We start from the raw sequence: 72,089 nt of genomic DNA, 5'->3' as shown, positions 1-72,089 counted from the left end.
ACCCTAACCATAACCCTAACCATAACCCTAACCCTAACCACAACCCTAACCCTAACCCCCAGACTTCCCCTAGAAACCCCATTCCCACATTGGGGACGGGGCCGGAACCCAAGAGGCTACCAATCATCAGCACCTATTCACACATAAACCAACGTATACATTCAAGACTGAAAAGTGCATTTTCTAACACACAACAGGCCTTCCCCCCACTACAACCATTCCGACCAATCTCAGCATACAGGAGGAATCCTAATCTGAAGGATCTCCTAGTCAATGCAACATTTTCAAACAGGCCCTCTCCCCCAGTACCCACTGAAAGCACCTACTACAGACAACTGACAAACATACACAACCCATACGCACACACCGGTAGCCAAATCACACAACTGATGAACATAAATAGCACCAACATAGTCTATGCAATCACCTGTGCATTATGCAAAAAAATCTATGTGGGGGAAACTGGATCGACAATTCTAACACGCCTCAAACAACATCTATATACAATCACCAAGAATAAACTGTCAACACATTTAGTTACACACTTCCAAACACACCATATTATACACCTCAATATCACTGGGCTAGAAACAGTCTCTACCTGGACCATAGCCCAGAGAAAGGCCGCTGAATCCAAGTGGATAGCCAACCTTAGATCTCTGGCTCCACTTGGATTAAATGGCAAACCATGAGTAGGGAAACCATTCATACATCTCACATATCCACAAACACAACCCTCCAATAAACACCAGACTGGTAGCAATAACAGAGATCACAATAGGCCAGTGCAACACAGGGTAAAAAACCACCAAAAACAGAATTTATCATAAACCCAACCTAGCCAGTGCCATTGTGCTCTCTCCTATCTGTTATCCCACCTGGAATTATGAAAATACTTGTATTTCTCATCATGCCCAATTTACCCACTGCACTGTAGGCAGTTTGTGAAGAGGTCTATAAAATTAACATTACTTCTGTGGGCTGAGGGTGTTTAGGAACATAACCACACTGATTGTAAGAACTGACCAGTTAAGATAATTGGGGTTTGATTGGTTTTTGTTCTTTTTGTTTGTCTCTCTGGTTTTAGACAGTAGACACACTTAACTTATCAAGCGATCTCCATTGAGTTAGACTATATGAGAGATGGGAATCCCTCTCATGGTTGACACCACTTAGTAGAAAGACCATGAGATACCACTCACATATATCTGCATAACCCCACCCATCATAGACCAGTATTCTCTTAAAGGTACACAAGTATACCCAGTGGTGAAAATGGTTTAACAACCAGTTAGAGAAAAACCAGACAAAATACCACACATATAGGATATACCAAGATATGGACCGTTTAGCTATAGAGATATGTGATGTCAGGATTAAACCGAGGTGGTGGTAGTAGTAGCTCATATCACAGTAGGAGGGTAGTAGCCTTCCATGATTTTATTACAGGGCCACTAAGATCCACTATTGTATATATATTTTTTTATTTTTATTTTTTATTATTTACTACAATTTTCTTAAAGTACACACTGATGTATGTCTCCCCGTTTTTCCTCCCCCTCTGTTCTATCTTTTTCATTTCTATATTTTCCCATTGTTCCAAGGTAGGCTACCTTGCGTTAAATCAGCAACCAATCAGTTGGTGACACATCTACTTTCACAGCTGACTTAGGTTAGTGTGGTGTATTAACCAATAGCTGCTACATAGGACTACTAATTGGAAGAACAACCCCTTTTCCCCACCCCCTTTCTTTTCCCCCCTTCTTCTAGGGTTTATATTCTGCTCCCAAACATAGCCACCCTTAGCCTCTGAAGAAGCATTTATATGCGAAACGTCAGGCACTTTTTTCTTTCTACTTTCTTTATTTGATACAGCGAATTTATTAAAAACTGTTCTTAGATATACCTTTTAACAATAAAGCATAGTTTTAATCCAGTTATTGGGAGGACATAACAAATAACAAACAAACCCAAAACCAACAAAGAAAACATCCTAAGAAGATCCTCAGGAAATCAAGAAGACGCACCACGGACACGAACTACCTGGGTCGCTCCCAGTGAACACACAACAAACGAGGAGGAATTAATAAAAACATTTTTAGGATGGTACCACCTTTTTAAAGTGATATAACCAGTTGGTGGTTATCCCCACCTGAGGAACACTCCTTTCTCCAAAGACCCGATCCAACTAAAGGGGGTAAGCACACCTGAAGTAGGTTTCTTGTATGTCAGTGAACATTAACTGGATTAAATATGCACAGTAATAGGTTCACTGTTTTAGATACCCTTCCAGAAGAGGGGGAGACTAACACTCACACCATAGAACATAACACAGCACTAACCATAACACCTTCCATCCAACACATAACCAAGACTTATTTTAAACTGATACAAGCTACGCACCACAAACACATTATCCCACATGCACTGGAAACACAGACCTTTCCAGTGGGAATGATGAAACACGTAAGGAAATTGACAGATTTTATTAAACCATCCTCACCAAACATGTCTACAAAGCAGAAAGTGGCAGTAAACACGAACAATTGGATGTTGGAAAACATGCATATCTTGCTTGAACATTATGAGACCATACTGAACACTATGCTCCCTACAGGCTTTCCCTTCAACGATAGCGCCTTTCAGACAGCAGTTCGTTGGGCGGAACACAGGTATAAACACAGATTGCGAGATAGCACAGCCCCTACAGTGATAGCGCTCTTAAAGGGCCCAGTAGCTATAGGGGCTCCTCTTCCCACCTCAGCCATTTTACACCACTTCCCCACCCCAACGGGAGGTTTTCCTCCACGAGCTACTAAGTACCCTAGACCACCGACCCAGATGATAGGACATTCCAAACAAACCCGAATCGAAGAAATCCCATCACTGATGGCTGTCAGGTTGACCAAACCTGCAGCAGCCCAAACTACACAACAGAGTCCCAGATCTGGCCAAATTGGAAGAACCTCAAACATTGCCCCTAGACTGAGTAATGAGAAATGCGCTTCAGACACTGTGGCCCCCATTTGTCAGCCTGCCAAACAAAACCCTTCCACACACCACGCAGGAGAAAGGGATGGGGGAACACCGAACCTCATATTCCTCAGCCCAGTCAAGTAATTACAACAACTCAGCACCTAGAAACAATTGCCCAGCCCAGTATATCACCCCGATCTGACACTTACCCATTTATGATTAATTTTGAGCTAATAGAAGAGGACTTCCCACCCCTACAACCCATCGTAGTTGAAAACTCACATACGACAACAAAACCAAAGACAGTTACAATTGAGGCCCAAGTGATCCACACACCTTGGAGCCAAGTGGCAACTCCAACCATCTCTCCACCCACAGTGGCAATAGGGACAGCACAACCACCCAATAAACCTAGATCCAGTAATGTGGCAGTGTACTCTGACTTGAATATCTCAGGCCCACTCAGCCCAGACACTAACATCTCCACTTCTGTTTTCACAGAGACCCAAGCAAACATACCCATAAACCCCACTGAGGTGAGGAATAAGGAGAAAGGGGCTAAGGGTGATAAAAATATGATGATCGGACAGACCAAAGGGAAGTTCAATCCCAGTAATGTCCCGGCTGAACCCTCCCCAACACCCAACCCCATACACCAGACCCCCCTCTCTACCCACCCCACCTAGTATGTCTCCAAACAATGGGCTCCCCAAAGAGCCCAGGGTGAGATTGGAACTCAACTTCCCCTCTGAAACATCTCCAATACTTTTCTCTCCACAGATTGGAAACATGGTACCCACCCCACCTATCTTGGGTATTGGGAAAAAGATTGGCCAAGAACCCAGTGTAAGACTCTCTCCCCTGCCTATACCGAGACACTCCACCCCAACATCTCCACCATCTCCCCGATTATTGTACCGACCAACCAGACATAATTTGAGCACCAGAAAGACATATGATTGGCATATAACTTCACATAAACCGGTCATCGTTATAGGAGATTCTAACCTTAGTAGAATTCCACCACACCCTTATAAAGATATTCAGATAGATAGTTACCCAGGAGCACAATTTCATCACATTACTGGGGTCTTGGCAAAGTCAATCCCAAACCCCAATACTAAGGTGGTTGTGCTGTCACTAGGGATAAATAACAAAGACCAGGAAAGGAAATCAACACCCATAAGCCAACTACAGATACTCCACAATAAAGCCACAGTCATGTACCCAAATGCCACCATTTACTGGCCAATCATCAACTTCTCACCCAACCTCACACGTCAACAGAAGGACATGCTGAAACATATCAACACATACATCACTACACATTACAATGCCCTACTGGAAATAGACCATTCAGAATTCATCACTGAAAATCATGACTACATACATTGGACACCAGCTACAGCAGCTAAAATACTGAAACATTGGGCAACTCAGCTAAAGTGGTAGAGGAGGGTAAGCGCATAGGACAGTCCCTCCACCAATACACTAATATTATGAATCTCTCCACGGTATTTGTTCTGTCCCCTTCTGAGACCTCGGCTGCTGGAGAGGGGACTAACCTTTGTCCCGACACCGATGCGGTCGGATTATGGGGACCTGCAAAGGGACATCCATAGATTCCATAGAAACCTCAAGTTATTAGACCATTTTGACTATACTACTGATTTTATTACCCAACCATTCACTGAAAGATCTAAATGGGAACCCTCACTAAAGAAACTATCACAACCAATTAGAAAACTTATTAAAACTAATACACAGATTATTAGAGATTTACATAGCTCTACCATTACAACTTCACATAACATTACACAAGACGAAAGACTAGCTATAACCCAGCTAAGACAAAACAAACATATAACAATTAAACCAGCAGACAAAGGCTCCAAGATAGTGATAATGGATAATCAGCAATATCTCTTGGAAGCCAATCGCCAACTTTCCAATACACAACACTACACTTCCATTCCCACTTCCACACAGATGGAGACACAGACACTAGTGAGACAGATTATAGCGGACCTTTATAAAAATAAATTCATCTCACATAGACAGAAAGTATACTTAGATGGACCTGATATACCAAGACAGAGACTCTTTTACCTTTTACCAAAAATTCACAAAACACCAGAGACGTGGACTGTCCCTTTTCGGGTCCCTATGGGAAGACCCATCGTCTCTGATTGTGGTAGTGAGTCATCTCCAGCAGCTGAATTCATAGATCATTTTTCAACCCCATCTCACAAAAACATGCCAGCTATATTAAGGACACATATCATTTCATAGACACACTTCGCATAATCCCGGTTCCAGCACAGGCATACCTGTTCACCATGGACATAGACTCTCTTTACACGAACATAGACATCCCCTCAGGGATGGCAGCAGTGGAAGCAGCAACCGAAGATATCCAGATAGACAGAGACCAGACAAACACATCTTACAGTTACTTGAACTGGGGCTGAAAAACAATGATTTTACATTTAATAACCAATACTATCTTCAGATTCATGGGACAGCAATGGGCAAAAAGTTCGCTCCAGCATACGCAAACATATACATGGCGGACTGGGAGACTACAGCTTTGGAAAAATGCCCACTGCTTCCCTTGGTCTACAAACGCTACCTGGATGATATCTTCGGGGTGTGGCAACATAATCTACAGGACTTCACCACATTCATAGACATCTTGAACAATCATCATCCCACCATTACAGTTAAATATATCATACACCCACATAGAATACATTTTTTAGACACCACTGTTTTCTTTCCAGACACTGAAGCAACCATAGTTTACCCACACACTAAAGTTTATTTCAAAGAAACAGACACGCATGCATTACTCCACCGATCCAGTTTCCACCCCAAACATACCTTTAGGGGGATCGACAAATCACAACTCATCCGATTCTACAGATTATGCACTCAACAGACTGATTTCAATACAGCTACACACATACTATTTGAGGCATTGAGGAGGAGGGGGTACTCCAAGCGGTCACTGAGATACATCAAAGCGGACACAATAGCAAGCGTCATCCAAAATCAATTGCCTCTTCCTCCTAACCTTAACCCAGGGGGGCACTGTTCCTGACACTAACCCTAACCCCAACCCTAACCACAACCCTAACCACAACCCTAACCATAACCCTAACCATAACCCTAACCCTAACCACAACCAACCCTAACCATAACCCTAACCCTAACCACAACCCTAACCACAACCCTAACCCTAACCACAACCTAACCACAACCCTAACCCTAACCCTAACCCTAACCCTAACCATAACCCTAACCATAACCCTAACCCTAACCACAACCCTAACCCTAACCCCCAGACTTCCCCTAGAAACCCCATTCCCACATTGGGGACGGGGCCGGAACCCAAGAGGCTACCAATCATCAGCACCTATTCACACATAAACCAACGTATACATTCAAGACTGAAAAGTGCATTTTCTAACACACAACAGGCCTTCCCCCACTACAACCATTCCGACCAATCTCAGCATACAGGAGGAATCCTAATCTGAAGGATCTCCTAGTCAATGCAACATTTTCAAACAGGCCCCTCTCCCCAGTACCCACTGAAAGCACCTACTACAGACAACTGACAAACATACACAACCCATACGCACACACCGGTAGCCAAATCACACAACTGATGAACATAAATAGCACCAACATAGTCTATGCAATCACCGTGCATTATGCAAAAAAATCTATGTGGGGGAAACTGGATCGACAATTCTAACACGTCTCAAACAACATCTATATACAATCACCAAGAATAAACTGTCAACACATTTAGTTACACACTTCCAAACACACCATATTATACACCTCAATATCACTGGGCTAGAAACAGTCTCTACCTGGACCATAGCCCAGAGAAAGGCCGCTGAATCCAAGTGGATAGCCAACCTTAGATCTCTGGCTCCACTTGGATTAAATGGCAAACCATGAGTAGGGAAACCATTCATACATCTCACATATCCACAAACACAACCCTCCCAATAAACACCAGACTGGTAGCAATAACAGAGATCACAATAGGCCAGTGCAACACAGGGTAAAAACCACCAAAAAACAGAATTTATCATAACCCTAACCCTAACCCTAACCCTAACCCTAACCACAACCCTAACCCTAACCCTAACCACAACCCTAACCCTAACCCTAACCCTAACCCTAACCATAACCCTAACCATAACCCTAACCCTAACCACAACCCAACCCAACCCCCACTACCCAACCCATTACATTGGGGACGGGAACCCAAGAGGTACCAAATGACCTATTCACACATAAACCAACGATACATTCAAGACTGAAAAGTGCATTTTCTAACACACAACAGGCCTTCCCCCCACTACAACCATTCCGACCAATCTCAGCATACAGGAGGAATCCTAATCTGAAGGATCTCCTAGTCAATGCAACATTTTCAAACAGGCCCTCCCCAGTACCCACTGAAAGCACCTACTACAGACAACTGAAAACATACACAACCCATACGACACACCGGTAGCCAAATCACACAACTGATGAACATAAATAGCACCAACATAGTCTATGCAATCACCTGTGCATTATGAAAAAAATCTATGTGGGGGGAAACTGGATCGACAATTCTAACACGTAAAAACATCTATATACAATCACCAAGAATAAACTGTCAACACATTTAGTTACACACTTCCAAACACACCATATTATACACCTCAATATACTGGGCTAGAAACAGTCTCTACCTGGACCATAGCCCAGAGAAAGGCCGTGAATCCAAGTGGATAGCCAACCAGATTCTGGCTCCACTTGGATTAAATGGCAAACTATGAGTAGGGAAACCATCATACATTACATATCACAAACACAACCTCCCAATAAACACCAGACTGGTAGCAATAACAGAGATCACAATAGGCCAGTGCAACACAGGGTAAAAAACCACCAAAAAACAGAATTTATCATAAACCTAACCCAACCAACCCAACCCTAACCACAACCCAACCCAACCCTAACCACAACCCAACCCAACCCCAACCCTAACTAACAAACTAACCATAACCCTAACCCTAACCACAACCCAACCCTAACCCCCAGACTCCCCCTAGAAACCCCATTCCCACATTGGGGACGGGGCCGGAAACCCAAGAGGCTACCAATCATAGCACCTATTACACATAAACCAACGTATAATTCAAGACTGAAAAGTGCATTTTCTAACACACAACAGGTCCCCACTACAACATTCGACCAATCAGCATACAGGAGGAATCAATGAAGGATCTCTAGTCAATGCAACATTTTCAAACAGGCCCCTCTCCCCCAGTACCCACGAAAGCACCTACTACAGACAACTGACAAACATACACAACCCATACGCACACACCGGTAGCCAAATCACACAACTGATGAACATAAATAGCACCAACATAGTCTATGCAATCACCTGTGCATTATGCAAAAAAATCTATGTGGGGGAAACTGGATCGACAATTCTAACACGCCTCAAACAACATCTATATACAATCACCAAGAATAAAACTGTCAACACATTTAGTTAACACTTCCAAACACACCATATTATAACCTCAATATCACTGGGCTAGAAAAGTCTTATGACCATAGCCAGAGAAAGGGTGAATCCAAGTGGATAGCCAACCTCAGATCTCTGGCCCCACTTGGATTAAATGGCAAAATGAGTAGGGAAACCATTATACATCCACATATCCACAAACACAACCCTCCCAATAAACACCAGACTGGTAGAATAACAGAGATCACAATAGGCCAGTGCAACACAGGGTAAAAAACCAAAAAAAAGAATATCAAAACCTAACCAAAACTAACCTAAACAAAAAAACCAACAACCTAACTAACCCTAATAACCACAACCCTAACTTAACCCCCAGACTTCCCCTAGAAACCCCATTCCCACATTGGGGACGGGGCCGAAACCCAAGAGGCTACCAATCATCAGCACCTATTCACACATAAACCAACGAGACATCAAGACCGAAAAGTGCATTTTCTAACACACAACAGGCTCCCCCACTAAACATCCGACCAATCTCAGCATACAGGAGGAATCCTAATCTGAAGGATTCCTAGTCAATGCAACATTTTCAAACAGGCCCTCTCCCCAGTACCCACGAAAGCACCTACTACAGACAACGACAAACATACACAACCCATACGCACACACCGGTAGCCAAATCACACAACTGATGAACATAAATAGCACCAACATAGTCTATGCAATCACCTGTGCATTATGCAAAAAAATCTATGTGGGGGAAACTGGATCGACAATTCTAACACGTCTCAAACAACATCTATATACAATCACCAAGAATAAACTGTAACACATTTAGTTACACACTTAAACACACCATATATACACCTCAATATCACTGGGCTAGAAACAGTCCTACCTGGACCATAGCCCAGAGAAAGGCAGCTGAATCCAAGTGGATAGCCAACCCTTAGATCTCTGGCTCCACTTGGATTAAATGGCAAACTATGAGTAGGGAAACCATTCATACATCTCACATATCCACAAACACAACCCTCCCAATAAACACCAGACTGGTAGCAATAACAGAGATCACAATAGGCAGGGCAACACAGGGGGAAAAACCACCAAAAAAGAATTTATCATAAACCCAACCTAGCCAGTGCCATTGTGCTCTCTCCTATCTGTTATCCCACCTGGAATTATGAAAATACTTGTATTTCTCATCATGCCTAATTTACCCACTGCACTGTAGGCAGTTTGTGAAGAGGTCTATAAAATTAACATTACTTCTGTGGGCTGAGGGGGTTTAGGAACATAACCACACTGATTGTAAGAACTGACCAGTTAAGATAATTGGGGTTTGATTGGTTTTTGTTTTTTTGTTTGTTCTCTGGTTTTAGACAGTAGACACACTTAACTTATCAAGCGATCTCCATTGAGTTAGACTATATGAGAGATGGGAATCCCTCTCATGGTTGACACACTTAGTAGAAAGACCAGAGATACACTCACATATATCTGCATAACCCACATCATAGACCAGTATTCTTAAAGGTACACAAGTATACCCAGTGGTGAAAATGGTTTAACAACCAGTTAGAGAAAAACCAGACAAAATACCACACATATAGGATATACCAAGATATGGACCGTTTAGCTATAGAGATATGTGATGTCAGGATTAAACCGAGGTGGTGGTAGTAGTAGCTCATATCACAGTAGGAGGGTAGTAGCCTCCATGATTTTATTACAGGGCCACTAAGATCCACTATGTATAATATTTTTTATTTTTATTTTTTATTATTTACTACAATTTTCTTAAAGTACACACGATGTATGTCTCCCCCTTTTCCCCCCCCCTCTGTTCTATTTTTTCATTTCTATATTTTCCCATTGTTCCAAGGTAGGCTACCTTGCGTTAAATCAGCAACCAATCAGTTGGTGACACATCTACTTTCACAGCTGACTTAGGTTAGTGTGGTGTATTAACCAATAGCTGTACATAGGATACAATTGGAAGAACAACCCCTTTTCCCCACCCCCCTTTCTTTTCCCCCCTTCTTAGGGTTTATATTCTGCTCCCAAACATAGCCACTCCTTAGCCTCTGAAGAAGCATTTATATGCGAAACGTCAGGCACTTTTTTCTTTCACTTTCTTTATTTGATACAGCGAATTTATTAAAAACTGTTTTAGATATACCTTTTAACAATAAAGCATAGTTTTAATCCAGTTATTGGGAGGACATAACAAATAACAAACAAACCCCAAACCAACAAAGAAAACATCCTAAGAAGATCCTCAGGAAATCAAGAAGACGACCACGGACACGAACTACTGGGTCGCTCCCCAGTGAACATACAACAAACGAGGAGGAATTAATAAAAACATTTTTAGGATGGTACCACCTTTTTAAAGTGATATAACCAGTTGGTGGTTATCCCCACCTGAGGAAACCCTTTCTCCAAAGACCCGATCCAACTAAAGGGGGGTAAGCACACCTGAAGTAGGTTTCTTGTATGTCAGTGAACATTAACTGGATTAAATATGCACAGTAATAGGTTCACTGTTTTAGATACCCTTCCAGAAGAGGGGGAGACTAACACTCACACCATAGAACATAACACAGCACTAACCATAACACCTTCCATCCAACACATAACCAAGACTTATTTTAAACTGATACAAGCTACGCACCACAAACACATTATTCTACATGCACTGGAAACACAGAAGTGGGAATGATGAAACACGTAAGGAAATTGACAGATTTTATTAAACCATCCTCACCAAACATGTCTACAAAGCAGAAAGTGGCAGTAAACACGAACAATTGGATGTTGGAAAACATGCATATCTTGCTTGAACATTATGAGACCATACTGAACACTATGCTCCCTACAGGCTTTCCCTTCAACGATAGCGCCTTTCAGACAGCAGTTGTTGGGCGGAACACAGGTATAAACACAGATTGCGAGATAGCACAGCCCCCACAGTGATAGCGCCTTAAAGGGCCCAGTAGCTATAGGGGCTCCTCTTCCCACCCAGCCATTTTACACCACTTCCCCACCCCAACGGGAGGTTTTCCTCCACGAGCTACTAAGTACCTAGACCACCAAGATGATAGGAATTCCAAACAAAACCCGAATCGAAGAAATCCCATCACTGATGGCCGTCAGGTTGACCAAACCTGCAGCAGCCCAAACTACACAACAGAGTCCCAGATCTGGCCAAATTGGAAGAACCTCAAACATTGCCCCTAGACTGAGTAATGAGAAATGCGCTTCAGACACTGTGGCCCCCATTTGTCAGCCTGCCAAACAAAACCCTTCCACACACCACGAGGAGAAAGGGATGGGGAACACCGAACCCATATCTCAGCCCAGTCAAGTAATTACAACAACTCAGCACCTAGAAACAATTGCCCAGCCCAGTATATCACCCCGATCTGACACTTACCCATTTATGATTAATTTTGAGCTAATAGAAGAGGATTTTCCCACCCCCACAAATGAGTTGAAAACTCACATACGACAACAAAACCAAAGACAGTTACAACTGAGGCCCAAGTGATCCACACACCTTGGAGAAGTGGAACTCAACCATCTCTCCACCCACCGTGGAATAGGGACAGCACAACCACCCAATAAACCTAGATCCAGTAATGTGGCAGTGTACTCTGACTTGAATATCTCAGGCCCACTCAGCCCAGACACTAACATCTCACTTCTGTTTTCACAGAGACCAAGCAAACATACCCATAAACCCCACGAGGTGAGGAATAAGGAGAAAGGGGCTAAGGGTGATAAAAATATGATGATGGATAGACAAAGGGAAGTCAATCCCAGTAATGTCGGCTGAACCCCCCCAACACCCAATTCCCATACACCAGACCCCCCCACCCACCCCACCTAGTATGTCTCCAAACAATGGGCTCCCCAAAGAGCCCAGGGTGAGATTGGAACTCAACTTCCCCTCTGAAACATCTCCAATACTTTTCTCTCCACAGATTGGAAACATGGTACCCACCCCACCTATCTTGGGTATTGGGAAAAAGATTGGCCAAGAACCCAGTGTAAGACTCCCCCCTGCCTATACCGAGACACTCCACCCCAACATCTCCACCATCTCCCCGATTATTGTACCGACCAACCAGACATAATTTGAGCACCAGAAAGACATATGATTGGCATAAACTTCACATAAAATGTTATAGGAGATTTAACCTTAGTAGAATTCCACCACACCCTATAAAGATATTAGATAGATAGTTACCCAGGAGCACAATTTCATCACATTACTGGGGTCTTGGCAAAGTAATCCCAAACCCCAATAAAGGTGGTTGTGCTGTACTAGGGAAAATAACAAAGACCAGGAAAGGAAATAACACCCATAAGCCAATAAGATATCCACAATAAAGCCACAGTCATGTACCCAAATGCACCATTTACTGGCCAATCATAACTTCTCACCCAACCTCACATCGTCAACAGAAGGACATGCTGAAACATATCAACACATACATCACTACACATTACAATGCCCCTACTGGAAATAGACCATTCAGAATTCATCACTGAAAATCATGACTACATACATTGGACACCAGCTACAGCAGTAAAATACTGAAACATTGGGCAACCCAGCTAAAGTGGTAGAGGAGGGCAAGGTATAGGACAGTCCCTCCACCAAACACTAATATTATGAATCTCTCCACGGTATTTGTTTGTCCCCTTCTGAGACCTCGGCTGCTGGAGAGGGGACTAACCCTTGTCCCGACACCGATGCGGTGGATTATGGGGACCTGCAAAGGAATATAGATTCATAGAAACCCCAAGTTATTAGACCATTTTGACTATACTATGATTTTATTACCCAACCATTCACTGAAAGATCTAAATGGGAACCCTCACCAAAGAAACTATCACAACCAATTAGAAAATTATTAAAACTAATACACAGATTATTAGAGATTTACATAGCTCTACCATTACAACTTCACATAACATTACACAAGACGAAAGACTAGCTATAACCCAGCTAAGACAAAAAAACATATAACAATTAAACCAGCAGAAAAGGTCAAGATAGTGATAATGGATAATCAGCAATATCTCTTGAAGCCAATCGCCAACTTTCCAATACACAACATACACTTCCATTCCACTCACACAGATGGAGACACAGACACTAGTGAGACAGATTATAGCGGACCTTTATAAAAATAAATTCATCTCACATAGACAGAAAGTATATTAGATGGACCTGATATACCAAGACAGAGACTTTTAACTTTACAAAAATTACAAAACACCAGAGACGGGACTTTCGGTCCCTATGGGAAGACCCATCGCCTCTGATTGTGGTAGTGAGTCATCTCCAGCAGCTGAATTCATAGATCATTTTTCAACCCCATCTCACAAAAACATGCCAGCTATATTAAGGACACATATCATTTCATAGACACACTTCGCGATAATCCCGGGCTCCAGCACAGGCATACCTGTTAATGGACATAGACTCTCTTTACACGAACATAGACATCCCCTCAGGGATGGCAGCAGTGGAAGCAGCAATCCGAAGATATCCAGATAGACAGAGACCAGACAAACACATCTTACAGTTACTTGAACTGGGGCTGAAAAACAATGATTTTAATTTAATAACCAATACTATCTTCAGATTATGGGACAGCAATGGGCAAAAAGTTCGCTCCAGCATACGCAAACATATACATGGCGACTGGGAGACTACAGCTTTGGAAAAATGCCCACTGCTTCCCTTGGTCTACAAACGCCACCCGGATGATATCTTGGAACAAATCAACAGGACTCACCAATTATAGACATTGAACAATATATCCCACCATTAAGTTAAATATATATACACCCACATAGAATACAGTTTTTAGACACCACTGTTTTCTTTCCAGACACTGAAGCAACCATAGTTTACCTACACACTAAAGTTTATTTCAAAGAAACAGACAGCATGCATTACTCCACCGATCCAGTTTCCACCCCAAACATACCTTTAGGGGACGCAAATACAACTCATGAGTTCTACAGATTATGCACTCAACAGACTGATTTCAATACAGCTACACACATACATGAGGCATTGAGGAGGAGGGGGTACTCAAGGTCACCGAGATACATAAAGAACAAAAGCGTCATCCAAAATCAATTGCCTCTTCCCCCAACCCTAACCCAGGGGGCACTGTCCTGACACTAACCCTAACCCCAACCCTAACACAACAACACAACAACATAACCCAACAAAAAAACAAAAAAACCAACCAACCCAACCACTAACCCTAACCAAACAACCAACCCAACCAACCAACCAAAAACCCTAACCATAACCCCAACCTAACAAACCAACCTAACCCCAGATCTTCCCTAGAAACCCATTCCCACATTGGGGACGGGGAACCCAAGAGGCTACAATCATCAGCACCTATTCACACATAAACCAACGTATACATTCAAGACTGAAAAGTGCATTTTCTAACACACAACAGGCTTCCCCCACTAAACATTCCGATAATCTCAGCATACAGGAGGAATCTAATCTTGAAGGATCCCTAGTCAATGCAACATTTTCAAACAGGCCCCTCTCCCCAGTACCCACGAAAGCACCTACTACAGACAACTGACAAACATACACAACAAAACAGGAGCAAATCACACAACGATGAACATAAATAGCACCAACATAGTCTATGCAATCACCTGTGAATTATGAAAAAAAATTATGTGGGGGAAACTGGATCGACAACCCTAACACGCCTAAACAAAAATACAATCACCAAGAATAAACTGTAACAATTAGTTAACACTTCAAAACACATATTATAATCAATATACTGGGAGAAAAGTTATGGACCATAGCCCAGAGAAAGGATGAATCAAGTGGATAGCCAACCTTAGATCTGGGCTCACTTGGATTAAAATGGAAAATGAGTAGGGAAACCATTCATACATCTCACATATCCACAAACACAACCCTCCCAATAAACACCAGACTGGTAGCAATAACAGAGATCACAATAGGCCAGTGCAACACAGGGTAAAAAAACACCAAAAAACAGAATTTATATAAACAACCCTAACAACCAACCAAAAACCAACCAACCAAAAACCCCAACCCTAACTAACCCTAACTAACCATAACCCTAACCATAACTAACCTAACCACAACCCCAACCTTAACCCCCAGATTTCCCCTAGAAACCCCATTCCCACATTGGGGACGGGGCGGAACCCAAGAGGCTACCAATCATCAGCACCATTCACACATAAACCAACGATAATTCAAGACTGAAAAGTGCATTTTCTAACACACAACAGGCCTTCCCCCCACTACAACATTCCGACCAATCTCAGCATACAGGAGGAATCCTAATCTGAAGGATTCCTAGTCAATGCAACATTTTCAAACAGGCCCCTCTCCCCAGTACCCACTGAAAGCACTACTACAGACAACTGACAAACATACACAACCCAACGACACACCGTAGCCAAATCACACAACTGATGAACATAAATAGCACCAACATAGTTATGCAATCACCTGTGCATTATGCAAAAAAATCATGTGGGGGGAAACTGATCGACAATTCTAACACGCCCCAAACAAACATCAAAAATCACAAGAATAAACGTAACACATTTAGTACACACTTCCAAACACACCAATATACACCCCAATATATGGGTAGAAATAGTCCTTACGGACCATAGCCCAGAGAAAGGCTGAATCCAAGTGGATAGGCAACCTTAGATCCCCGGCTCCACCTGGATTAAATGGCAAACATGAGTAGGGAAACCATTCATACATCTACATATCACAAACACAACCTCCCAATAAACACCAGATGGTAGCAAAACAGAGAACAATAGGCAGTGAATACAGTAAAAACCACCAAAAACAGAATTTATCAAAACCAACCCAACCAACCCAACCACAACACAACCCTAACCAACCTAAACAACCCCAACCAACTAACAACCAACCATAACCCCAAAAACAACCTAACACAACCCAACTTAACCCCAGACTTCCCCTAGAAACCCCATTCCCACATTGGGGACGGGGCGGAAACCCAAGAGGCTAGCAATCATCAGAATTCACACATAAACCAACGTATACATTCAAGACTGAAAAGTGATTTTTAACACACAAAGCATAAACATTCGACCAATCTCAGCATACAGGAGGAATCTAATCTGAAGGATCTCCTAGTCAATGCAACATTTTCAAACAGGCCCTCCCCCAGTACCCACTGAAAGCAACCACTAAGACAACTGAAAACATACACAACCATACGCAACACGTAGCCAAATCACACAACGATGAACATAAATAGCACCAACATAGTCTATGCAATCACCTGTGCATTATGCAAAAAAATCTATGTGGGGGAAACTGGATCGACAATTCTAACACGCCCCAAAAACATCATATAAATCACCAAGAATAAACTGTAACACATAGTTAACACTTCCAAACACACCATATTATACACCTCAATATCACTGGGCTAGAAACAGCCTATGAATAGCCCAGAGAAAGGCGAGAATCCAAGTGGATAGCCAACCTTAGATCTCTGGCTCCACTTGGATTAAATGGCAAACATGAGTAGGGAAACCATTCATAATCACATATCACAAACACAACCCTCCCAATAAACACCAGACTGGTAGCAATAACAGAGATCACAATAGGCAGGCAACACAGGGTAAAAAACCACCAAAAAACAGAATTTATATAAATAACCTAGCAGTGCCATTGTGCCTCTCCTATCTGTATCCCACCTGGAATTATGAAAATACTTGTATTTCTCATCATGCCCAACTTACCCACTGCACTGTAGGCAGTTGAGAAGAGGTCTATAAAATTAACATTACTTTGTGGGCTGAGGGTGTTAGGAACATAACCACACTGATTGTAAGAACTGACCAGTTAAGATAATTGGGGTTGATTGGTTTTGTTTTTTTGTTTGTCTCTCTGGTTTTAGACAGTAGACACACTAACTTATCAGCGATCTCCATTGAGTTAGACTATATGAGAGATGGGAATCCCTCTCATGGTTGACACCACTTAGTAGAAAGACCAGGAGATACACTCACATATATTGCAAACCCCACCCACATAGACCAGTATTCTCTTAAAGGTACACAAGTATACTAGTGGTGAAAATGGTTTAACAACCAGTTAGAGAAAAACCAGAAAAATACACACATATAGGATATACCAAGATATGGACCGTTTAGCTATAGAGATATGTGATGTCAGGATTAAAACCGAGGTGGTGGTAGTAGTAGCTCATATCACAGTAGGAGGGTAGTAGCCTTCCATGATTTTATTACAGGCCACTAAGATCCACTATTGTATATATATTTTTTATTTTTATTTTTTATTATTTACTACAATTTTCTTAAAGTACACACTGATGTATGTCTCCCCCGTTTTTCCTCCCCCCTCGTCTATTTTTCATTTCTATATTTTCCCATTGTTCCAAGGTAGGCTACTTGCGTAAATCAGCAACCAATCAGTTGGTGACACATCTACTTTCACAGCTGACTTAGGTTAGTGTGGTGTATTAACCAATAGCTGCTACATAGGACTACTAATTGGAAGAACAACCCCTTTTCCCCACCCCTCTTTTCCCCCCTTCTTCTAGGGTTTATATTCTGCTCCCAAACATAGCCACTCCTTAGCCTCTGAAGAAGCATTTATATGCGAAACGTCAGGCACTTTTTTCTTTCTACTTTCTTTATTTGATACAGCGAATTTATTAAAAACTGTTCTTAGATATACCTTTTAACAATAAAGCATAGTTTTAATCCAGTTATTGGGAGGACATAACAAATAATAAAAAACCAAACCAACAAAGAAAACATCCTAAGAAGATCCTCAGGAAATCAAGAAGACGACCACGGACACGAACTACCTGGGTCGTCCCAGTGAACACACAACAAACGAGGAGGAATTAATAAAAACATTTTTAGGATGGTACACATTTTAAAGTGATATAACCAGTTGGTGGTTATCCCCACCTGAGGAACACTCCTTTCTCCAAAGACTCCGATCCAACTAAAGGGGGTAAGCACACCTGAAGTAGGTTTCTTGTATGTAGTGAACATTAACTGGATTAAATATGCACAGTAATAGGTTCACTGTTTTAGATACCCTTCCAGAAGAGGGGGAGACTAACACTCACACCATAGAACATAACACAGCACTAACCATAACACCTTCCATCCAACACATAACCAAGACTTATTTTAAACTGATACAAGCTACGCACCACAAACACATTATCCCACATGCACTGGAAACACAGACCTTTCCAGTGGGAATGATGAAACACGTAAGGAAATTGACAGATTTTATTAAACCATCCTCACCAAACATGTCTACAAAGCAGAAAGTGGCAGTAAACACGAAAATTGGATGTTGGAAAACATGCATATTTGCTTGAACATTATGAGACCATACTGAACACTATGCTCCCTACAGGCTTCCCTTCAACATACGCCAGACAGCAGGGTGGGCGGAACACAGGTATAAACACAGATTGCGAGATAGCACAGCCCCTACAGTGATAGCGCTCTTAAACCCAGTAGTATAGGGGTCCTCTTCCCACCTCAGCCATTTTACACCACTTCCCCACCCCAACGGGAGGTTTTCTCCACGAGCTACTAAGTACCCTAGACCACGACCCAGATGATAGGACATTCCAAACAAACCCGAATCGAAGAAATCCCATCACTGATGGTGTCAGGTTGACCAAACCTAGCAGCCCAAACTACACAACAGAGTCCCAGATCTGGCCAAATTGGAAGAACCTCAAACATTGCCCCTAGACTGAGTAATGAGAAATGCGTCAGACACTGTGGCCCCCATTTGTCAGCTGCCAAACAAAACCCTTCCACACACCACGCAGGAGAAAGGGATGGGGGAACACCGAACCCATATCCTCAGCCCAGTCAAGTAATTACAACAACTCAGCACCCAGAAACAATTGCCCAGCCCAGTATATCACCCCGATCTGACACTTACCCATTTATGATTAATTTTGAGCTAATAGAAGAGGATTTCCCACCCCTACAATCTATCGAAGTTGAAAACTCACATACGACAACAAAACCAAAGAAAGTTACAATTGAGGCCCAAGGATCCACACACCTTGGAGCCAAGTGGAACCAACATCCTCACCCACGGGCAATAGGGACAGCACAACCACCCAATAAAAGATCCAGTAAGTGGCAGTGTACTGACTTGAATATCTCAGGCCCACTCAGCCCAGACACTAAATCTCCACTTCTGTTTTCACAGAGACCCAAGCAAACATACCCATAAACCCCACTGAGGTGAGGAATAAGGAGAAAGGGGTAAGGGTGATAAAAATATGATGATCGGATAGACCAAAGGGAAGTTCAATCCCAGTAATGTCCCGGCCGAACCCCCCAACACCCAACTCCCCACACACCAGACCCCCCCTCTCTACCCACCCCACCTAGTATGTCTCCAAACAATGGGCTCCCCAAAGAGCCCAGGGTGAGATTGGAACTCAACTTCCCCTCTGAAACATCTCCAATACTTTTCTCTCCACAGATTGGAAACATGGTACCCACCCCACCTATCTTGGGTATTGGGAAAAAGATTGGCCAAGAACCCAGTGTAAGACTCTCTCCCCTGCCTATACCGAGACACTCCACCCCAACATCTCCACCATCCCCCCGATATTGTACCGACCAACCAGACATAATTTGAGCACCAGAAAGACATATGATTGGCATATAACTTCACATAAAGATCGTTATAGGAGATTTAACCTTAGTAGAATTCCACCACAAAAAGATATTAGATAGATAGTTACCCAGGAGACAATTTCATCACATTACTGGGGTCTTGGCAAAGTCAATCCCAAACCCCAATACTAAGGTGGTTGTGGCACTAGGGATAAATAACAAAGACCAGGAAAGGAAATCAACACCATAAGCCAACTACAGATACTCCACAATAAAGCCACAGTCATGTACCCAAATGCCACCATTTATGGCCAATCATCAACTTCTCACCCAACCTCACACGTCAACAGAAGGACATGCTGAAACATATCAACACATACATCACTACACATTAAATGCCCTACTGGAAATAGACCATTCAGAATTCATCACTGAAAATCAGGACTACATACATTGGACACCAGTACAGCAGCTAAAATACTGAAACATTGGGAAACTCAGCAAAGTGGTAGAGGAGGGAAGTATAGGACAGACCCTCCACCAACACACTAATATTATGAATCTCTCCACGGCATTGTTCTGTCCCCTTCTGAGACTCGGCTGTGGAGAGGGGACTAACCTTTGTCCCGACACATCGGATTATGGGGACCTGCAAAGGGACATCCAAATTCCATAGAAACCCCAAGTTATTAGACCATTTTGACTATAACTGATTTTATTACCCAACATTCAGAAAGATCTAAATGGGAACCCCACAAAGAAACTATCACAACCAATTAGAAAACTTATTAAAACTAATACACAGATTATTAGAGATTTACATAGCTCTACATTACAATTCACAAACATTACACAAGACGAAAGACTAGCTATAACCAGCTAAGACAAAACAAACATATAACAATTAAACCAGCAGACAAAGGCTCCAAGATAGTGATAATGGATAATCAGCAATATCTCTTGGAAGCCAATCGCCAACTTTCCAATAAAACACACACCTCCATTCCCACTTCCACACAGATGGAACACAGACACTAGTGAGACAGATATAGGGACCTTATAAAAATAAATTATCTCACATAGACAGAAAGTATACTTAGATGGACCTGATATACCAAGACAGAGACCTTTACCTTTTACCAAAAATTCACAAAACACCAGAGACGTGGACTGTCTTTTCGGGTCCCTATGGGAAGACCCATCGTCTCTGATTGTGGTAGTGAGTCATCTCCAGCAGCTGAATTCATAGATCATTTTCTCAACCCCACTCACAAAAACATGCCAGCATATTAAGGACACATATATTTCATAGACACACTTCGCATAATCCCGGTTCCAGCACAGGCATACCTGTTCAATGGACATAGACTCTTACATGAACATAGACATCCCCTCAGGGATGGCAGCAGGGAAGCAGCACCCGAAGATATCCAGATAGACAGAGACCAGACAAACACATCTTACAGTTACTTGAACTGGGGCTGAAAAACAATGATTTTACATTTAATAACCAATACACTTCAGATTCATGGGACAGCAATGGGCAAAAAGTTCGCTCCAGCATACGCAAACATATACATGGCGGACTGGGAGACTACAGCTTTGGAAAAATGCCCACTGCTTCCCTTGGTCTACAAACGACTGGATGATATTTCGGGGTGTGGCAACATAATCTACAGGACTTCACCACATTATAGACATCTTGAAACAATCATCATCCCACCATTACAGTTAAATATATCATACACCCACATAGAATACATTTTTTAGACACCACTGTTTTCTTTCCAGACACTGAAGCAACCATAGTTTACTACACACTAAATTTATTTAAAGAAACAGACACGCATGCATTACTCCACCGATCCAGTTTCCACCCCAAACATACCTTTAGGGGGATGACAAATCACAACTCATGATTCTACAGATTATGCATCAACAGACTGATTTCAATACAGCTACACACATATATTTGAGGATGAGGAGGAGGGGTACTCCAAGCGTACTGAGATACATCAAAGCGGACACAATAGCAAGCCATCCAAAATCAATTGCCTCTCCTCCAACCTTAACCCAGGGGGCACCGTTCCTGACACTAACCAACCCCAACCCAACAAAAAAAAAAAAAAAAATAACCAAAAAAACCCAACCAATAAAAAAACAACCCAACCACAACCTAACACAACCCTAACAACCAACCACAACCTAAAAAACTAAATAACTAACATAAAACCAACCACAACCCAATTAACCGATTTCCCCTAGAAACCCCCATTCCCAATGGGGAGGGGGGGAAACCCAAGAGGCTACCAATCATCAGCACCTATTCACACATAAACCAACGTATACATTCAAGACTGAAAAGTGCATTTTCTAACACACAACAGGCTCCCCCACTAAACATTCCAAATAATAGAAATCTAATCGAAGATTTAGTCAATGCAACATTTTAAACAGGCCCCTCTCCCCAGTACCCACTGAAAGCACCTACTACAGACAACTGAAAACATACACAACCCATAGCACACACGTAGCCAAATCACACAACTGATGAATATAAATAGCACCAAATAGTCTATGAATCACCTGTGCATTATGCAAAAAAATCTATGTGGGGGAAACTGACGACAATTCTAACACGCCTCAAACAACATATATACAATCACCAAAAAAACTGTAACACATTTAGTTAACACTTCCAAAAACCAATATAACCAATATCACGGGCTAGAAACAGTCTACCTGGACCATAGCCAGAGAAAGGGCGAATCAAGTGGATAGGCAACCAGATCTCTGCTCCACTTGGATTAAAATGGAAACATGAGTAGGGAAACCATTCATAATTACATATCACAAACACAACTCCCAATAAACACCAGACTGTAGAATAACAGAGATAAATAGGCAGTGCAACACAGGGTAAAAAAACCACCAAAAAACAAATTTATCATAAACCCAACCAACCAACCTAACCACAACAAACCCAACCCAACCAACACAACCAACCAAAACCCAACCAACCAAACCCTAACACAACAACAAACAACCCAACTTAACCCCCAGATCCCCTAGAAACCCCATCCCACATGGGACGGGGCGGAAACCCAAGAGGTAAATATAGCACCATTCACACATAAACCAACGATAATTCAAGACTGAAAAGTGCATTTTCTAACACACAACAGGCCCCCCCACTAAACCATTCCGACCAATCTCAGCATACAGGGGAATAATCTGAAGGATCTCCTAGTCAATGCAACATTTTCAAACAGGCCCTCTCCCCAGTACCCACTGAAAGCACCTACTACAGACAACTGACAAACATACACAACCCATACGACACACCGGTAGCCAAACCACACAACTGATGAACATAAATAGCACCAACATAGTTATGCAATCACCTGTGCATTATGCAAAAAAATCTATGTGGGGGAAACTGGATCGACAATTCTAACACGCCTCAAACAACATCTAATACAATCACCAAGAATAAACTGTCAACACATTTAGTTACACACTTCCAAACACACCATATTATACACCTCAATATCACTGGGCTAGAAATAGTCTCTACCTGGACATAGCCCAGAGAAAGGCCGCTGAATCCAAGTGGATAGCCAACCTAGATCTCTGGCTCCACCTGGATTAAAGGAACAGAGAGGGAAACACAAATAAATCCACAAACACAACCCTCCCAATAAACACCAGACTGGTAGAAATAACAGAGATCAAATAGGCAGTGCAACACAGGGAAAAAAACACCAAAAAACAGAATTTATCATAAACCTAACCTAGCCAGTGCCATTGTGCTCTCTCCTATCTGTTATCCCACCTGGAAATTATGAAAATACTTGTATTTCTCATCATGCCCAATTTACCCACTGCACTGTAGGCAGTTTGTGAAGAGGTCTATAAAATTAACATTACTTTGTGGGCTGAGGGTGTTTAGGAACATAACCACACTGATTGTAAGAACTGACCAGTTAAGATAATTGGGGTTTGATTGGGTTGTTGTTTCGGGTTTTAGACAGTAGACACACTTAACATCAAGGATCTCATTGAGTTAGACTATATGAGAGATGGGAATCCCAGGAAACTAGTAGAAAGAATAGATACACCAAATATGCATAACCCCACCCATATAGACCAGTATTTCTTAAAGGTACACAAGTATACCTAGTGGTGAAAATGGTTTAACAAACAGTTAGAGAAAACAGACAAAATACCAACATATAGGATATACAAGATATGGATTAGTATAGAGATATGTGATGTCAGGATAAACCGAGGGGGTAGTAGAGTATATACAGTAGGAGGGTAGTAGCCTTCATGATTTTATTACAGGGCCACTAAGATCCACTATTGTATATATATTTTTTTTATTTTTATTTTTATTATTTACTACAATTTTCTTTAAAGTACACACTGATGTATGTCTCCCCTTTTTCCTCCCCCCTGTTCTATCTTATTCTATATTTTCCATTGTTCAAGGTAGGCTACCTTGGTTAAATCAGCAACCAATCAGTTGGTGAAATCTACTTTACAGCTGACTTAGGTTAGTGTGGTGTATTAACCAATAGCTGCTACATAGGACTACTAATTGGAAGAACAACCCCTTTTCCCCACCCCCTTTTTTCCCCCCCCTTCTAGGGTTTATATTTGCTCCCAAACATAGCCACTCCTTAGCCTCTGAAGAAGCATTTATATGCGAAAAGGATTTTTTCTTTATTTTATTGATAAAATTATTAAAAATTTTAGATATACCTTTTAACAATAAAGCATAGTTTAATCCAGTTATTGGGAGGAATAAAAAAAAAAAAACCCAAACCAACAAAGAAAACATCCTAAGAAGATCCAGGAAATCAAGAAGACGACCACGGACACAACACTGGGTGCTCCCAGTGAACATACAACAAAGAGGAGGAATTAATAAAAAATTTTTAGGATGTACACCTTTTAAATGATATAACAGGGGTATAAGGAAACTCTCCAAAGACTCCGATCCATAAAGGGGGTAAGAAAATTTCTTGTAGTAGTGAAATTAACTGGATTAAATATGCACAGTAATAGGTTCACTGTTTTAGATACCCTTCAGAAGAGGGGGAGACTAAACTCACACCATAGAACATAACACAGCACTAACCATAACACCCTCCATCCAACACATAACAAGACCTTATTTTAAACTGATACAAGCTAGAACCACAAACACATATACATGCACTGGAAACACAGACCTTTCAGTGGGAAGATGAAACACGTAAGGAAATTGAAGATTTTATTAAACATCCTCACCAAACATGTTACAAAGCAGAAAGTGGCAGTAAACACCGAACAATTGGATGTTGGAAAACAGGCATATTGCTTGAAACATTATGAGACATATGAACATATGTTACAGTTCCCTTCAACGATAGGTTCAGAAAGTGTGGGGGAAAAGATAAAACAGATTGTAGATAGCACACCCCTACAGGATAGCGCTTAAAGCTCCAGTAGCTATAGGGGCACCTCTTCCCACCTCAGCCATTTTACACCACTCCCCACCCCAACGGGGAGGTTTTCCTCACGAGCTACTAAGTACCTAGACCACCGACTCAGATGATAGGACATTCCAAACAAACCCGAATCGAAGAAATCCCATCACTGATGGGCCGCCCAGGTTGACCAAACCTGCAGCAGCCCAAACTACACAACAGAGTCCAGATCTGGCCAAATTGGAAGAACTCAAACAGCCCAGACGAGTAATGAGAAAATGCGCAGAGCACGTGGCCCCCATTTGTCAGCCTGCCAAACAAAACCTCCACACACCACGCAGGAGAAAGGGATGGGGGAACACCGAACATATTCCCTCAGCCCAGTCAAGTAGATTACAATAACTCAGCACCTAGAAACAATTGGAGCCCAGTATATCACCCCGATCTGACACTTACCCATTTATGATTAATTTTGAGCTAATAGAAGAGGATTTCCCACCCCTACAACATCGTAGTTGAAAACTCACATACGACAACAAAACCAAAGACAGTTACAATTGAGGCCCAAGTGATACACACCTTGGAGCAAGTGGAACAACATTCTCCACCCACCGTGGAATAGGGAAGACAACCACCAAAAAAGATCCAGTAATGTGGCAGTGTACTGACTTGAATATTCAGGCCCACTCAGCCCAGACACTAACATCTCCACTTCTGTTTTCACAGAGACCCAAGCAAACATACCCATAAACCCCACTGAGGTGAGGAATAAGGAGAAAGGGCAAGGGTGATAAAAATATGATGATCGGATAGACCAAAGGAAGTCAATCCCAGTAAGGGGAACCCTCCCCAACACCAATTCCCATACACCAGACCCCCTCTCTACCCACCCCACCAGATGTCTCCAAACAATGGGCGCCCCAAAGAGCCCAGGGTGAGATTGGAACTCAACTTCCCCTCTGAAACATCTCCAATACTTTTCTCTCCACAGATTGGAAACATGGTACCCACCCCCACCTATCTTGGTATTGGGAAAAAGATTGGACAAGAACCCAGGGTAAGACTCTCTCCCCTGCCTATACCCGAGACACTCCACCCCAACATCTCCACCATCCCGATTATTGTAACGAGCAACCAGACATAATTTGAGCACCAGAAAGACATATGATTGGCATATAACTTCACATAAACTCATCGTTAGTAGGAGATTTAACCTTAGTAGAATTCCACCACACCCTATAAAGATATTAGATAGATAGTTACCCAGGAGCACAATTTCATCACATACTGGGGTTTGGCAAAGTCAATCCCAAACCCAATACTAAGGTGGTTGTGTGTACTAGGGATAAATAAAAAGACCAGAAAGGAAATAACACCCATAAGCAACACAGATATCCACAATAAAGCCACAGTATGTACCCAAATGCCACATTTATGGCAATCATCAACTTTCACCCAACCTCACACGTCAACAGAAGGACATGCGAAACAATAACACATACATCACTACACATTAAATGCCACTGGAAATAGACCATTCAGAATTATCACGAAAATCATGACTACATACATTGGACACCAGCTACAGCAGCTAAAATACTGAAGACATTGGGCAACTCAGCTAAAGGGTAGAGGAGAAGGCAAGACAGTCCCCCACAATACACAAATATGAATTCTCCACGGTATGTTCTGTCCTGAGACTCGGCTGCTGGAGAGGGGACTAACCTTGTCCCGACACCGATGGGCGGATATGGGGAGAGGAATAAATTCATAGAAACCAAGTTATTAGACCATTTTGAAATACTGATTTTATTACAACCATTCACTGAAAGATCTAAATGGGAACCCACAAAGAAACATCACAACCAATTAGAAAACTTATTAAAACTAAACACAGATTATTAGAGATTTACATAGCTCTACCATTAAACCACATAACATTAACAAGACGAAAGACTAGCTATAACCCAGCTAAGACAAAAACAAACATATAACAATTAAAAACCAGCAGACAAAGGCTCCAAGATAGTGATAATGGATAATCAGCAATATCTCTTGGAAGCAATCGCCAACTTTCCAATACACAACACTACACTTCCATTCCACTTCCACACAGATGGAGACACAGACACTAGTGAGACAGATTATAGAGGACCTTTATAAAAATAAATTCATCTCACATAGACAGAAAGTATACTTTAGATGGACCTGATATACCAAGACAGAGACTCTTTTACCTTTTACCAAATTCACAAAACACCAGAGACGTGGACTGTCCTTTCGGGTCCCTATGGGAAGACCCATCGTCTCTGATTGTGGTAGTGAGTCATCTCCAGCAGCCGAATTCATAGATCATTTTCTCAACCCCATCTCACAAAAAACATGCCAGCTATATTAAGGACACATATCATTTCATAGACACACTTCGTATAATCCCGGTTCCAGCACAGGCATACCTGTTCACCATGGACATAGACTCTCTTAGACGAACATAGACATCCCCCAGGGATGGCAGCAGTGGAAGGCAGCACTCGAAGATATCCAGATAGACAGAGACCAGACAAACACATCTTACAGTTACTTGAACTGGGGGCTGAAAACAATGATTTTACATTTAATAACCAATACTATCTTCAGATTCATGGGACAGCAATGGGCAAAAAGTTCGCCCAGCATACGCAAAACATATACATGGCGGACTGGGAGACTACAGCTTTGGAAAAATGCCCACTGCTTCCCTTGGTCTACAAACGCTACCTGATGATATCTTCGGGGGTGGCAACATAATCTACAGGACTTCACCACATTCATAGACATCTTGAACAATCATCATCCCACCATTACAGTTAAATATATCATACACCCACATAGAATACATTTTTTAGACACCACTGTTTTCTTTCCAGACACTGAAGCAACCATAGTTTACCTACACACTAAAGTTTATTTCAAAGAAACAGACACGCATGCATTACTCCACCGATCCAGTTTCCACCCCAAACATACCTTTAGGGGGATCGCCAAATCACAACTCATCCGATTCTACAGATTATGCACTCAACAGACTGATTTCAACACAGCTACACACATACTATTTGAGGCATTGAGGAGGAGGGGGTACTCCAAGCGGTCACTGAGATACATCAAAGCGGACACAATAGCAAGCGTCATCCAAAATCAATTGCCTCTTCCTCCTAACCCCAACAGGGGGCACTGTTTCTGACACTAACCCTAACCCCAACCCTAACCACAACCCTAACCACAACCCTAACCATAACCCTAACCATAACCCTAACCCTAACCATAACCCTAACCATAACCCTAACCCTAACCACAACCCTAACCACAACCCTAACCCTAACCCTAACCACAACCCTAACCCTAACCCTAACCCTAACCACAACCCTAACCATAACCCTAACCCTAACCACAACCCTAACCTTAACCCCCAGACTTCCCCTAGAAACCCCATTCCCACATTGGGGACGGGGCCGGAACCCAAGAGGCTACCAATCATCAGCACCTATTCACACATAAACCAACGATACATTCAAGACTGAAAAGTGCATTTTCTAACACACAACAGGCCTTCCCCCCACTACAACCATTCCGACCAATCTCCAGCATACAGGAGGAATCCTAACTGAAGGATCTCCTAGTCAATGCAACATTTTCAAACAGGCCCCTCTCCCCCAGTACCCACTGAAAGCACCTACTACAGACAACTGACAAACATACACAACCCATACGCACACACCGGTAGCCAAATCACACAACTGATGAACATAAATAGCACCAACATAGTCTATGCAATCACCTGTGCATTATGCAAAAAAAATCTATGTGGGGGAAACTGGATCGACAATTCTAACACGTCTCAAACAACATCTAATACAATCACCAAGAATAAACTGTCAACACATTTAGTTACACACTTCCAAACACACCAGTATTATACACCTCAATATCACTGGGCTAGAAACAGTCTCTACCTGGACCATAGCCCAGAGAAAGGCTGCTTGAATCCAAGTGGATAGCCAACCTTAGATCTCTGGCTCCACTTGGATTAAATGGCAAACTATGAGTAGGGAAACCATTCATACATCTCACATATCCACAAACACAACCCTCCCAATAAACACCAGACTGGTAGCAAAACAGAGATCACAATAGGCCAGTGCAACACAGGGACAAAAAACCACCAAAAAACAGAATTTATCATAAACCTAACCCTAACCCTAACCCAACCACAACCACAACCCTAACCCTAACCCTAACCACAACCCTAACCCTAACCCTAACCCTAACCCTAACCATAACCCTAACCATAACCCTAACCCTAACCACAACCCTAACCCTAACCCCAGACTTCCCCTAGAAACCCCATTCCCACATTGGGGACGGGGCCGGAACCCAAGAGGCTACCAATCATCAGCACCTATTCACACATAAACCAACGTAAATTCAAGACTGAAAAGTGCATTTTCTAACACACAACAGGCCTTCCCCCACTACAACCATTCCGACCAATCTCAGCATACAGGAGGAATCCTAATCTGAAGGATCTCCTAGTCAATGCAACATTTTCAAACAGGCCCTCTCCCCCAGTACCCACTGAAAGCACCTACTACAGACAACTGACAAACAACACAACTCCATACGCACACACCGGTAGCCAAATCACACAACTGATGAACATAAATAGCACCAACATAGTCTATGCAATCACCGTGCATTATGCAAAAAAAACCTATGGGGGAAACTGGATCGACAATTCTAACACGCCCTCAAACAACATCCATATACAATCACCAAGAATAAACTGTCAACACATTTAGTTACACACTTCCAAACACACCATATTATACACCTCAATATCACTGGGCTAGAAACAGTCTACCTGGACCATAGCCCAGAGAAAGGCCGCTGAATCCAAGTGGATAGCCAACCTTAGATCTCTGGCTCCACTTGGATTAAATGGCAAACTATGAGTAGGGAAACCATTCATACATCTCACATATCCACAAACACAACCCTCCCAATAAACATAGACTGGTAGCAACAACAGAGATCACAATAGGCCAGTGCAACACAGGGTATAAAACCACCAAAAAACAGAATTTATCATAAACCTAACCTAGCCAGTGCCATTGTGCTCTCTCCATCTGTTATCCCACCTGGAATTATGAAAATACTTGCATTTCTCATCATGCCCAATTTACCCACTGCACTGTAGGCAGTTTGTGAAGAGGTCTATAAAATTAACATTACTTCTTGGGCTGAGGGTGTTTAGGAACATAACCACACGATTGTAAGAATTGACCAGTTAAGATAATTGGGGTTTGATTGGTTTTTGTTCTTTTGTTTGTCTCTCTGGTTTTAGACAGTAGACACACTTAACTTATCAAGCGATCTCCATTGAGTTAGACTATATGAGAGATGGGAATCCCTCTCATGGTTGACACCACTTAGTAGAAAGACCATGAGATACCACTCACATATATCTGCATAACCCCACCCATCATAGACCAGTATTCTCTTAAAGGTACACAAGTATACCCAGTGGTGAAAATGGTTTAACAAACCAGTTAGAGAAAAACCAGACAAAATACCACACATATAGGATATACCAAGATATGGACCGTTTAGCTATAGAGATATGTGATGTCAGGATTAAACCGAGGTGGTGGTAGTAGTAGCTCATATCACAGTAGGAGGGTAGTAGCCTTCCATGATTTTATTACAGGGCCACTAAGATCCACTATTGTATATATATTTTTTATTTTTATTTTTATTATTTACTACAATTTTCTTAAAGTACACACTGATGTATGTCTCCCCCGTTTTTCCTCCCCCTCTGTTCTATCTTTTTCATTTCTATATTTTCCCATTGTTCCAAGGTAGGCTACCTTGCGTTAAATCAGCAACCAATCAGTTGGTGACACATCTACTTTCACAGCTGACTTAGGTTAGTGTGGTGTATTAACCAATAGCTGCTACATAGGACTACTAATTGGAAGAACAACCCCTTTTCCCCACCCCCCTTCTTTTCCCCCCCTTCTTCTAGGGTTTATATTCTGCTCCCCAAACATAGCCACCCTTAGCTCTGAAGAAGCATTTATATGAAACGTCAGGCACTTTTTTCTTTCTACTTTCTTTATTTGATACAGCGAATTTATTAAAAACTGTTCTTAGATATACCTTTTAACAATAAAGCATAGTTTTTAATCCAGTTATTGGGAGGACATAAACAAATAACAAACAAACCCTAAAACCAACAAAGAAAACATCCTAAGAAGATCCTCAGGAAATCAAGAAGACGACCACGGACACGAACTACCTGGGTCGCTCCCAGTGAACATACAACAAACGAGGAGGAATTAATAAAAACATTTTTAGGATGGTACCACCTTTTTTAAAGTGATATAACCAGTTGGTGGTTATCCCCACCTGAGGAACACTCCTTTCTCCAAAGACTCCGATCCAACTAAAGGGGGTAAGCACACCTGAAGTAGGTTTCTTGTATGTCAGTGAACATTAACTGGATTAAATATGCACAGTAATAGGTTCACTGTTTTAGATACCCCTTCCAGAAGAGGGGGAGACTAACACTCACACCATAGAACATAACACAGCACTAACCATAACACCTTCCATCCAACACATAACCAAGACTTATTTTAAACTGATACAAGCTACGCACCACAAACACATTATCCTACATGCACTGGAAACACAGACCTTTCCAGTGGGAATGATGAAACACGTAAGGAAATTGACAGATTTTATTAAACCATCCTCACCAAACATGTCTACAAAGCAGAAAGTGGCAGTAAACACGAACAATTGGATGTTGGAAAACATGCATATCTTGCTTGAACATTATGAGACCACACCGAACACATGCTCCCTACAGGCTTTCCCTTCAACGATAGCGTCAGACAGCAGTTCGTTGGGCGGAACACAGGTATAAACACAGATTGCAGAGATAGCACAGCCCCTACAGTGATAGCGCTCTTAAAGGGCCCAGTAGCTATAGGGGCTCCTCTTCCCACCTCAGCCATTTTACACCACTTCCCCACCCCAACGGGAGGTTTTCCTCCACGAGCTACTAAGTACCCTAGACCACCGACCCAGATGATAGGACATTCCAAACAAAACCCGAATCGAAGAAATCCCATCACTGATGGCTGTCAGGTTGACCAAACCTGCAGCAGCCCAAACTACACAACAGAGTCCCAGATCCGGCCAAATTGGAAGAACCCCAAACATTGCCCCTAGACCGAGTAATGAGAAATGCGCTTCAGACACTGTGGCCCCCATTTGTCAGCCTGCCAAACAAAACCCTTCCACACACCACGCAGGAGAAAGGGATGGGGGAACACCGAACCTCATATTCCCTCAGCCCAGTCAAGTAATTACAACAACTCAGCACCTAGAAACAATTGCCCAGCCCAGTATATCACCCCGATCTGACACTTACCCATTTATGATTAATTTTGAGCTAATAGAAGAGGACTTCCCACCCCTACAATCCATCGTAGTTGAAAACTCACATACGACAACAAAACCAAAGACAGTTACAATTGAGGCCCAAGTGATCCACACACCGGAGCAAGTGGCAACTCCAACCATCTCTCCACCCACCGTGGCAATAGGGACAGCACAACCACCCAATAAACCTAGATCCAGTAATGTGGCAGTGTACTCTGACTTGAATATCTCAGGCCCACTCAGCCCAGACACTAACATCTCCACTTCTGTTTTCACAGAGACCCAAGCAAACATACCCATAAACCCCACTGAGGTGAGGAATAAGGAGAAAGGGGGCTAAGGGTGATAAAAATATGATGATCGGACAGACCAAAGGGAAGTTCAATCCCAGTAATGTCCCGGCTGAACCCCCCCAACACCTAATTCCCCAACACCAGACCCCCCTCTACCCACCCCACCTAGTATGCTCTCCAAACAATGGGCTCCCCAAAGAGCCCAGGGTGAGATTGGAACTCAACTTCCCCTCTGAAACATCTCCAATACTTTTCTCTCCACAGATTGGAAACATGGTACCCACCCACCTATCTTGGGTATTGGGAAAAGATTGGCCAAGAACCCAGTGTAAGACTCTCTCCCCAGCCTATACCGAGACACTCCACCCCAACATCTCCACCATCTCCCCGATTATTGTACCGACCAACCAGACATAATTTGAGCACCAGAAAGACATATGATTGGCATATAACTTCACATAAACCGGTCATCGTTATAGGAGATTCTAACCTAGTAGAATTCCACCACACCCTTATAAAGATATTCAGATAGATAGTTACCCAGGAGCACAATTTCATCACATTACTGGGGTCTTGGCAAAGTCAATCCCAAACCCCAATACTAAGGTGGTTGTACTGTCACTAGGGAATAACAAAGACCAGGAAAGGAAATCAACACCCATAAGCCAACTACAGATACTCCACAATAAAGCCACAGTCATGTACCCAAATGCCACCATTTACTGGCCAATCATCAACTTCTCACCCAACCTCACACGTCAACAGAAGGACATGCTGAAACATATCAACACATACATCACTACACATTACAATGCCCTACTGGAAATAGACCATTCAGAATTCATCACTGAAAATCATGACTACATACATTGGACACAAGTACAGCAGCTAAAATACTGAAACATTGGGCAACTCAGCTAAAGTGGTAGAGGAGGGGCGCATAGGACAGTCCCTCCACCAATACACTAATATTATGAACTCTCCACAGTATTTGTTCTGTCTCTTCTGAGACTCTCGGCTGCTGGAGAGGGGACTAACTGTCCCGAACCGATCGGCGGTTGGATTATGGGGATCTGCAAAGGACATCCATAGATTCCATAGAAACCTCAAGTTATTAGACCATTTTGACTATACTACTGATTTTATTACCCAACCATTCACTGAAAGATCTAAATGGGAACCCTCACTAAAGAAACTATCACAACCAATTAGAAAACTTATTAAAACTAATACACAGATTATTAGAGATTTACATAGCTTTCTACCATTACAACTTCACATAACATTACACAAGACGAAAGATTAGCTATAACCCAGCTAAGACAAAACAAACATATAACAATTAAACCAGCAGACAAAGGCCAAGATAGTGATAATGGATAATCAGCAATATCTCTTGGAAGCAATCGCCAACTTTCCAATACACAACACTACACTTCCATTCCCACTTCCATAACAGATGGAGACACAGACACTAGTGAGACAGATATAGCGGACCTTATATAAAAATAAATTCATCTAACATAGACAGAAAGTATACTTAGATGGACCTGATATACCAAGACAGAGACTCTTTTACCTTTTACCAAAAATTCACAAAACACCAGAGACGTGGACTGTTCCTTTTCGGGTCCCTACTGGGAAGATCATCGTCTCTGATTGTGGTGGTGAGTCATCTCCAGCAGCCGAATTCATAGATCATTTTCTCAACCCCATCTCACAAAAAACATGCCAGCTATATTAAGGACACATATCATTTCATAGTACACACTTCGCACAATCCGGGTTCCAGCACAGGCATACCAGTTCACCATGGACATAGACTCTCTCCTTACAGAACATAGACATCCCCAGGGATGGCAGCAGTGGAAGCAGCACTCCGAAGATATCCAGATAGACAGAGACCAGACAAACACATCTTACAGTTACTTGAACTGGGGCTGAAAAACAATGATTTTACATTTAATAACCAATACTATCTTCAGATTCATGGGACAGCAATGGAGCAAAAAGCCTCGCTCCAGCATACGCAAACATATACATGGCGGACTGGGAGACTACAGCTTTGGAAAAATGCCCACTGCCCCTTGGATACTACAAACGCTACCTGGATGACCATCTTCGGGTTGTTGGCAACACAATCACCACAGGACTTCACCACATTCATAGGACATCTTGAACAATCATCATCCCACCATTACAGGTTAAATATATCCATACACCCACATAGAATACATTTTTTAGACACACACTGTCTTTCCAGACACTGAAGCAACCATAGTTTACCTCCACACACTAAAGTTTATTTCAAAGAAACAGACACTCGCATGCATTACTCCACCGGGATCCAGTTTCCACCCCAAACATACCTTTAGGGGGATCAAATCACAACTCATCCGATTCTACAGATTATGCACTCCAACAGACTGATTTCAACACAGCTACACACATACTATTTGAGGCATTGAGGAGGAGGGGGACTCAAGCGGTCACTGAGATACATCAAAGCGGACACAATAGCAAGCGTAATTCAAAATCAATAATTGCCTCCTTTCCTTCTAAACCTTCAACCCAGGGGGCACTGTTCTGAGCACTAACCCTAACCCCAACCCTAACCACAACCCTAACCACAACCCCAAACCATAAACCTAACCAAAACCTAACCCTAACCAAACCCTAACCCTAACAATTTTAAAAACCCCCAACCATAATCCTAACCTAACCACCCAACCTAAGCATAACCTAACCTAACCACTAAACTAACCAACACAATTTCGTAATCCACAGCTAACCCTAAATAAATTCCGTAACCCTAGAACTTGAATTACCTAACCATAACCGTAATACTAACCACAATCCCTAAACCCTAAATCCCCCAGACTTCCCCAAAACCCCATTCCCTAACATTGGGGACGGGGGCCGAAACCCAAGAGGCTACCAATCATCAGACCTTTATTCACACATAAAAACTAACGTATACATTCAAGACTGAAAAGTGATTTTCTAACACACAACAGGCCTTCCCCCACTACAACCATTCCGACTTAATTCTCAGCATACAGGAGGAATCCTAATCTGAAGGTCCTGAGTCAATGCAACATTTTCAAACAGAGTACTCTCTCCCAGTACCCACTGAAAGCACCAACAGACAACTGACAGAACACACAACCCATACGCACACCGAGCCAAATCACACAACTTGATGAATACATAAACTAGCATACTCAACATATGGTCTAATGTAATCTTTAATTGTATTATGAAAATCTATGTGGGGGAAACTGGATCGGAAAAGATATCTAACACGTCTCAAACAACATCTATATACAATCACCAAGAATAAAACTGTCAACACATTTAGTTACAACAATTTAAACACACCATTATACACCCGTCATCACTGGGCCAGAATGCTCTACCTGGACCATAGCCGCAGAGAAAGGCCGCTGAATCCAAGTCGGATAGCCAACCTTAAGATCTCTGGCTCCACTTGGATTAAAAGCCGAAGCAAGAACTTATGAGTAGGGAAACCATTCCATACATCTCACATATCCACAAACACAAAACTCCCAAAAACACCAGACTGGTAGCAATAACAGAGATCATTGGCGAGTTAACCCAGGGTTAAAAAACCACCAAAAAACTGAATTTATCATAGAGCTAGTAACCTAACCAGTATCCCTAACCCTAAACCCTAACCTACCTAACCCCTGAACCCTAACCTAACCTAACCTAACCCCAACCCCCAACCCCAGCCCCAACCTAAGCCTAACGACAATATTCCAACCCTAATTCTAAAATCCTAATTATCTACCTAACCCTAGATCCTCATGCCTAACCTTAACCCCCAGACCCTAGATCTAAAACTGATTCTGGATTGATCCTAACATAACCCCAATCCCTGGTTATTAGGCCCCAACCCTTATTTTTCCATTTACATATTTTTTTACCTAACCCCTACCCGAAACCTCATATCCCTTTATCTAATCCCCTCATAACCCTCTAGTTCTAATCTTAACCTTTATATCCCCTTATCTAACCCTAACCATTACACCCGCTTTACCTAATCCTAACCTTGATACCCTGTTATCTAACCCTAACCCCTTATAATTTCTTATAACCTCTAACCTTAACCTGTATCCTTTATGTAACCATTATATCCCTTAGAAACTCAACTTTATACCCCTTATCTAACCCTAACCCTTATACCTGCTTATCTAACCCTAACCTTGATACCTCTTTACCTACCCAAACCTTTACATCCCTTATCTAACCCTCAGTTTACCCTTTATATTTCATTATTAAACCTTTAATTCCCTTGTCTTGTAACCTTAATCCTTATACCCTTTTATCTAACCTTAACCTTTATACCTTTCTATCTAACCCTAACCATTATACCCCTTATCTAACTTTCTATACCTCATCTAATTCTAAACCCCGGTACCCCCTGGACTCCTTATATCACCCTTCATATTCCAACTCTTGGAGCTGGGTGCCGAACTTCAACCCCTGTATGTCTATGGACCATCCCACTTCAGGTTGGTGGTCTTGAATCAGTTTGGTTAATCCTAGGGATTTATCTTGGGTTGCAAAACCTCCAGGTTTTATCTTCGGATAATCTGTTTATAAATAATTTTTTTTCTCTTTTTTCTTTTTCCCTCCCGTTTAATTAAGGTATTTTATATAGGTTTTTACATTTATTTAAAGTTTTGTTTGTGCCAGTGCACACGATGTTGTTTTTTCAAACCTAACCCTAACCCCTAATCCCCTAACCCCCAACCCCCAAACTCAACCAAACCCCTAACCCTAACCTCTAACCCCCTAACCCTAACCCTAATCAATCAAACACAACTTCTCTACAGTTCAGCACACTTACATACCACTTAAACCATACAGAGTAATTTCAGCATTCAGAAAAACAAAAATTTAAAGGACCTCCTCACCACAGCTAGATTCAGTAGTAAGCCACCACAAGACCCCAAATCTCACAATTCCCATTTTCAACAGATAAAGTTCATTACAAACACACACAGCCATACATCAGCACCAGTACAACAATCTTATTCACTGAACACACATAACGCTATTTATATCATTACATGCACACTCTGCAATAAACAATACATTGGAGAAACCAAACACACTATAGAAACCAGACTCAAACAACACCTGTACAACATCAAAAGGGCACACTTACAAACGACACTAATAACCCACTTCCAGGATCACCCCATCACTCACCTCACCATATCAGGGTTACAGTCATATATAGGCTGGACCTGTGGGCAGCGAAAGAGGGCAGAACGGGAGTGGATCCAGCACCTACAGACAATAACGCCAAATGGACTGAACGAGAGGTTTTAGAAAATGGGTTTTAACAGACAGGAAAATGGATGCAGAAGAACATGGTTTTATTTATATTATATATTTATATTCTATATATTTATATTCTATATATTTATGTTTTGTTCGGTTTTAGTTTGGTATCTTCCTTTTTTTAGGTCTTTCCATTCTTTTAACAGAATAAAACAATAAAACCAACTAAATGCACAATATTGCTTTTATGTTCATATTTAACAACACTGGTTGAATTAATCTCACCACATCAGCTCCTGTACTGTCACCCAGAAAAAGGCATTTTAGAACTAATTTTAGTCTATTTATGATCTTAGGAGGACATCTACAGGCAATTTTAAGTACTACACCTAAATATAATAACATCATCAGAAGGAGAGGGATGAACAGGAGATAGGCCTGTGCACCGTAAAACAAGCTAGTTGATATGAAACACAATTATATTCAAAACCTAACCCTAACCCTAACCCTAATTTTAACCTTTATGATGTATCAATAGGAGAAATAGAAATAGAGAACATGTGCCCGTGTACTTGGTCCTCCTGAAGGGCAATTTTTTTCTTAAACCTAACCCTAACCCCAACCCTAACCCCAACCCCAACCCTAACCCCTAACCCCTAACCCCTAACCCTTAACCCTAACCCTAACCATAAAGCAAGACCTCCACTCCAGTTTTAGACTCCATTTCACTCTACACTCCAAATGTCATATATATAATCACGTGCACATTTTGCAAAAAACACTACATTGGGGAAACCCAGTATACAATAGAAAATAGACTTAAACAACATCTATACAATATCAAACGGGCCCATCTACACACAGAACTAGTCACTCATTTCCAGGATCACCCCGTCACCTACCTCAATATATCAGGATTACAGTCGTGTTCTGGGTGGACCAGTGGGCGGCGAAAGGCAGTGGAACGTAGGTGGATAAGAGACCTACAAACAATTACACCCAGCGGTCTGAATGAGCGGTTTTAACAGATCAGATAGGATCCATGGAAAGGGACAGCACTTGTTTACAGGGTTCTCAAGGAGCTGGATGAAGGATGCACCATCAAACAAAAAACACAATAAATAAAGTTTGTGTGGTTTTTCTTATATTCAACAGGTGCATGCTTATTTATAATAGTTGTATTCCTTTTTGTTTGTATGTATTTGAATTTGTTTTTACAACTCAGCACTTGACCTTATAGCACTTTTATAGATAAATGGGCTTATAACTGTGCATATGTACTAATAAAGCATCTATCCCCTGATCCCTTGTATATTTTAACATCTTAGTCCCTTCATGGTCCTAGATAACCACTCAGACTATCATTTTTAGAAGCAATATTAACCTACTTACGTTTTGTAAAGGTTTTTAGGAGTCAATCTAGTATATGTTAACATCTTAGTCCCTTCATGGTCCTAGATAACCACTCAGACTATCATTTTTAGAAACAATATTAAGTTACTGCCTTATTCTAAAATGTACTAAATATTTTTTTTCTCTCAACAATCTACACACAGTACCCCACAAACAGGTTTTTAGAAATGTTTGCAAATGTATTACAAATAAAAACAGAAATACCTTATTTACATAAGTATTCAGACCCTTTGCTATACGACTCGAAATTGAGCTAATGCGCATCCTGTTTCCACTGATCATCCTTGATGTTTCTACAACTTGATTGGAGTCCACCTGTGGTAGATTCAATTGATTGGACATGATTTGCGCTCCCGCGGAGCAGTCTAAGGCACTGCATCTCAGTGCTAGATGTGTTACCACAGACACCCTGATTCAAATCCAGCTGTATCACAACTGGTCGTGATTGGAAGTCCCATAGTATAGCGCACAATTGGCCCAGTGACCTCTGGGTTTGGCCGGTGTAGGCCGTCATTGTAAAAAATTATTTGTATATAACTGACTTACCTAGTTAAATAAAAAAGTTTTTTTTTGGAAAGGCACACACCTCTCTATATAAGGTCCCGCAGTTGACAGTGCATGTCAGAGCAGAAACCAAGCCATGAGGTCGAAGAAATTACCGTAGAGCTCCGAGACAGGAATGTGTCGAGGCACAGATCTGTGGAAGGGTACCAAAACTTTTCGTCAGCATTGAAGGCCCCCAAGAACACAGTGGCCTCCATTCTTAAATGGAAGATGTTTGGAACCACCAATAATCTTCCTAGAGCTGGCTGCTCGGCCAAACTGAGCAATCAGGGAGAAGGGCCTTGGTCATGGAGGTGACCAAGTACCTGATGGTCACTGAGAGAGCTCCAGAGTTCCTCTGTGGAGATGGGAGAACCTTCCAGAAGTATCACCATCTCTGCTGCACTCCACCAATCAGCCGACTACCACCCGGTTACTCAACCCTGCACCTTAGAGGATGCTGCCCTACAGTCTGTACATAGACATGGAATCCCTGGTCACTTTAATAATGGAACACTAGCCACTTTTATATTGTTTACATACTGCTTTACTCATCTCATATGTATACTGTATATATACTGTATTCTACTGTTTTTTTTGTCAATACCACTCAGACATTGCTTGTCCAAAAATGTTATATATTTCTTAATTCCATTATTTTACTTTTAGATTTGTGTGTATTGTTGTGAATTGTTAGATACTACTGCACTGTTGGAGATAGGAAGAAATGCATTTCACTACACCCGCAATAACATCTGCTAAGCATGTGTTTGTGACCAATAAAATTTGATTTTGATTTGATTTTGTAGTATATTAAAGGTAATAACCCTTGAAACGTAATGTTAAGTTAAATTATGTATTTAGATATTGGTTCCCTTACCCTGTGAGCAGTCTATGAACTGCTCTTAGTCTATGCCACTCTGACATTGCTCATCCGTATATTCATATATTCTTAATTCCAGTCCTTTACTTAGATTTCTGTGTATTAGGTATTAGTTGTGAAATTGTTAGATATGACTTGTTAGATATTGCTGCACTGTCAGAACTAGATGCATAAGCATTTCACAACACCCGCAATAACATCTGCTAAACACATGTTTTTGACCAACAAAATTTGATTTGATTTGATACTAATGAGTGCAATCAGTCACTTCCTAGAAACAAGAATGCTATATTTTTCAGACAAACACGTTACTTCCTTCAGCACTCTACTACAACAGTGTGACTGTTTTGTAATAAAATGTTCAATATATTTCCTTTAACATCCTCTGTGTTGTGTGCTTATTGTTTAACCATTGATTTGTTCTAGGTCACTTTGAGACCTTAAGGAGCATCAGGTACTGCTGGAATGTCTACCAATAGCATGTCCATCTTCTTGTGATGAATTACACTGGTCACTGTTCAAAACATTTATGAAGAATTAAGAAAGTATGAATAGTCCTCACATTAGATTAGGGACTGCAATACGACTTTACTAATGATTAGTAAATGGTTCATAAGGATATTTATTAAACATCATATGAATGATTTTATGAATCATTATTACAGAGTATAAAAGTTGTTAATAAATGTGTCAATAACTAGTTTACTAAAATAATTATAAGACAAATGATAAATAAATGATGAATAAACGATTTACTAATCCATTATAAACAATTTAGTGTGTTACCCAATTTCTATATTAATTCAGAGTAAACAGTATCTGAGAGGGCTGCTCTGGTGTGACCCCTGACCTAGCAGCAGTGATGTAGTGAGAGTAGTGGTAGTGTTCATAACCAGTATGTTGAGGTTGAAGAGTCTACTGTGGTCTCCTGCTCTGTTGTGTTGAATAATTAATGTATTTACTGTAGTAGTTATTTATAAATGTGAGAATACCTAGCTGAGTAACATTTCACAAATGTGGCCTTAATATTAAATGGTGAGCAAACTGTAAATGCCTTACAGATGGTTTATTACTGAATGTTATTATAAAGTGTTACCCATAATTGCATATTCTTACATTTTACCATCAACTAGTTACCCAATACAGAATTTATTTAGTCCTGGACGTTATCTGATATCATGCAGTATTGTACATTTCAACTATACTACACATGAGGAAGATGTTGTGTCACAATTGAGCCACTAGAGGGAGATGTTATACAACATATGGAATGACTCATGACGTCCTCAAAATGTAGTATTAGCTTACTATTTATCATTAAGTAACACGGAACAACCACAGCCTTAGGTATTTGGAGTACACAATCCATAATGACTACAGTATCCTTTATAAAACAAGGGCCTTCTCCAAGTCATTCCATTCCAATCCATTCCAAATCAATCTGTATCAACACCACATGTATCTATGATGACAACACTGAGGTAAGTAATGCCAGTGTATTGCTATATGAAATAAATACTTACAACAATTGTAAAACAAAATGATATCAAAGCTATGTTTGCCAACCTAGGGTATAACATTTTAGGAACTATGAACGTCTTATCTTCAAAGTTAATACAAGTTTAGCTGTCACTTTGAACCATGGATAAAATAATGCATAAATTATTGGATTAATTAAGGAATTAACAAGTGGCAGAAAAAAATATGAAATATGATAAGAAATTGTCAATTAAAATAAAATAAAAAAAGTTAATGAATAGAAATGGAATCCAACAAATGAAATAGTTGACAACAACAATAGAAAGAGTTTTTGCTGCTTTTGTCTCAGACTTATTAGCCTGTACAGTTTTAACACCAGACACACTGGCAGCCTCTTTAGAAAACACCTTTCTGGCCTGTGATCTGGCCACCACAAAGATTTTCATATAAAGTGTTATAATAATAGAGCACGGGACAACCATTGTAATTACAATATCAACGATATTACCCCAGATTGACCCTTCAACAATTAAACATTCTGTCAAACACCTACTTGGTACCTGTACATTTACTAAGTTTTTTATAATAGCAGCATCGTATATGATAGAACAACACCAGGTAACGGATATACAACACATCATTCTTCTTGTTGTTATTTTAGAGTGGTACAATAAGGGGTCACACACAGCAACATAGCGGTCAATAGATATCAAGACCAAATTACCCAGAGATAAAGAAGTACATAAGAAATCTATGTAGATATGAAACACACAGAAATATTCCCCAAAATCCCAGCATGATTCCATTATTGCTACAGTCATTACTGGTATCACAATCAGTCCCACCAGGAGATCTGACACAGCCAGAGAGAGGATGAGCAGGTTGGTTGGAGTGTGGAGCTGCTTGAAGTGAGAGATGGAGATGATCACCAGTAGGTTCAAAAATACTGTAACTGCTGAAATCAATGAGAAGAAGATGTACAGTGTTATGTAGATAGATGTCGATAGCAAAGCCTTTCTGCAAGAAGAGTTTCCATCTTTCAAACAGTATTGAACATCTTCCTTTTTCTCCATTTGGTAAAAATGCTGAGGTCCTGCTCCTGCTTGGTCCTGTGTGTGACCCTGTCAGGTCAGACTTCTGACAAACTCTGAGCTCTGCCTCTCTATTTATCCCTGAGTTACTGACAGAAACTCCCCTCCCCAGGATCTCTCTGCACACACACACACACACACACACACACACACACACACACACACACACACACACACACACACACACACACACACACACACACACACACACGAGCACAGAAATGAACAAACGGTTGGTTAAACAAATTACTTGTGAAAGGATGATGTAATGAATGACAGGATTGGATGTTGCTGTGCCCACCTAGCCTGTCCTTCAGCCTTACTGATAGTTAGAGATGATATTGTTTTCACCTATTTAATTTGTTGGGTTCCAAGGGTAGGCCGTTATTGTAAATAAGAATTTGTTCATAACTGACTCGGTACATTTTCTCAACTGAGCACTTTAATGGGGAAAATATAGTATGGCGTTTTTTTGGTCACTCAATGGCTGTTTTACATGGGAAATAGGATTACTGTGTAAGACTGTTGTGGGTGATTGTAATGCCCTGGCCATAGAGAGGGGTTTTTCTTCTTTATTTTGGTTAGGCCAGGGTGTTACATTGGGTGGGCGTTCTATGTTCATTTTTCTATGTTTTTGTATTTCTTTGTTTTGGGCCGGTGTGGCTCCCAATCAGGCACAGCTGTAGTTCGTTGTTGCTGATTGGGAGTCACACATAAGAAGCCTGTTTTTCCTTTGGGTTTTGGTGGGGGATTGTTTCTATTTATTGTTTTGCACCTGTCAGGACTGTTTGGCTGTTGGTTTTCTTGTTTTGTGTGTATAGTGTTCTTACGTTTATTAAAATTCAAAGATGAACACTAACTCCGCTGCACCTTGGTCTACTTCCACAGACAGCCGTTACAGTGATGTCAGTGCTCAGTTTAGAACATAATCCACAACCTCCGGAGACGTGACGGCACGCCACATGTCAGCTAGTCAGTGTGGAGGAAAGTTGACAGTAGTGAACTTGAAATGGCATAAGTTTATGCTGCCCTACAAAGGCAAAATGCAAAAACTACAAATTTGATCTGTTGTAATGGCCAAGTATATTATCTGATTAATGTGGTATTCGTTTCCTGACACAGGAACAAGCCAGTTGATCAGAAAATATCATCGGTATCAGAAAGTGCTGTCTGTCTACACAGAAAAATACCTTGATGTCATATTTTGCAGTAAAATAAATGACGTAGTTACTGCGTTTTGCCTTTGTTTGGCAGTATGCACTAAAGCACATGCAGTCAAAACGAATAGTGCTATTCCATATGAAAATTCCATAGACTTTTACAAATGTCCATCTGAACTGAATTATGAACCATACTTCTTCAAGTTGAGGGAGACTTCGTCTCAATTAATGTAATGAATAATAGTCAGGGAGAAAAAGGTGTAGATTCACGCGCAGCGCGGCAGGTATTTATTTCGCTGTGGCAGAAGGCAGGAATCGTGGTCAAGGAAAGGCAATGGTCGTACACAGGTAGGCAAACATGCAGGTGAATCAACTAGGACTGAAGGCTATAACTGGTTCTTACAAACAACCTGGGAAAAGGCTTAGTAGAGTCAAAACGAACAATACCTCACAAAGGCAAAACCAGAATTAACTGAAGTAAATAAGTAGCTGATGAGACCAGGTGAGTAACTAACACAGGTGAAATCAATGAACAAAAATGAAGACAGGGAAACAGAACACAAGGTTGACTAAGAAAATAAATCCAGAACCTTACATAATCCCTTATGTTAGATGCCAGTGAGGACCACCAGAACTTACAGGCTAGAAGTTTGTTGATTCGTGTAATTCCCAGATGTCCTGACCTCAAAGACGTGTGACATCATTGCATCAGTTGGGGTCTAACAGCTGCAGGTACGTAACTCTTCCCAGCTGGTGTCTCAGGAGGAGCCGGGTCTGAGGTTAGGGATTCTTGTATGGCATAGTGAACCTCCCACTCCCACGGTCACATAATGGAAGAGGAAGGAATAGTGGGTGTAGGGTCTGAGTTAAGGTCAAACTGGCGGGAGACAGCATCAGCTTTTACGTTTCTCTTTCCAGGGATATAAGTAACATGAAAATGGCAGCGTGTGAAGAAGATAGCCCAGCGGGCTTGTCTGGAGTTTAACCTCTAGGCCCCTCTGATATTTTCCAAATTACGATGATCTGTTAGGAAGAGAAAGGGATGTTGTACGCCCCTCCAACCAGTGTCGCTTACTCCTCGAGGGCCAGCTTGATGGCGAGGAGTTCTGTTCACCACATCGTAATTCCTCTCAGCAGAGGATAACTTCCTGGAGAAGGCGGCACAGGGATGTGATTTTGGAGGTGTTCCCACCCGCTGAGAGAGTACGGCTCCTACTCCGGAGGCATCCACCTCCAGGGTGAAAGGAAGGGTAGGATAACGTTGGCGAAGGACAGGAGCTGAGGTGAAGAGGTGTTTCAAGTTGTTGAAAGCAGTCAGTATCAGACCATTGAAGAGTCTGGGTCATTTGGCTGGTAAGGGAAGTGAAGGGAGCGACAGTTTAACTGAAGTTCCGAATGAACAGGCAATAGTAGTGGGAGAACCCAATGAAATAATGGAGTTCCTTAACGGTGGTGGGTTTGGGCCAGTTACTGACGGCGGTGACTTTGTTCTCATCCATGCTGACCCCTGAGGTTACAAACAAGGTGCTCTTTCAGTCTTCACATAAAGGTTATGGTCAAGGAGCCATTGAAGAGCCTTTTGCACATGCTGTATGTGTTCCTTCAGGGAGTGGGAGTAAATCAGGTTGTCATCAATGTATACGATGAGAAATCGGTTGATCATATCCTGGAAAACCTTGTTCATAAAACGATTGGAAGATGGCGGGGGCATTCGTAAGGCCATAGGGCATGAACAGGTTTTCGTAGTGCCCTTGTGCGGTGATAAAGGCCATCTTCCATTCGACGCTTTCACGTATACGGACAAGGTTATATGCACTTTGCAGGTCGAGTTTTGTATAGATGCCTTTTGTTCAAGGGTCGCTGTGATCAGAGGAAGAGGGAAGTGGTTCTTGACCATCGTGTCATTCAGGGAACGGTAATTAATACATCGTCTGAGACCACTGTCCTTTTTCCAACAAATAAGAAGCTGGACGCAGCCGGGAAGAAGGACGAATGAAACCATTTGAGTGTTTCATCAATGTAGTTCTCCATTGCCTCATTTTCCGGGATAGATGGGGGGGTTAAACATGGCCCTTCGGGTGGGGACACTCCAGGGAGTAAGTCAATAGCCCAGTCCCCTGGGCGATGTGGTGGCAGAGTGGAGGCCTTGATTTTGCTGAAGACATTGCTGTACTGGGCGTATTCAGATGGTATGGATGATGGCACTGCAGAGGCAGATTCCTCAATGGTGGTGGCTCTGCAGGGTAGGCTGAGACAACTGGTGAAGCAGGTAGGAGACCAGGACAGTAGTTCACCTTGTCGCCACGAGATGGCAGGGTTAGTGACGACAAACCAGGGGTGTCCGAGGATGAGTGGCTGTTTGGGGAATGAGAGTTCCATGAGTTGAATGGTTTAGTGTGGAAGACTCCAATCTGGAGGGTGACGCTGTGTCAGGTGCGTAATGAAGCCCGTGCCCAATGGGTGCCCGTCCAGGGTGTTAATCCTTAAGGGAGGGGTGACAGGTGTTAGATCAATGTCAAGCTCTTGTACTACCTGGTGAACAATAAAATTACCTGCTGCTCCCGAATCTATCAAGCCCTCTACATACATAGTAATCCCCTTCATGGTTATCAATACTGGGATGGAGAATTGCTTCTGAGAGATATTTAGAAATAAGGACACACCTATCTGCATGGCAGCGGAGGCACCCTTCTCATTTCTCTGTTGGGAGCGAACAGGGAAATGGCTGGATAGATGATATTTCCCTCCACAGTATAGGCAGAGCCCTTCTTGGATCCGCCTTTGACATTCGATACACGGGAGAGGAGCATGGCCCAACTGCATGGGCTCTGGAAGACTCAGATGGGATTATGGAATGAGAAGGTTTCGGGTTCCTGGGTCTCAGAGAACTTCAGCGGTAGTTCTGCCCCTGAACAAGACAGTTACTAGGCCATCATTGTAAATAGGAATTTGTTCTTAACTACTTGCCTAGTTAAATAAAAGTTAAACAAAAATAAATAAATAAAAAGGATGGGAACTCTAAACCTACCATGGAGGCAGGATACACTGGATCTACTTGAGGGCCAGGACACTCAAAGCCTGGTCACTTTACACCTGCCAGGTAGGCCCGACACTGTAACTCTAACCCTACCGGGTGGGAGGGTAATTCTAACCCTCCCGGGAAGGAAAGGAACTGGACAACTAGGTCAGGGGAGAAACAGTGTTGACTTTTGAGAGTGGCTGGATCACCTCGGGGGGAGGTGGCACACCCGATGTTCTGGCAGACACGACGTAGACCCCAACCGAGGACGAAGATCTGTTAAATACCTTGGCATCCTCTGGACGTAGTGTGGTCCAATGGTCTCGTGGAGGTGGTGAACACTCAGGCCAGGAGGTCCTGGAGAAGTGTCTCTCAGGGGAGTAGCCTGGCTAACTCGGGGAGGACCGGCAGTGATGGCGCTCTCATGGTGGTGATGATGGCTCTAGCCAGGGAGGCCTAGAGCTGTGGTGGTCAGGAGAGTAGCAGCGGTACCGGTGCTCCAGCGGCGGTGACACAGGTTGGGAGGGCCTAGAGTACGCCCTCTTGAGTACGCCTCCTGATCTCTTTCTGCTTGTGATGTAGGTACTCATATTCCCTCATCAGCTCCCAACTGGTGAGAGTATGGTCACTCCTTGACCACTGAGGAGGTCTGGAGCAGGGCTGGTCTCTTAGATGAGAGAGCTGTGTAGGGGAACTCATCTTCCTCAGGTGCATGATGGCTTCTTGTGGCAGTGTGTGCTGAGGTGAGTGGTGAAAGCAGCCTCATACTTGTTAGGGATGCAAGATAACTAATCTGCATCCTGGGGTGAGGAAACAACTCCTCTTCTGGGTACTGCAACATCTCAACTAGAGCAGATCAGAATCATGCAAAAACTATTGGTCACTAAATTCGGATAAATTACAGACCATGTAAAAACTGTTGGTGACTAAATCCGTCTCAAAGGGCCATGTAAAAACAATTGGTTGCTAACTCCATAGAAATGACAGAGCATGTAAAAAACTGTTGATCACTAAATAGGGCGGTATTGGCAACTCCAACATGAAAAAATAGTAACAGCCGTACAGTAGAACATATAGCTGAAACTTGTCAAAGTAACATGAAGTAATTAGTGGTAATTACCTACAGTGTTATTACTGGTCCTTCGAGCTGGATTTAGTGACCAACAGTTTTTACATGGTACGTAATTTCTCCGGATTTAGCAACAAATAGTTTTTACAAGACCTTTACTTGCTTTCTGTATAGGTTAAATGGTCTCATCATAAAGGCATTTAGTTAAAATGGGTTACATATCTCTCTGCTGGACATTATGCATTCCTCTGGGATTTTACCTAGAGTGACGTATACAGGCCACATTTAGTTCAAATGGGTTACATATCTCTCTGCTGGACATTATGCATTCCTCTGGGATTTTACCTAGAGTGACGTATACAGGCCACATTTAGTTCAAATGGGTTACATATCTCTCTGCTGGACATTATGCATTCCTCTGGGATTTTACCTAGAGTGACGTATACAGGCCACATTTAGTTAAAATGGGTTACATACAGTGCCCTCTGTAATTATTGGGACAGTAAAGCATATTTTCTTCTTTTGACTCTATACTTCAAAAGTTTGGATTTGAAATCAGACAATGACTATGAGGTTGGCAGCTTTATTTTGAGGGTATTTTCACCCATATTCATTTCAGTTGAAGCATTTAGAAATTACATAACTTTTTTTTACACAGTCCACACATTTTAGGGAAGCAAAAGTATTGTGTGTATTAAAGTAGTAAAAGTATAAGTATTTGGTCCCATGCAATGACTACATCAAGATTGTGACTCTACAAATTAATCCTGAATAATGATCAGTGAGAATGTTACAGATGCTATAAATATCATACCCCTAAGACATGCTAACCTCTCACCATTAATATAACAGAGGAGGTTAGCATTTTTGGGGGTGTATGATATTTGTGCGTTTCAATTTTTTCTTTCTTATTCACGAGCGAGGCGAGGCGCGAAATACAAAAACCTCAAAAAATGCTATAATTTAAATTTTTCAAACATACGACTATTTTACACTATTTTAAAGATAAGACTCTCGTTAATCTAACCACATTGTCCGATTTCAAAAGGCTTTACAGCGAAAGCAAAACATTAGATTATGTTAGGAGAGTACATAGCCAAAAACAATCACACAGCCATTTTCCAAGCAAGCGTATATGTCACATAAACACAGCTAAATGAAGCACTAACCTTTGATGATCTTCATCAGATGACACTCCTAGGACATTATGTTATACAATACATGCATGTTTTGTTCAATCAAGTTCATATTTATATACAAAAACAGCTTTTTACATTGGCATGTGATGTTCAGAACATGCATTCCCACCCAAAACTTCTGGTGAATTTACTAAATTACTCATCATAAACGTTGACAAAATACATAACAATTATTTTAAGAATTATAGATCCAGACCTCCTTTATGCAATCGCTTTGTCAGATTTTAAAATAGCTTTTCGGTGAAAGCACATTTTGCAATATTCTGAGTACATAGCTCAGCCATCACGGCTAGCTATTTTGACACCCGCCAAGTTCGGGGCTCACTAAACTCAGAATTACTATTAGAAAATTGTATTACCTTTGCTGATCTTCATCAGAATGACACTCCCAGGACATGATACTTACACAACACATGCATGTTTTGTTCCAAATCAAGTCCATAGTTATATACAAAAACAGCTTTTTACATTGGCATGTGATGTTCAGAACATACATTCCCACCCAAAACTTCTGGTGAATTTACTAAATTACTCATCATGAACGTTGACAAAATACATAACAATTATTTTAAGAATTATAGATCCAGACCTCCTTTATGCAATCGCTTTGTCAGATTTTAAAATAGCTTTTCGGTGAAAGCACATTTTGCAATATTCTGAGTACATAGCTCAGCCATCACGGCTAGCTATTTTGACACCTGCCAAGTTCGGGGCTCACTAAACTCAGAATTACTATTAGAAAATTGTATTACCTTTGCTGATCTTCATCAGAATGCACTCCCAGGACTGCTACTTCCACAACAAATGTTGTTTTTGTTCCAAATAATCCATAGTTATGTCCAAATACCTCCGTTTAGTTCGTGCGTTCAGGTCACTATCCAAAGGGTAACGCGTGAGCGCATTTCGAGACAAAACAAATCTAAATGTTCCTTTACCGTACTTAGAAGCATGTCAAACGCTGTTTAACCTCTTGGGGCTAGGTGGGACGCTAGCGTGCCACCCGTGGTGCACTCCATCAACAGCAGGTGCATTTTCAAGAGCGGCAAATTTGAATCCAAATAAATGTCAAAATTCAAATTTTTCAAAAATACAACTATGTTACACCATTTGAAAGATAAACATCTCCTTAATCTAACCACGTTTTACGATTTCAAAAAGGTTTTACGGCGAAAGCATAAATTTAGAGTATGTTAGGACAGTACATTTACAAGAGTTGTGTGTAATGTTTTGTCAAGTCAAAGACAGGGTCACCAAAACCATAAAACCAGCTAAAATGATGCACTAACCTTTTACAATCTCCATCAGATGACACTCCTAGGACATTATGTTAGACAATGCATGCATTTTTAGTTCTATCAAGTTCATATTTATATACAAAAACAGCGTTTTACTATGGCATTGATGTTGAGGAAATCGTTTCCTCCAATAACCGGCAGTCAAGTCAGCGTCACAAATTAAATAATTAAAATTAGAAAACATTGGTAAAATATTATATTGTCATTTAAAGAATTATAGATTTACATCTTTTGAACGCAATCAACTTGCCAGATTTAAAAATAACCTTACTGGGAAATCACACTTTGCAATAATCTGAGCACTGTGCCCAGAAAAATACGCGTTGCGATACAGACTAGACGTCATGTTGGGGAGATCTAAAATCGAAAATACTATGTAAATAATCCATTACCTTTGATTCTCTTCATCAGATGTCACTTCCAGGTATCACAGGTCCATAACGAATGTAGTTTTGTTCAAAAAAGCTCATCATTTATGTCCAAAAATCTCCGTCTCGTTAGCACATGATGTAAGCCAGCCGGACTTCTCGTCATGAACGAGGGGAAAAAATATATTTCCGTTCGTTCAAACATGTCAAACGTTGTATAGCATAAATCATTAGGGCCTTTTTTAACCAGAACATGAATAATATTCAAGGTGGACGAATGCATAGCCTTTTATAACGTATTGGAACGAGGGTACCCAACATGAAGTAGCGCCAGGTGTCTAATGGGACATCACCGTTCCATGGCTCTTGTTCGGTCAGATCTCCCTCCAGAAGACTCAAAACACTTTGTAAAGGCTGGTGACATCTAGTGGAAGCAATAGGAAGTGCCAAAATATTCCTAAACCCCTGTGTTTTTCAATGGGATAGGTTTAAAGTCAATACAACACATCAGGTATCCACTTCCTGTCAGAAAATGTCTCAGGGTTTTGCCTGCCAAATGAGTTCTGTTATACTCACAGACACCATTCAAACAGTTTTGGAAACTTTAGAGTGTTTTCTATCCATATATAATAAGTATATGCATATTCTAGTTACTGGGTAGGATTAGTAACCAGATTAAATCGGGTACATTTTTTTTATCCAGACGTGCAAATGCTGCCCCCTAGACCCAACAGGTTAAAATCAATTTTGATGGTATTTGTCTCGTAAAATAGCGATAATATTCCAACCGGACAATAGTGTATTCATTCAAAGAGGAAAAGAAAAAACAGCATGGTCGCGTGACCACGCATATCCAATCTCTAAGTCACCAGGCAGACCACTGACAAACTGAGCTACCATACTCTGCCCAGAGACAGGAGACGCCTCAATCCGCTTTCTGAAGGCTTTAGAGAGCCAATGGAAGCCTTAGAAAGTGCAACGTAACCCCACAGATACTGTAGTTTCGATAGAGAACCAATAGAAGAACTACAAATTCTCAGACAGGCCACTTCCTGCTTGGAATCTTCTCAGGTGTTTGCCTGCCATATGAGTTCTGTTATGCTCACAGACACCATTCAAACAGTTTTAGAAACTTCAGAGTGTTTTCTATCCAAATCTACTAATAATATGCATATTCTAGTTTCTGGGCAAGAGTAGTACCAGATTAAATCGGGTATGTTTTTTTTCATCCGGCCTTGAAAGTACTGCCCTTATCCACAACAGGAAACATAATACATTATTATTTACAACAAGAGAGACTCCAAATTAACATTATATGATTTACCATTCATATCTATTGGGCACAAAATAATCTGAAACACCACCAAAACAAACTGCATTGCATCCAAAAAGTTTGATGTAGTCATTGAGTGCTAGGAATATGGAATTAAATAATAACCTTTTCACTACTAAAACCTGTTGGGGCTCGGGGGGCAGTATTGAGAAATTTTGAAAAAAATATGTGCCCATTTTTAACTGCCTCCTACACCAACTCAGAAGCTAGGATATGCATATTATTAACACATTCGGATAGAAAACACTCTGAATTTTCTAAAACAGTTTGAATGGTGTCTGTAAGTATAACAAACTCATATTGCAGGCAAAAACCTGTGAAAAATAGATGTAATTTGTTTTTGAATTTTGTGACTGTACTATTTAGTGTCATTGTTTTATAGATACCATAGTGAGAAAGGATTCATTTCGCAACACCTACGGCTTCCACTAGATGTCAACGATCTTTATAAAGTTGTTTGAAGCATCTATGATAAACAGAGAGCAAATTAGAATGCAAGGAAGTTGACATGTCATCACTTCATTTTTTGGCGCCTGCGCATAAATCTGAGAAGCGTGAGTTTGTCATTATTGTTTATCTAGACATAGGATGGGTTGTGTGAAAATATTACTGATGTTTAACGTTAAAAATGGACCAAAAGATTAATGCTAAACAACGTTTGACATGTTTGAACGAACGTAAATAGATTATTTACTAGGTTTTTTTAGCTTTTCGGCGTGATTTTACAACCCCCACCACGTTTTGTGGGAGCATAATGAACGCTAACTACTTGGTGTTATTTGGACATAAATTATGAACTTTGTCAAAAGAAACCACATTTGTTCCGGACCTGGGATTCCTGGCAGTGCCTTCGATGGAGATAATCAAAGGTAAGGGGATATTTACAATGTTATTATCGATATTAGATGATGCTAACTGTATAGCATAGCTTATTGTTCTTAGCATAGCACCCCGTTTATTGCAAAATGTGATTTCCCAGTAAAGTTATTTTGAGATCTGGCCATTCGGTAGCAATTACGAGATGATAATATATTATTCTTTGAATGACAATATTATAATTTACCAATGTTTTCGAATAGTAATTTTGTTATGTTCACCGGAAGCATTTCAGAGAAGAAAAAATCTGAATTTCACGCTACTGTAAAATGCTGTTTTTGGATATAAATATGAACTTGATGGAACAAAAAATGCATGTATTGTATAACATAATGTCCTAGGAGTGTCATCTGATGGAGATTGACAAAGGTTAGTGCATAATTCTAGCTGGTTTCTGCTTTTGGTGACGCCTGACCTTGAATTGAAAATGGATGTTTGTACTTTTGTGGCTATGTACTGTCCTAACATAATCTAACTTTATGCTTTTGCCGTGAAAGTCTCTTTGAAAATCGAACAATGTGGTTAGATTAAGGAGATTTTTATCTTTTAAATTGTGTAAAATAGTTGATTGTTTGAGAAATTGAAATTATTAGATTTTTGATGTTTTGAATTTCCAGCCTTGTTAGCAATCCCGACTCGGGGTTCATTGCTAACCTGTAGCCCCAACAGGTTAATTTTAAATAATCTTTAAAAGGTGTACATTTTTACCCTTACCTTTTTGGGAGAAAAAATGTATTACTTGTCAAACAACATTTTTCTCTGAGCAATTGCATTAGTATGAAAAACTATAATTTCATTTTTTTGTATTATTGATTTTATACAGTCATTATGTCTCATCTTTATCAATAATGTCAATAATTTCAGGCCCCACTATACCTACTAATGCTAAATGAGGTCCATATTTATGAACATACAATATATATTTATTGGTTTCTTGTTTTGATTATTTGTGTAGAGACATTCTACTGCACTGTTGGAGCTAGTAACGCAAGCATTTTGCTGCACCTGCCATAACACCTGCAGATCTGTGTACGTGACCAATAAAGTTTGATTTGATTTTTTTAATAAAAAATATATACTTTGTTGTTGTTCTGTCAGATTCCAGAGGGTTCTGTTAGCCCTACAATCCCATATACTTTATTGTCCATTTACATGGAAATTAATTTTGAGACGTCAGCATATAAATACACAAACACAATATATTACAAGCCGTACGGAAAACTGGAACTAGTCACACATTTACATATTCACATATTCTTCAAAACATGCAGGGCTCTGTCATAATGACACATATATCCCTCTACCAATTAAAGGTGTCAAACACAAACACACATCTAATACATTGTGATTTGTATTTTATTTAATCATACAGGGTGGGTCACCATTGAGACCAAGGTCTCATTTGCAAGGAAGCCTTGTGAGCATGAACATAAAATAAATACAAGATTAATCAAAACTAACTCTCAAAATCCGGTGCCAGGTAGCCAAGCTGTTTAAATGTTGGGCCAATAAGAGAAAAGCTGCTGGTTTGAATCCCAGAGCCGACGAGGTGAAAAATATGTTGATGTGCCCTTGAGCAAGACACTTAACCTTAATTGTTCTTGTAAGTCGCTCTGGATAAGAGCTTCTGCTAAATGACAGATAAAAAAATACGTCTTTCACCTCTGAATGATTCTTAGAGAGCATATTACATCAGCAAAAGTCAACCTGTGCTCTGGGACTATATTGTCTCTACTGTGTAACTCTTTAACTTAATGATGTTAGTTCAACATTTTTACGTTTCTGACACCAGAGGGTCCTGTTACCACCTGTATGTAAGGCTCTGGAACAATGAGGTCCAAAACTCTAAGGAATTCTACCAATTAAAGGTGTTGGAGACACACAAATGCTTTACTCCAGGGCCCTAATAAGGCATAAACATTCAAAGTGAACCTAAGTACAGCTCTATTGTCATAAGTTTGAGTACAACTTCCATCAGGCCTTAGCCTCAGCACAACCCTCACCTCTAAACTAGTCTTCCCAGCACAGGTCAAGAATCCAACTTCTTTCACTGAAGGTGACACTGATTTAGAAGTACCAGGCAGGGCTACCTCATCATGAGACCATGATTCTTACTCACCTCTGCTACACATTTTCTATTTTAGTCATTTAGCAGATAGGGGGGTGGCATTAATAAAGATACTCATGAAGAGGTAGGTTTCAGATTAAACCTCCCCTAAACTCACTCAAGTCTCAATGCTACATCCTCTCTATAGTGTATTTGACAAATAACAAGACATTTTCACAAGTACAGAACTGAAATTTAAAAAAATTAAACGGCCTCTCTGAGTTGGCATGGGACATCATCCAGAATCAACATATATACTTAATATGATCCAGGGTCAATATAGACATATCTAACATGCCAAAAGACTCTAATGGGACCCCTGACCTGGCAGCAGTGATGTAGTGAAAGCAGTGGTAGTGAGAGTAGTAGTAGTGAGAGTACTGATAGTGAGAGTAGTGGTAGTGAGAGTGGTGGTAGTGTTCATAACCAGTATGTTGAGGTTGAAGTGTCTGCTGCGGTCTCCTGCTCTGTTGTGTTTCCATCGTTCAGCCAGGTGATAGCAGGAAGAGGGATGTCACAGGTTAGAGACACAGGGTTGTTCACCACCACACTCACATGTTCTGGACCTGGTTCTGACCACAGATAATGGGGGAGACCGGAGGGACAAAACACACATACTGTGTATTAACACACACACACACACACACACATACTGTACACCTACATTTTGTAGCATTCTGAGGTTGTTGTTTACGTACCATATACCTGCAGGCTGTACTCCTTGGCTGCGTTGCTGATGGCTGTGTAGATGGATGTCTTAACTTATTTAGAGCATGTACGTGAGTTTTGCAGCGATGTGTCAAATTGATTAGAGCCCGGGTTGGCCGTGTGGTACTGCATCACTGACCCAGGGTTGTGGCTAATAGTGTGGAGCGGCCTAGAGGTTAGCGATTATGCCCTTAATTAAAGGCAAACTACACTCAAAAACTTTATTTTGTTATTTTTTTTACTAGTCCACTGTTGATACAGCCCCAAAATGATGTGCATGTCTGATGTCAACTTTTGAAGATATTGACTTTCAAGTATCAATGTGTCACCGGCCACATCATCATACAGTATGATGATGCCTTTTGCATCATACAATATTTTGCCGATTAGGCCTGGCTCGCACTCGGCGTTCCAATTCATTTCAAAGTTCTTCGATGGGGTCAAGGTCAGGGCTCCGTGCAGGCCAGTCAGGTTCCTCCACACAGATCTCGACAAACCCATTTTCATGCTGGAACAGGAAATGGCTTTCTCCAAACTGTTGTCACAAAGTCTAGAATGTCATTGTATGCCGTAGTGTTAAGATTTCCCTTCACTGGAACTAAGTGCTCTAGCTCAAACCATGAAAAACAGCCCCAGACCATTATTCTTCATCCACCAAACTTTACAGTTGCCACTATGCATTGGGACAGGAAGCGTTCTCATGGCATCTGCCAAATCAAGATTTGTCACTCCAGAGAATAAATGTTTCACTGCTCCAGAGTGCAATGGTGGCGTGCTTTACACCACACGAGCCAACACTAGGCATTGTGCATGGTGATTTTAGGCCTGTGTGCAGCTGCACGGCAATGGAAACCCATTTCATGAAGCTCACAGTTCTTGTGCTGACGTTGCTTCCAGAGGCAGTTTGGAACTCGGTAGTGAGTGTTGCAACCGAGGACAGAGGATTCCTGCCTTCCCATTCTGTGAGCTTGTGTGGCCTAGAACTTTGTGGCGGAGACATTGTTGCTCCTAGATGTTTCCATTGAACAATAACAGCACTTACAGTTGAACGGGGCAGCTCTAGCAGAGCAGAAATTTGATGAACTGACTTGTTGGAAAGGTGGCATCCTATGGCGGTGCCACGTTGAAAGTCACTGAGCTCTTCAGTAAGCCCATTCTACTGCCAATGTTTGTCTATGGAGATTGCATGGCTGTGTGACCGAGTTTATAAAACTGCCAGCAACGGGTGTGGCTGAAATAGCCAGATCCACAAATTTGAAGTGGTGTCCCCATACTTTTGTATGTCTTTGACCAACATATATATATTTGTATTCCCAATCATGTGAAATCCATAGGCCTAATTAAATAATTTCAATTGACTGATTTCCATATGACTGTAACTCTGTAACCTTGCGTTTATATTTTTGTTCAGTATAGAATAAGTCAAGTTATCCCTCTGTCACAGATTGTGAATTATACTGACTTCCTCTGGCCACTGTACATACTGAAAGTAATCCCTGTCCTCTGTTTCACTCTGCAGGAAAACATTTAAAAAAATTAAACTCTTTACTCCAGCACTTTGGATATGAGTAAGACATTTATGTGTGTTAACCTCGCAAGGCTGCCGGCCCAGATGGCATCCCTAGCCGTGTCCTCAGAGCACGTGCAGACCAGTTGTCTTGAGTGTTTAGGAAATATTCAATCTCTCCCTATCCCAGTCTGCTGTCCCCACTGTCTTCAAGATGTCCACCAAGAAAGTAAAGGTAAGTGAACTAAATGACTATCGCTCTGTAGCACTCACTTCTGTCATCATGAAGTGATTTAAGAGGCTAGTTAAGGATCATATCACCTCCACCTTACCTGACATCCTAGACCCACTTCTATTTGCATTCCACCCGAATAGATCCACAGATGATGCAATCGCCATCACACTGCACACTGCCCTATCCCATCTGGACAAGAGGAATACCGATGTAAGAATGCTGTTCATTGACAATATTTCAGCCTTCAACGCCAAAGTACAATCCAAGTTCATCACTAAGCTTGGGGCCCTGGGTCTGAACCCTGCCCTGTGAAACTGTATCCTGAACTTCTTGGCAGGCCGCCCCCAGGTGGTGAAAGTAGGAAATAACACCTCTTCTACGCTGATCCTCAAAACAGGGGCCCCACAAGGGTGCATGCTCAGCCCCCTCCTGTTTACCCATGACTGTGTGGACATGCACACCTCCAACTCAATCATCAACTTTGCAGACGACATAACAGTAGTAGTCCTCATTACCAACAATGAGGAGACAGCATACATAGAGGAGATGAGGGACCTGGCGGAGTGGTGCCAGAAAAATATCCTCTCCCTCAACGTCAGCAAAACAAAGTTGTTGATTGTGTAGTTCAGGAGACAAAGGAGAGAGCACGCCCCTATTCACATCAATGGGACCACAGTGGAGAAGGTGAAAAGCTTCAAGTTCCTCGGCATACAAATTTGTATTTTTGATTTTATTTAACATAGGCAAGTCAGTAAAAGAACAAATTCTTAATTACAACGACGGGCCAAACAAAAGGCAAATGTCTTCCCCTGCGGGTACGGAGGCTGAAAAAAATACACTACTGTGCAAAGGTTTGGGGTCATTTAGTAATGTCCTTCTTTATAAAAGAAAATCAAATTCAGCAACCATCACTCCTGTGTTCCAACGTCACGTTGTGTTATCTAATCCAAGTTTATCATTCTAAAAGTCTAATTGATCATTAGAAAGCTTTTTTGCAATTATTTTAGCACAGCTGAAAACTGTTGTTCTGAATATAGAAGCAATAAATCTGGCCTTCCTTAGACTAGTTGAGTATCTGGAGCATCAACATTTGTGTGTTCGATTACAGGCTCAAAATGGCCAGAAATAAAATCTTTCTTCTGAAACTCGTCAGTTTCTTCTTGTTCTGAGAAATGAAGGCTATTCCATGCGAGAAATTGCCAAGAAACTGAAGATCTCGTATAACACTTACTTCCTTCACAGAACGGCGCAAACTGGCTCTAACCAGAATCAACAAGGGAGTGGGAGGCCCCGGTGCACAACTGAGCAAGAGGACAAGTGGATTAGAATGTCTAGTTTGAGAAACAGATGCCTCACAAATCCTCAACAGGCATCTTCATTAATAAAATCATATCAAATCAATTAAAATGTATTTATAAAGCCCTTCTTACATCAGCAGATGTCACAAAGTGCTGTACAGTAACCCAGCCTAAAACCCCAAACAGCAAGCACTGCAAGTGTAGAAGCATGGTGGCTAGGAAAAACTCCCTAGAATGGCCAGAACCTAGGAAGAAACCTAGAGAGGAACCAGGCTATGAGGGGTGGCCAGTCCTATTCTGGCAGTGCCGGGTGGAGATTATAACAGAACATGGCCAAGATGTTCAAATGTTCATAGATGACCAGCAGAGTCAAATATTTGTTTGTCGATGGTGGAACCCGTCAGCACCTCAGGAGTTAATGTCAGTTGGCTTTTCATAGCCGATCATTCAGAGTATCTCTACCACTCCTGCTGTCTCTAGAGAGTTGAAAACAGCAGGTCTGGGACAGGTAGCACGTCCGGTGAACAGGTCAGGGTTCCATAGCCGCAGGTAGAACAGTTGAAACTGGAGCAGCAGCACGGCCAGGTGGACTGGGGACAGCAAAGAGTCATCATGCCAGGTAGTCCTGAGGCGTCGTCCTAGGGCTCAGGTCCTCCGAGAGACAGAAAGAAAGAAAGAAAGAAAGAGAGATTTAGAGAGAGCATATTTAAATTCACACAGGACACCGGATAAGACAAGAAAAATACTCCAGATGTAACAGACTGACCCTAGCCCCCCGACACATAAACTACTGCAGCATAAATACTGGAGGCTGAGACAGGAAGGGTCAGGAGACACTGTGGCCCCATCCGATGAAACCCCCGGACAGGGCCAAACAGGCAGGATATAACCCCACCCACTTTGCCAAAGCACAGCCCCCACCCCACTGGAAGGATATCTCCAACCATCAATTTATCATCCTGAGACAAGGCCGAGTATAACCCACAAAGATCTCCGCCACGGCACAACCCAAGGGGCGGGTGCCAACCCAGACACGAAGACCACGTCAGTGACTCAACCAACTCAAGTGACCCCAGGGATGGCATGGAAAAACACCAGTAAGCCATTGACTCAGCACCTGTAATAGGGTTAGAGGGCAGGTGGTTTGGCAGGGAGAACGACTCCGGACCTGACAAAGAGAACGACTCTGGACTTACCAGGGATACTGACACTGGACTTGGAGAATAGTAGAGCGCCGGCCCTACTAGAGCAACTGGTACCTTTTAACCTAGCGGGGCAAGAGCCTGATGACCCACCTGGGCTAGGGACTGAAGGATTACAAACGCTTGAGACAACAGACCTAGTGCAGCTGGATACCAATGACTTAGTGCAGCTGGAGACCAATGACCTAGTGCAGCTGGAGACAACAGACCTAGTGCAGCTGGAGACAACAGACCTAGTGCAGCTGGATACCAATGACTTAGTGCAGCTGGATACCAATGACCTAGTGCAGCTGGAAACCAATGACCTAGTGCAGCTGGATACCAATGACCTAGTGCAGCTGGAAACCAATGACCTAGTGCAGCTGGATACCAATGACTTAGTGCAGCTGGATACCAATGACCTAGTGCAGCTGGACACCAATGACCTAGTGCAGCTGGACACCAATGACCTAGTGCAGCTGGAGACCAATGACCTAGTGCAGCTGGAGACCAATGACCTAGTGCAGCTGGAGACCAATGACTTAGTGCAGCTGGAGACCAATGACCTAGTGCAGCTGGACACCAATGACTTAGTGCAGCTGGAGACCAATGACCTAGTTTAGCTGGAGACCAATGACCTAGTGCTAGGGACTGAGGGCTGATGAGGGTTGAGGACTAAGAACCTAGCACAGGTAACTTGTGGCTTAGCAGGGCAGAAGGCTCTAAGCATAGTGGGATAAGTGGCTGTTGGATGACTATGTCTGGAGACTGCCAGCCTAATACAACAAACTCGGGTCCTATTAAGGCAAGAGGCTCTAACGCTGGTGGGATAGGTAACTGCCTAACAACTAATGTAGAGGTCTGCAATCTGGGCAGGAGACTGCAGACCTGCAGATGGAGAAGCTAACTTATGGCCTAGCATGGCAGAGGAATCAAAGCCTGGTGGGATAGGGATCTGCCTAACAACTAACGTAAGGGGCTGCGATCTGAGCTGGGCAGGAGACTGCAGACCTGCAGACGGGGCAGCTAATTTATGACCTATCATGGCAGGAAGGGAACTCTGACCCTACAGGGAAGGAAGGGAACTGTAAACCTACCCAGAAGGGAGGGAACTCTAAACCTACCATGGATGCAGGATACACTGGACCTACATGAGGGGCAGGACACTCAAAGCCTGGTCACTTTACACCAGCCAGGAAGGCCCGAAACTGTAACTCTAACCCTACCAGGTGTGGCGGTAACTCTTGCCCTACTGGGAAGGAAAGGAACTGGACAACTAGGTCAGGGGAGACATCAGGGGTGACTTGTGGTGGGTCACCCTAAGTGATGTCTGGCAAGTCCCTTGAGGAGAGGTGTGGAGGTAGCAGAACCCTCAGACGCGGAACTATCACAGTCCTAGCAGGTGGGGCCAGCCAGACTCCAGGCCTGGGACTGGCAGGTCCCACCAGGCTGTGACTGGAGAGATCCCTGTACTTGACCTCTGCTGTAGCTGCAGGCTGTGGCTCCATTCAAGGTGACGACTTCAGTGCGGGCTTGGACTCTGGGCCAGGAGCAGTGAGGGGCTCCTGAGGGAGAGCAGGTGGAGTCTTTGTGGCTGAAGTTACCAGGGTAGCAGACAGTCGAACCTCAGGCACCCGAGTGTCAGCCACACAGGGAGGAAAAGACGACTCTGCAATGGCAACCAGAACAGGCCCTTGACAGAGGCTGGCTGTGGTTCCACAACTGGAGCGGGAGTCTCCTTAACTGTGGCTAGTCAAGAAGCTGGCTGAGGAGGGTGCAGACCTTGGTGTTGTGGACTGTGCACTCTGGATTTCATATACTTGGGAGCTGAGATGCTCTGGGGAACAGAAGTGATCCCGACGCTCCTGTGCCTCTGGCTGGTGGGGGGCCTAGAGGGACGTCAGTCGGGAGAGCGGCTGGATCACCTCCCATAGTCTGTTCTGGACTTGGGGGCTGTGAAGAGACCTCTTGTGGCAGGTCTTGTGGGGTATGTATGGGTGTTAGAGCTGTGTGCCAGTAGTTCAAACGGACAGCTCGGTGCATTCAACATGTCAACACCTCTCATAAATACAAGTACTGTAGTGATGAAGTCAATCTCTCCTCCACTTGGAACCAGGAGAGATTGACATGCATATTGTTATTAATATTAGCTCTCGGTGTACATCCAAGGGCTGACCATGCTGCCATGTTCTGAACCAATTGCAAAATGTCATAAGTCCTTTTTTGTGGCACCTGACCACACGACTGAAAAGTAGTCCAGGTGCGACAAAACTAGGTTCTGCTGTTAAGAAGGTAGAACAGCGCTTTATTGTGGACATACAGTTGAAGTCGGAAGTTTACATACACCTTAGCCAAATACATTTAAACTCAGTTTTTCACAATTCCTGACTTTTAATCCGAGTAAAAATTCCCTGTTTTAGGTCAGTTAGGATTACCACTTTATTTTAAGAATGTGAAATGTCAGAATAATAGTAGAGAGAATGATTTATTTAAGATTTTATTTCTTTCATCACATTCCAAGTGGGTCAGAAGTTTACATACACTCAATTTGTATTTGGTAGCATTGACTTCAAGTCATTTTGCCACAACTTTGAAAGTATGCTTGGGGTCACTATCCATTTGGAAGACCATTTTGCGACCAAGCTTTAACTTCCTGACTGATGTCTTGAGATGCTGCTTCAATATTTCCACATAATTTTCCTTCCTCATGTTGCCATCTATTTTGTGAAGTGCTCCAGTCCCTCCTGCAGCAAAGCACCCCCACAACATGATGCTGCCACCCCCGTGATTCACGGTTGGGATGGTGTTCTTCGGCTTGCAAGCCTCCCCTTTTTCCTCCAATCATAACAATGGTCATTATGGCCAAACAGTTCTATTTTAGTTTCATCAGACCAGAGGACATTTCTCCAAAAAGTATGATATTTTTCCCCATGTGCAGTTGCAAACTGTAGTCTGTCTTTTTTATGGCTGTTTTGGAGCAGTGGCTTCTTCCATGCTGAGTGGCATTTCAGGTTATGTCTCTGGATATAGAAGTACTTTTGTACCTGTTTCATCCAGCATCTTCACAAGGACTTTTGCTCTTGTTCTGAGATGAATTTGCACTTTTTGCAGGAAGGAGACATCATGCATCTCCTTCCTGAGCTGTATGACGGCTGCGTGGTCCCATGGTGTTTATGCTTGCGTACTATAGTTTGTACAGATGAACATGGTACCTTCAGGCATTTGGAAATTGCTCCCAAGGATGAACCAGACTTGTGGAGGTCTACAATTTTGTTTCTGAGGTCTTGGCTGATTTCTTTTGATTTTCCCATGATGTCAAGCAAAGAGGCACTGAGTTTGAAGGTAGGCTTTGAAATACATGCACAGGTACCCCTCCAATTGACTCAAATGATGTCAATTAGCCTATCAGAAGCTTCTAAAGCCATGACATAATATTCTGGAATTTTCCAAGCTGTTTAAAGGGACAGTCAACTTAGTGTATGCAAACTTCTGACCCCCTGGAATTGTGATAAAGTGAATTATAAGTGGAATAATCTGTCTGTAAACAATTGTTGGAAAAATTATTTGTGAGGCGCGGAGAGGGACGGAAGATATACTGTTACATCATGCACAAAGCAGATGTCCTAAACGACTTGCCAAAACTGTAGTTTGTTAATTAACAAGAAGTTTGTGGAGTGGATGAAAAATGAGTTTTAATGACTCCAACCTAAGTGTATGTAAACTTCAACTGTACTTCTTCCCATTTTAGCTACTGTTGTATCAATATGTTTTGACCATGAGAGTTTACAATCCGAGGTAACTCCAAGCAGTTTAGTCACCTCAACTTTCTCAATTTTCACATTATTTTGCCAGCAGCAGACTATGATTGATAATGTCAAAAGCCACTCTGAAGTCTAACAAGATAGCCCCCACAATCTTTTTATCATCAATTTCTCTCAGCCAATCATCAGTCATTTGAGTAGGTGCTGTTCTTGTTGAATGTCCTTCTCTATAAGCATGCTGAAAGTACCTTGTCAATTTCTTGTCAATTTCTTTACAGTAAAATAGCATTGTATCTGGTCAAACACCATTTTTTCCAAAAAGTTTTCTAAGGGTTGGTAACAGGCTGATTGGTCGGCTATTTGAGCCAGTAAAGGTGGCTTTACTATTCTTAGGTAGCGGAATGACTTTTGCTTCCCTCCAAGCCTGGGGGCACACACATTCTAGTAGGCTAAAATTGAAAATATTGCAAATAGGACTGGCAATATCATCCGCTATTATCCTCAGTATTTTTCCATCCAGTAGTGACGCCTCTAGTACTGAGATGCAGTGCCTTAGACCACTGCGCCACTCAGGAGAATAGTTACATTTCTTCTAGTTTCTTCATAGTGCCAACTTTACAGTTGGCACTATGCATTGGGGCAGGTAGCATTCCCCTGGCGTCCACCTAACCCAGATTCGTCTGTCAGACTGCCAGATAGTGAAGCGTGATTCATCACTCCAGAGAACGTGTTTCCACTGCTCCAGAGTCCAATGGCGGCGTGCTTTACACCACCCGAGCCGTTTACTTGGCATTGAGCATGGTGATCTTAGGCTTGTGTTCGGCTGCTCGGCCATGGAAACCCATTTCATGAAGCTCCCACTAACAGTTATTGTGCTGATGTTGCTTCCAGAGGCAGTTTGGAACTTGGTAGTGAGATGTGAAACCGAGGACAGAGGATTTTATTCGCTACGCACCGCAGAACTCAGCCTTCCAGTTCTGTCAGCTTGTGCGGCCTACCACTTAGCGGCTGAGTCGTTGTTGCACCTAGACGTTTCTACTTCACAGCACTTACAGTTGACCGGGGCAGCTCTAACAGGGCAGAAATTTTACAAACTGACTTGTTGTAAAGGTGGTATCCTATGATGGTGCCACGTTGAAAGTCACGGAGCTCTTCAGTAAGACTATTCTACTGCCAATGTTTGTCTATGGAGATTGCATGGCTTTGTGCTCGATTTTATACATCTGTCAGCAACGGGTGAGGCTGAAATAGCCAGATCCACTAATTTGAAGGGGGTGTCCCCATACTTTTCTATACGTTGTGTATCTGTGACCAACAGATGCATATCTGTATTCCCAATCGTGTGCAATACATAGATCAAGGCCTAACAAATGTATTTCCTTATATGACTGTAACTCAGTAAAATCTTACGTTTATATTTTTGTTCAGTATAGAATAAGTCACGTTATCCCTCTGTCAAAGATTGTGAATTATACTGCCTTCGTCTGGCCACTGTACATACTGAAAGTAATCCCTGTCCTCTGTTTCTCTCTACAGGAAAACACTTTAAAAAATCTAGCTCTTTACTCCAGCACATTGGATATGAGATCAAATGTTTAGTATGAGACGACATTATAGAATGTCACCTTTTATTTGAAGGTATTTTCATGCATTCAGAAAGTTTTCATACTCCTTGACTTTTTCCACATTTTGTTACATTACAGCACTATTCTAAAATTGATTACAAAAAAAATTCTGTCATCAGTATACACACATTACCCCATAAACTGTTTTTTAGAATTTTTGCAAATGTATTACAAATAAAAACAGAAATACCTCATTTACATAAGTATTCAGAACCTTTGCTATGACTTGAAATTGAGCTAAGGTGCATCCTGTTTCCAGTGATCATCCTTGATGTTTCAACAACTTGATTGGAGTCCACCTGTGGTTGATTTAGTTGATTGGACATGATTTGGAAAATCACACACCTGTCTATATGAGGTCCCACTGTCACAGTATCCACAGAAGGAGGCGCTCCTCCTCGGTCGGGCGGCGCTCGGCGGTCGTCGTCGCCGGTCTACTAGCTGCCACCGATCTATGTTTCTGTGTTCCTTGGTTTTTGTCTGTCTAGGTCCGCACCTGTTCCTTGTCTGTCATTAGTGGGGGGTATTTAGTTTGTTTATTTGTGTTCTGCCGATTTGGCTATCGCTTTCAGTAAAACGAAGGCGACTCAATTACCCCCTCATCGACGAGGGGATTGTGCGATAAACCTCCAGGCTGACGCGGCCCTTCCTAAGAGTCACGTGTATCCTCTGTCTCAGGAGGAGACAGTGGCTATGGAGACATACGTCAATGACTCCTTGAGACAGGGATACATTCGGCCATCTAAGTCACCCGTCTCCTCAAGCTTCTTTTTTGTGAAGAAGGAGGGAGGTCTGCGCCCGTGCATTGACTATAGAGGTCTAAATTCTATCACGGTGGGTTTTAGTTACCCGCTACCTCTCATTGCTACGGCAGTGGAGTCATTTCACGGGGCGCGCTTCTTCACCAAACTAGATCTCAGGAGCGCGTATAACCTGGTGCGTATCCGAGATGGAGACGAATGGAAAACCGCATTTAGTACCACATCAGGCCCTTATGAGTACCTCGTCATGCCGTATGGGTTAAAAAAATGCTCCCGGCTGTCTTCCAATTCTTTGTGGACGAGGTTCTCAGAGACATGCTCGGACAGGGTGTGGTGGTGTACATCGATACATCTTGATCTACTCCGCCACACGCGCCGCGCATGTGGCTCTGGTGCGTAAAGTGCTTGGGCGGCTGCTGGAGCATAACCTATACGTCAAGGCTGAGAAATATGAGTTCTCCAAACGAGCCGCCTCTTTTCTGGGATATCGCATTTCCACCACAGGGGTGGTGATGGAATGTGACCGCATAATGGCTGTGCGTAATTGGCCGACCCCTACCACGGTGAAGGAGGTGCAGTGGTTCTTGGGGTTCGCCAATTATTACTGGAGGTTTATCTGGGGTTTTGGTCAGGTGGCGGCTCCCATTACCTCACTGATGAAGGGGGTCCGGTGCGACTGCGGTGGTCAAAAGAGGCGGACAGAGCCTTCCATCGTCTGAAGGTTCTGTTTACCGACGCTCCGGTTCTGGCGCATCCGGACCCCTCTTTGCCATTCATAGTGGAGGTGGACGCGTCCAAGGCTGGGGTAGGAGCAGTGCTTTTGCAGTGTTCGGGCGCTCCTCCGAAGCTCCGCCCCTGCGCATTCTTTTCCAAGAAGCTGAGCCGGCGGAGCGCAACTATGATGTGGGGGACAGGGAGTTGTTAGCCGTGGTCAAGGCTTTGACGGTGTGGAGACATTGGCTTGAGGGGGCACGTCACCCTTTTCAGTCAGAACCCATTCCACCTCAATGTCTTTAATTATATGCATATTCTAGTTACTGGGCAGGAGTAGTAACCAGATTAAATCGGGTGCGTTTTTATCCAGCCGTGAAAATACTGCCCCCTAGCCATAACAGGTTAAGGAAACGTGACACCCACAGTTGACAGTTCATGTCAGAGCCTGAAGCAAGACAGGAAGGAATTGTCCGTGAGCTCCTAGACAGGATTGTGTTGAGGCACCGATCTGGGGAAGGGTAACAAAACATTTCTGCAGCATTGGAGGACCCCAAGAACACAGTGGCGTCCATCATTCTTAAATGGAAGAAGTTTGGAACCACAAAGACTCTTCCTAGAGCTGGCCGCCCGGCCAAACTGAGCAATCGGGTAGAAGGGCCTTGGTCATGGAGGTGGCCAAGAACCCGATGGTCACTCTGAGAGAGCTCCAGAGTTCCTCTGTGGAGATGGGAGAACCTTCCAGAATTTAAATATCTCTGCAGCACTCCAACAATCAGGCCTTTATTGTAGAGTGGCCAGACTGAAGCCACGCCACAGTAGAAGGCACATAACAGCCTTGGAGATTGCCAAAAGGCACCTAATGGACTCAGACCATGAGAAACAAGATTCTCTGGTCTGATGAAACCAACATTGAACTCGTTGGCCTGAATGCCAAGCGTCGCATCTGGAGGAAACCTGGCACCATCCCGATGGTAAAGCATGGTGGTGGCAGCATCATGCTGTCGGGATGTTTTTCAGTGGAAGGGACTGAGAGACTAGTCAGGATATAGGGAAAGATGAACAGAGCAAAGTACAGAGAGATCCTTGATCTCAATCACGGACTACAAAAGAAAAACCAGCCCCGTCGCGGACCACGATGTCTTGCTCCCAGACAGACTAAACAACTTCTTTGCTCGCTTTGAGGACAATACAGTGCCACTGACACGGCCCGCTACCAAAACCTGCGGGCTCTCCTTCACTGCAGCCAACGTGAGTAAAACATTTAACCTCTATGGGCTAGGTGGGACGCAGGCGTCCCACCCGTGGTGCACTCCATCAACAGCAGGTGCATTTCAAGAGCGGCAAATTTGAATCCAAATAAATGTCAAAATTCAAATTTTTCAAACATACAACTATTTTACACCCTTTGAAAGATAAACATCTCCTTAATCTAACCACGTTTTACGATTTCAAAAGGTTTTACGGCGAAAGCATAAATTTAGAGTATGTTAGGACAGTACATTTACAAGAGTTGTGTGTAATGTTTTGTCAATTCAAAGACATTGTCACCAAAACCATAAAACCAGCTAAAATGATGCACTAACCTTTTACAATCTCCATCAGATGACACTCCTAGGACATTATGTTAGACAATGCATGCATTTTTAGTTCTATCAAGTTCATATTTATATCCAAAAACAGCGTTTTACTATGGCATTGATGTTGAGGAAATCGTTTCCCTCCAATAACCGGCAGTCAAGTCAGCATCACAAATTAAATAATTAAAATTAGAAAACATTGGTAAAATATTATATTGTCATTTAAAGAATTATAGATTTACATCTCTTGAACGCAATCAACTTGCCAGATTTAAAAATAACCTTACTGGGAAATCAGACTTTGCAATAATCTGAGCACTGCGCCCAGAAAAATACGCGTCGCGATACAGACTAGTCGTCATGTTGGGGAGATCTAAAATCGAAAATACTATGTAAATAATCCATTACCTTTGATTCTCTTCATCAGATGTCACTTCCAGGTATCACAGGTCCATAACGAATGTAGTTTTGTTCAAAAAAGCTCATCATTTATGTCCAAAAATCTCCGTCTTGTTAGCACATGATCTAAGCCCGCCGGACTTCACTTCATGAACGAGGGGAAAAAATATATTTACGTTCGTTCAAACATGTAAAACATTGTATAGCATAAATCATTAGGGCCTTTTTTAACCAGAACATTAATAATATTCAAGGTGGACGAATGCATACTCTTTTAGAACGTATTGGAACGAGGGTACCCAACATGAACTCACGCGCCAGGTGTCTAATGGGCCATCATCGTTCCATGGCTCTTGTTCGGTCAGATCTCCCTCCAGAAGACTCAAAACACTTTGTAAAGGCTGGTGACATCTAGTGGAAGCAATAGGAAGTGCCAAAATATTCCTCAGCCCCTGTGTTTTTCAATGGCATAGGTTTAAAGGTAATACAACACATCAGGTATCCACTTCCTGTCAGAAAATGTCTCAGGGTTTTGCCTGCCAAATGAGTTCTGTTATACTCACAGACACCATTCAAACAGTTTTAGAAACTTTAGAGTGTTTTCTATCCATATATAATAAGTATATGCATATTCTAGTTACTGGGTAGGATTAGTAACCAGATTAAATCGGGTACATTTTTTTATCCAGCCGTGCAAATACTGCCCCCTAGCCCTAACAGGTTAAACGTGTTAACACTCGCAAGGCTGCAGGCCCAGACGGCATCCCAACCGCATCCTCAAAGCATGCGCAGACCAGCTGGCTGCGCAGACCAGCTGGCTGGTGTGTTTACGGACATATTCAATCAATCCTAATCCCAGTTTGCTGTTCCCACATGCTTTAAGAGGGCCACCATTGTTCCTGTTCCCAAGAAAGCTAAGGTAACTGAGCTAAGTGACTACCGCCCGTAGCACTCACTTCCGTCATCATGAAGTGCTTTGAGAGACTAGTCAAGGACCATATCACCTCCACCCTACCTGACATCCTAGTCTCACTCCAATTTGCTTACCGCCCCAATAGGTCCACAGACGATGCAATCACAATCACAATGCACACTGCCCTAATCCATCTGGACAAGATGAATACCTATGTAAGAATGCTGTTCATCGACTACAGCTCATTAACAACATAGTACCCTCCAAACTTGTCATTAAGCTCGAGACCCTAGGTCTCAACCCCGCCCTGTGCAACTGGGTCCTGGACTTCCTGACAGGCCGCACACAGGTGGTGAGGGTAGGTAACAACATCTCCACCCCGCTGATCCTCAACACTGGGGCCCCACAGGGGTGCGTTCTTAGCCCTCTCCTGTACTTCCTGTTCACCCACGACTGCGTGGCCATGCATGCCTCCAACTCAATCATCAAGTTTGCAGACGACACTACAGTGGTAGGCTTGATTACCAACAACAACAAGACGGCCTACAGGGGAGGAGGTGAGGGCCCACGGAGTTTGGTGTCAGGAAAATAACCTCACACTCAATGTCAACAAAACAAAGGAGATGATCGTGGACTTCAGGAAACAGCAGAGGGAGCAGCCTCCTATCCACATTGACGGGACAGTAGTGGAGAGGGCACTGCCGGATAAAAAAACGTACCCGATTT

At 42.2% G+C, this 72,089-nt stretch overlaps 1 pseudogene; it reads right to left on the bottom strand.

Moving 5' to 3' along the window:
- Positions 1-43,276: 43,276 nt before the first annotated feature.
- Positions 43,277-44,436, bottom strand: LOC123726605 (trace amine-associated receptor 13c-like; annotated as a pseudogene).
- Between the last annotated feature and the right edge of the window lie 27,653 nt (positions 44,437-72,089).

Source organism: Salmo salar, chromosome ssa14, assembly GCF_905237065.1.
Source record: "Salmo salar chromosome ssa14, Ssal_v3.1, whole genome shotgun sequence".
Lineage (NCBI taxonomy): Eukaryota > Metazoa > Chordata > Actinopteri > Salmoniformes > Salmonidae > Salmo > Salmo salar.
This window is presented reverse-complemented; position numbering and strand designations above follow the sequence as displayed.